The following is a 72,089-nucleotide window of genomic DNA, read 5'->3' on the forward strand; positions in this document are numbered from 1 at the left end:
AATTTCAAAGGCAATTTCTTGAACATGATAACAGTCATAAAGGTGTTTTATACCACTTAGTAAACAAAATGGTATGTCCTTTATTATCTGTGAGCTTTTAAATATCTCCTTTGGGATTCTCCAAAGGGATTTGATTTCATTCAGCCAGAACACTTTTCACGCACAGATTGCATAAATAAAGCCATGCCCAAAAATATTTGAAAAAAAGTAACATTCTTGTTAAGTTGACTCTAAAGACTTAAAATCTATATTTTGTTAAAGTGAGATCTTGACACAAGATCAGAAATATCAGGCTCATTTTTAATTGTCAAATGTCACAGATAGACAAAAATCATAATTTAATAGTTGATAAATAATGACATTTCTAAGTTAAAGAAACTGTTTATATACTTACTTTTATCTATATAGCAGGAGTATATCATCAAATCTTAATACTTTGCCATGTGTGCTTCAGATTATTTTTTAGGAATTAAGTATTACAGATGCAATTCACGCCCATGCATTCCTCTCTTCTATTTTGTTCTCTTGTTCCTTCCTTAAAGATACTGACTTTTGTTTTTACTGTAACGCACAAAAGTATTTTTACACAGTCACCAAATGTCTTTGTATCTGTAAAAAGTTATAAAAAAGTGTTGTATTTTTGTTTTAAATATTTTATAAATTATATCAGTCTGCATCTTGCTTTTTCTTAGTTAAATTTTGTGCTTCTGAGATATCTTCATATTTATGTATTTAATTCTAATTTATTCATTTTAATAGTCATATAGTATTCAAGTTTACAATTATACTCCAGTTTATTTTACCATTCTTTTATTTATGGATGAGTAGTTGTTTTCTTTTTCTAAATGTCTTATGCTACAGAATGCTTCAGTGAACATTCCTGTATATACTTCCTCATGCTCACCTACCTGCACCGTCTTCACTAAGGCATTTAGGTGAAAGTAGAATTGCAAAGTTCTGGGTGGGCCTTGTACATTTTCAAATGCTATCTATTGCCACGTTTCTTTCTGAAGTGGTTGCATTAGTTTGTGCATGTTCCAACAGTGAAAATATATTTCTGTTTTTGCAGATACTTGCTGCAATTTTGCTTTATCAGTCTTTTAAAATTTTGCCAATCAGATAGGTATGATATTTTATACCACTACAAGTTTTGAAGTCAAATACAAATTTTCCTCAATTATACCAAATATACAGAAAAGTTAACAGAGCATAGTACACAGCTTGATGAGTTTTCATAACTCAGAACACACTTGTAACCAGCACCCAGGTCAAAACAAAGAATATTGACACATTGCCTGGTCCCCAGAGCCCCCCCACATTCACCTTTCTAGTCACTGCCTCTCCCAGAAGTACCTGATACCCTGATTTCTAACATCCTAGATTAATTTTGCCTGGTTTGGAATAACTTCTTATTGGAAGCAAACAGCATGCACCATTTTGTGTCTGGCTTCTTTTATTTAACATCATGGTTGTGAGTCCCTTCCATATGGTTGTATTTATGCATTCTCATATTTTGTTGAATGACTGTGAAACTGTTTATACATTCTACTGTGAGTGGATATTTAAATGATTTACTGCTGTATAAAATCTTAAAAGTTGGTGCCTTAAAACAACTGTTCTATTATGTGTTATAATCTGTGCCTAGACTCAGTGCACCTGAGTCTTCTGCACTACTGAATGGCGCTTTGGCTGCAGTCATGCACAGAGATCAGCAGACTGATAGTTGATGCTGTGGGAGCCCTTCTGTCACTGTCAACCAGACTGCCTCTATTTCCCACTCCGTTCCTTCTTCATATGGTATGGTTCCAAGAGAAGCATCCCAAGATCAAGTTTTCCAGATGCATATAAGCAGATTCTTCCTATCATTTTAAGGCCTGCGATCAGAAGTCTCTGCATATCATTTCTGTCACAATCTCTTCGTCAGATTGTTACAGCATAATCTTAGATCCTGGGGCTTGTACAGGGAAGGAAATAATTTGGGAAAAATTAGATAGCTTTGTTCACCCTCTTGTCAATAATTCATTTACATGTGAAAAATACATTCCCTCCTTCCCTCTCTTCTAATTATATCATTATTGAAAAGTTCAAGATTTCATCATTGAAATAAGGTCAAGGTATAGATGGGCTCATTGTGTTTAGCATCTTAGGTGCATTTGTTTGGTCTCAAAGACTTGTGAACTCAGAAGCATCCAGCATATAATGTTGAGGAAAGAACAGGATAACTGCGACAAATACCTGCGTTTAAAGGGTTGCAGGTTGGGGGGACACTGTTTCATGGTAGTTCAGGTATCCAGCCAGCCTTGTTTCATCAATACCCATGCTTTCTAGAAAGGACTTTCCTCAACTCTTGGCTCTGCCCTCTGAGTCTTTCTTCCTTTTCCTCGCGAATACTGTTAGAAGTTAAGTAGCTTTCTCACTGCTAAATGCCTATGCTAAGTTGAGAACTGAGAGACCCCCATCCCATTTTATTCCCTGTAACTCTCCAGCACCAACCCTTGTTTAAATAAGGATGAAAATGAGATTTATGTGGAAAAAAACCCTTAGCATTCTTAGAATACTTCGTGTCTAACAAGAAGATTGAAGATGCATGTTTTAAGATGCTCTGAATTTTTTTTTTGCTGAAATTGTCTATGAAATAACACCTTCAATATTTATGAGGTATTAAAAAAATCTTGAGACTATTATTATTATTTTTTTTTTTAGTGGTAGCACCCTGAGTTTCATCTTTTTCTTAAAATACATTTCTTTTTTTAAAAACATATTTTAACTGGAAAGACTCTTTAATACCCTAAATAGTTCTAAATTCTTCTAAAACATTTATATTCCTTCTTATTTTGTGTCTCTTTTCTCATATATTACCTTAAGACAGTTAGAAAAAGCCAATTAGCACTTTGCAGGTTGAAGACGCTGAGATATCTAAATATCTCTGAAACTATTTAGTCACAGTGACAAGTTCATTATACAAACTTTATTTTCCATGTTATTGTAGGTAATGGTGTTGTCAAACTTCCACCTTTTTGCTGCATGGGTCATTTTTTCCTCAGCTTTTATTAACACTTTTTTGTTGTGCTTCCTACCTTCAGGTGCCATATTTTCAAGGTCCTTCAAGCCTCAGAACATTGCCCAGTTTTATTTATATATTGTTTTAGATGAAATGTTTTAGATACTTGTTTTAGGTGAGATTAGCATAAATGGAAATTCACCATTTTAACCATTCTAAAATTTGTAATTTAGTGGTTTTTGATATATTTTTAATTTGTGTTAGTGAAACTATCTAATTTGATAATATTTCCATCACCCCCAAAAGACACCCCATATCTCCCTGTTCCTCTCTCAGCCCATCCCAAGGTAACCATTAATTTACTCTCCATCTTTATGGGTATGAAGTGGGGTAAAGAGGTATTAAAATGTATTTTTTTTGGAGGAACTTTGGGTCTGATTGAGCTTATAATCATTGTTGGGAAGTCAGAAGCATAGAGGGCCTTCTAGACCCATCTAAATGCACAAGATGAGCAGAGAAAGAAACTCACAGTCATGGTCAAAATGGAGTAGTCAGTAATGTTACAAGTAAATCACAGAAGCTAAGGTGGACTAGAGAAAACTAAACTTAAAATAAAACAGCAATGGGTAAATTTATCTATTAAGAGAACAAATAACAGTAGGATTTAAGATAATGTTTTCACTTTAATAAACAGAGAGGAGGAATCATCTGCTATCACAGTGACAATGGTACGCGTGGAATGTATTGGACAGAGTCAAGCTTCTGTGATTTCGAGTGAATATATCACCCATGAGCATGAAATGTTTTAGAATCATGATTAGGAAAAGGAAAGTTTCTGGTTCTTAGGTTTGAAGAATTTTTTAAAAATTCATTTTATTGAGGTGAGGCTCCATGAAAATTAGAAAATGTTTAACATTGAACATTCTATACTCTTTATCCTTTAGCATCACTGGGTGTTTGTTCCTGCTCAGCTTTTGGGACTTATTTGAGCTAGCTAAATCAATGTCTGATGATCAGAAATGGTTTATTCTAACCAAAGTTGTTTATGGATAGTAATAGTATAATGTAGTATCACTTGCTGAAAATACTTGTATGCTAGTAGATATTTTAATGTCTGAAATGATGTATACATCTAATGCATGGATGTCAAGATCCGTGAAAGGGGGTAGATACTTTGAGAGATTTTGTCACTCCTCAAGTTGTACTGTGTATCTGATTACTCTGTCACCATAGAACAGATAAAATCCCTGCATTGTTGAAAAATTGGCTTTGTTATTAATCATATCCATTCCAAAATGAAGTTGTAAAGTGGTGACTGATTTAGAGGAATATATTGATCAAACTGTAAATTTTGTAGATGTGGAAACTGTTGCCAAGGGAAATTAAATGTCGTGTGGTCAAGGTCACAGTGAAAGAGGACATAAACCCAAGTTTTCTGATTCATGGTATAATGCTGTATCCAATTGCCTATATTCCGTCCCTGGACACATCAGGACCAATTCTTAGTCCATCCTCCCCATTTGGCTGCCTAAGTGCTCATTAACCACACTTTCTCTGTTCCTATCTATACCATTTTTAAGTTTCCCATAAATGCTACTTTTACCTTTACCTGACCTTTCCCAACGTGCTATAGAATCTGGTGACTGAGGTTTTAATCCTAGTAGTCAACTCACTGTGATTGTAGATACCTAATATAACTTTTATAAAAGTTTGTTTGGCCAGTTGTAAAATGATGATACTAAATACATCTTCCTCCCAGGGTTGTTGTGAGAACAAAACAAAATGTATTGGGAAGTGTTCTGTAAGTTGTAAACAAATACACTTGTGGGTTTTGGCCCTATTCTTTAGTCTAGAAAATCATAGATGCATTCTTATTGTACTTTAGCCATACTGTTTGTGAACATCATAATCTTACTTCAATAAAAAGTTAATTTACGGGCTTCCGTGGTGGTGCAGTGGTTGAGAATCTGCCTGAGAATGCAGGGGACACGGGTTCGAGCTCTGGTCTGGGAAGATCCCACATGCCACAGAGCAACTAGGCCTGTGAGCCACAATTATTGAGCCTCCGCGTCTGGAGCCTGTGCTCTGCAATAAGAGAGGCCAGGATAGTGAGAGGGCCGTGCGCCGCGATGAAGAGTGGCCCCCGCTTGCTGCAACTAGAGGAAGCCTTCACACAGAAACGAAGACCCAACACAGCAAAAATAAATAAATTAATTAATAAACTCCTACCCCCAACATCATCTTTTAAAAAAAAAAAGTTGATTTACTCAAAGATGAAAAACACTAATGATGAATAGAAAATACTCAAATATTGACTTGTTAGTCTTTCTTACAAAACTGTATTGCCTAGAAATAACCTTTTAAAAATAATTTTGAAGATATGTGTGGAATTCATTTAAATTGAATACTACTTACAATCACAAGTGGAAAAAATACCGAGTTCAGGACCATAGCAACAGTGTGCTCCTTGTAATCAAGCAAGTGTTGAATTTGTGAATAATTCTGAGATTTTTTTTTATTGACTTCTTGAAGAAGTACAACAGGATAAAAAATATATGAAAACCAGTTCAAGGAAATGCATCCCCTGCCTTGCTTAAATCGATTAAGCCAAATTATGTTTAAAATATGTGAATAAATGAAATAAATATTTTCTTGCAAGTCCTACCCCTAGAACTCCTTGCCTTCTAATATGTAGATCTCAAAGAATGTGGTGATTCTACCTATGGTGAAAAAACAGAAGATAGGAGATGGATTTGTTTGGATTTTTATGAAACTCATACTTGTTAAATAATCATTTCTTTATAAAGTAATGTATGTACTTGTTGAAAAATCACAGCATAAATAAATATGAAATCTATGTAAAATGAAAACCTAAATGTGAAAGGTAAAGGAAATAGAAAAAAGTGTAGAGTAAAAATGTGTGAATTGGAATGGGAAAAAAATGTTAACAAGTACTTCAGAAGCAAAAGCATAATGTAGAGAGAGAGAGAGAAGGATAAAGAAAGACTTTTAAAATATCAAAACTAAGGTTTTCACTTCATGAAGACACACTTGCGAAAAATATTCATTAGATAGCTGAGTAAGATAATTGCAGCAGCCAAACATGACACTGGATCATATCTAGAAAAACAAGGAACATCTGCAAGTCAACAAAACAATGAAAAACAGAAGAATAATAGGCACATCTTATGCATAAACGTTACATAATGAAACAATGAATAGTTAATAAATGCAGAAACGAATGGTCAGTTTCATTTGTAATCAGAGAAATACAAATCAAAGCGCTGATTATGTCCCACATTATATCCGTTATGTAGAAAAACATTGGAAAGTTACCTCCAAAAGTGTTAATGTAAATATGAGAAAGTGGCAAACTTTTTGCACTGCGTCTAGAATCAAAATCTCCAGCTATTCAGGAGCACATAGTAGTAGTACTTTGTGAAATTAAATGTGTTTATATCTCATGATGTAACATTTAATTGATGGGATATACACGTTTTCTAATTGTCTCAAAGTAAATAAATACTTAACAAGCTTAATGTTTTAAAACAATGACAGCATAAGGTAGATTGTGAAGGGTTCACGGGGGTCAGTTTATAAACTCTTCCATTGAGCATTACCTGAGGTGGCTAAAAGGCTGCAGACTGGAATCATCTGAGGGCTCATTGTCTGAGGATGAGCTGACTCTCCATTGGAAAATTAGCTATACCTACAAGCAGGAGCCTCTTACTGTGACCAGAGTTTTCTCACAACATGGTGGCTGCTGTCTACGAGTATCCCACAAAAGAGAGCAAGGTGGAAGCAGCATTACCTTTCTAACCTAGCCTCAGAAGTCAAGACCTGTCACTCCACAGCATTCAGTTCATCAGGAGCACATACATCATACGTGACTCATATACACATAGGTACAAATAACATGTACTTTAAAGTATTTTTTCATTGAAATGGAATCACTCTGCAACAATTTTTTTAATGTGATGATATGCCATTGACAGTTATACAAATATTTTATATTTAGCTTTTATAAAATTATTAGCAATTATTAAAACAAGCAGGCAGTCTTATTATAATTTTAATTTTTGAAAAAGAGCTAACTGAAACTTATTTTCATCTCAATTAGCATTTTTTTACAGTATTGAATATAAGCATTAGTAATATAGTTTGTAGCCACTTGAATTTGTTCTTATATAAATTGCTCTTTAAGAAAAGGTGGTTGTGTCTTTTTTTTTCTTTTTGAACCATTTATAAGGGCTTTATCCTAATACGTTAATATAAAATTTTAAAATGCTAACAATTTTTTATGCTTACATATATGCTTTTATTTTTATAGATTCTTGACATTCTGTGCTACCTGAGGACAAAGAAAAAAAATTTAATTGGTGACTAGAAATAGTCACAAAAACCAGCCAGGCCAAGGCCAACATTAAAAAAAAAAAATACCACATGATTTTTTCTTACTTTATATATATTTTTTATATATAATACGTGTGTGTGTGTATATATATATTTATACGTATTGGCACTGCCCTTTTAAAATTTCAGTTTTTCTCAATCTCTTTTAGAGTCTGTTGATGGCAATTAAATTTCAAATTTAGATGTGACTTGCAATATACAAATATGCGACTGAGTTGTTATTAGAATAGAAATAGGAATTATATAAAAATCCTAACTTGTGAACCTAATGCAGAAATTAATACGGTATTGGGTTGATTTTTCTTGGGATTAAATGTGAGTTTGATATCCATTATAGAAGGGTCATTGTATTATGCTGTTTTGGAGCTTATTATTTTAGGTCACACAGAGATGGAGACTTCGAAGCCCTTGCAAAAAATGATATGCTGCCTAATATCTCCTAGGATAATGATTAATTGAGGTTCCTGCTGTGAGACTTTACAGGGCCTGCCTCAGTTTTCAAACAAGATCCTGCTCTTCTCCAGGAATCTTCCAGCCAATGACTGAACAAGGAGGTTAAGCAAGGGCCTAGCCCTCTGTGTCCGTTGAGACACTCCTCTGACCCGCAGCCTTTGCTCTCGAGCGCCCAGCTGCACTGGCAGAGACTCTTGGGTTGGTATGATAGTCTAATGCCTTCTTCTGGCCTGTCCTGTTCTTTTCTGTTTTCTTGAAAATTGTTAACTCCCTGTAAAGCTTTTTCAATTCTGCTCCATTTTAGTATCGACTTCACTGGGGATACATTTGGCAGAATTATTTATTTATGTTAAGTCTGGGAATTGGAAGGATGGTATGTATGGTATTCAGCAGTGAAAGGAACAGAGAATAATATATGTATAATGTATATTTTTACATGTAATACATATTATTTAAATGTACATTTAAATATATAAAACTTATAAATATATTCACATAATTATTTTATAAATATATTTATATAATATAAAATTTAAATTTATAAATATATTACATATTTATTTGTGTGTTTGTGTGTATGTGTATCTGTTTAAAGGGCTGCTAAAAATCCAACTCCACAACTACTTTGGGAAAAAAAAGTTTTTTAAGCCTTTGTATTTAATATTACTGTAATTAAAGGGCCAACCACTATAACACAGATCAAAAAGGGAAAGCTCATTGTTCTTTGTCCCATCTAACTCCCAGCAGGCAGGGTATTGGCATAGGACCTAGGCTTAGAAAATTCAGTGTTTCTGGAGAGCGTAAAATTGAATTTGGAGTAGGTGACACATAGAAAGAAGTTATTAGAATTCATTAAAAGCAATTATAACAGTGTTGCATGGCAAGTGCAATAGTATGTGGCATTATGTATTTCCAGCTGTGATGTCCACCAGTATCTTCTGGTTAAAACATGGTTGTTGGATTTCTTTCTCTTCTTCCTCAGAAGTCACCTTGATTCTTACCCATTTTCCAGCTCCTGCTCCCATGATCCCATGCATCCTGATATTCTTTCATTAATTCAATGTTAGTTTCTGTTACATGCACACAAGACATTGGATTTATACAAATTTGAATATTAACTGTATTCCCCCATTATCAAATTCCCATAGAGTAAGTTTAAACACTGTATCCTCCTTTCCTGGTACAATAAGGTATATGGGAGTTAAATTCAAAAGGCTTTAATCCTGAAGCTTTGTTTCATCAGTGACTGCAGCCTGAATTGTCTATTAAGGAAACGAGGCAGTTTATTTAAAACCTCAAAATTGAAGTTCGTTAATACCACGACTCTGAACAGCCCCAACTTTTAAGTTCCAAATCAAAACTATCAAAGCATCACTCCACACCTATGATACTGAGAAAACTCAAGGAAGGGGCTTCCCTGGTGGCACAGTGGTTGAGAGTCCACCTGCCCATGTAGGGGACGCGGGTTCGTGCCCTGGTCCGGGAAGATCCCACATGCCGCGGAGTGGCTGGGCCCATGAGCCATGGCCGCTGAGCCTACGTGTCCGGAGCCTGTGCTCCGCAACGGGAGAGGCCACAACAGTGAGAGGCCGGCATACCGCAAAAAAAACCAAAAACCAAAACAAAACAAAAAACTAAAAAAAAACAAAAACAAAAACAACACCTCAAGGAAGAATGACTAGAGCCGATGTCTCAAACAAAATGATGTTTTCAGAACCAGGGCATAGAACAATACAAAAGATGCTACTTTTATAAGAGTTGATAGTAGAGACTCAATGAAATCTCTGGCAAAAGCAGTAAGTAGAGGACTCCTGCAAGTTGGAAAAATTTTTTGGCCTCAAGAGTCTATGACAGGACTTCCCTGGGTGGTGCAGTGGTTAAGAAACCACCTAATGCAGGGAACATGGATTCGAGCCCTGGGCCAGGAAGATCCCACATGCCACGGAGCAACTAGGCCCGTGAGCCACAACTACTGAGCCCACGTGCCACAACTACTGAAGCCCGCATGCCTAGAGCCTGTGCTCCACAACAAGAGAAACTACCTCAATGAGAATCCTGACCACCGCAACGAAGAGTAGCCCCCTCTCACCGCAACTAGAGAAAGCCTGTGCGCAATGACGAAGACCCAACACAGCCAAAAATAAATAAATAAAAATAAATTTATTTTTAAAAAAGTCTATGACAGTTTACTCAAGCCTGGGAAAATTAACTTACTGGGAGGTTGCAGTCAGTAGGTTAAGTGTGGAAGTTCACTTAATCATGTAAAGTGATTTAAAAAATCCTTCTGTGCATAGCAGTACTCGTCATTTGATATACTTATGTTTCCTTAAAAGTTTTAGAAATGTGCAGTGATGAACTCTGCTGTAATTTGCCACTTTGCATATTTAGAACTTCTAAATTTCCACTTATATTTGAGCCTTTTGTTTTAGGCACTTCAATGCTAAATTGAGTGTGAATTCTGTCAGGTGACATTTTCTTTTCTCTCTCCACTATGCAGAGTAAATTGCATCTGTAGCAGCTAACTCTCCATTCACAGAGTGCTTCTATTACATATCTCAAATCCTGTATTTTCTTCTGTTTTTCTCTTTCCTCAGAGACCCAGTGCATTTTTAACCCTGTGCTACAGTATCCGCTCCCATGAATTTTTGGAGTGGAGTTTCCTAGGTATGTAGTATTTATCTGATAGGGAAGACCTCCCTTGAGCATTTGCATTTGATTCAGCGTGAGACTTCTTTGTGCATTCTTGAAGCTGCTATCAGTGATGCCTGCTGAACCTGGGCTCCCAAGGACCTAGTGAGAATCACCACTTCTGCCAGATGGTCTTCCCTGATACTTTGCCTTTCTGCAGATTTGATTATCCCAAGCCTTTAGAAACCTTTGGTGATTCAGGGTTTCAAAGAGTAGAATGAGTCCCTTCTGCCATACATTTTTCTGTGGTTGTAGAATATGCCTGCTGTGTTCCATTTTTCCTTTACCCTTTGTAGTTAGGCATAACTGAGTTTTAAAAATCTGTATCTCATCTTTTTTTAAAAAAAATTAATTTATTTTATTTTTCGGTTGTGTTGGGTCTTCATTGCTGCACGCAGACTTTCTCTAGTTGTGGCAAGCAGGGGCTACTCTTCGTTGTGGTGAGCGGGCTTCTCATTGTGGAGCACAGGCTCTAGGCGTGTGGGCTTCAGCAGTTGTGGCATGCGGGCTCAGTAATTGTGGCTCGTGGGCTCTAGAGTACATGCTCACTAGTTGTGGCTTACGGGCTTAGTTGCTCTGAGGCATGTGGGATCTTCCCGGACCAGGGCTTGAACCCGTGTCCCCTGCATTGTCGGGCAGATTCTTAACCACTGCACCACCAGGGAAGCCCTGTATGTCCTCTTAAATTGGTCACATTTTTGTTTGCCTTGTTTGTTGGATTGAATTGCAGTACCTTTATTACTATTCCCTTCAGACTGTTTTGTGGTCCAGAGATTTATTTATTTTTCTTAAACTAAGCAATTTTGTTTTCCTATCCTACGGGGCTTGGATTGGATTTAACCTGTTTTGTCCTCTGTTCTGTACCTTAGTGTTTCTCTTGCTTCCTGTAATTCTCTATCATATTCTAAGCAGGAGCTCTAGGGACGGAAGGAATGACTATATCACCATCTAGCAGTAACTGTGTCACCTTGTAACTGATACAATAAAGTCAGAAATATTGTACATACATTTTCTTGATATTTCATCCCAATTAGTCGTCCTCTTTTTTTCCTATAATCACCTAATGTTTTAAATGTTATTATGGACTATTATTATGGATTATACATCAGAAGCTTTCAGAGAGTTCTTTTCAGTAATTTCCTGGAATCCAGACCATCTTTGAGAAAATATAAACTTTTTTTTCCTTTGATTTATGGCCTCTCTTCTTCTATTAGGTGTACTCAGGTATTAATCACTGTTTATAACCCAATAAAAGAAAAATTCTCCTCTTTTTCAAGTCTCATTTCCTGAACATATCAATTAGCATTGTTGTTACATGCAAAAATGTAATTACTATTGGTGGAAACATACTTCTTAAACACTTTAGAGCAATCCATTTATGTGTCTAGCCTCCTCTTATAGCTTAACATATCTGAAATAAATTTTAAAATGTATTTTCTGATAACAGTGCTTTTAATATCTCAGATACATGCAGTTAGATTCTTCTTATTATTTTATTCATGTCAGTAAGTAAGACTTCTATTCCATGTTTTATGTGTCTATATTTTTTTTATTGTGACCATATATGACCTTAAAAGAATGTTTGGGGTCATGTTTTAAGTGACTGTCTTCTGATGGGTTTTGCATTACTTCTACTAGGTACCTGAAAGCAATAACAATCCTGGACCAAATTAAGTTAAAACATATGTCTATAGCTCTAGTGATTGAAAGTTATGATGGGTCTTCCCATCATATCCACCTGCCGATGCAGGGGACACGGGTTCGTGCCCCGGTCCGGGAAGATCCCACATGCCGCGGAGCGGCTGGGCCCGTGAGCCATGGCCCCTGAGCCTGTGCGTCCAGAGCCTGTGCTCCGCAAAGGGAGAGGCCACAACAGTGAGAGGCTCGAGTACCGTCAAAAAATAATAATAATAATAATAAATAAAGCTATGCTGAATTCTGGATTTAGATTTCCATGGGAATTCAACTTGTGCTAACAGTTTATCAGCGAATGGGGAGAATTGCTTTTGTTTTTATTTTTACCCAAAGCCAAGTCTGACACCAGCAGTTCCGTAGCAGCTGCTTCTCTTCTTCTTCCTCCTCTTCCTCCTTCTCCTCCTCCCCCCATCCCTGTTCTCCCCTTCCCCTCCTCCCCCCATCCCTATCCTCCCCCCTTCCCTATCCTCCCCTTCCCCCTCCTCCCCACCATCCCTATCCTCCCCTTTCCTTCCCCCTCCCCATCCTTATCCTCCTATTACTCCTAGTTTACCCATAGAAAGTGTCATTTTTGTAGCCCTGGCTATTTAAAGAGCATCTCTAATTCAAAGTCCATTAATGATAAGGTTTTTGACTTATCTCTTGATTGCTGCATGGAACTAATAAAACTAAAATTCTAGGCTTTGGGACGCTGGTAGTTAATGTTATGGCAGCTTCGGCTTCAGGGTTAAGTAACCTCTCTGTGTACATGTATTCTCTTTATTTTTCAAGATTCTTCTTTATAGCTGTCTTACGCATTTATAGTAGCTATTTCAGATGTATTTCCCATGTACTTAAATTGTTAACTTACTACAGAAAATTATTAGTAGATAAAATGTGTCATTTAATTTGACTAATATAAGGATAATATGGACTTAATTGTTTTTAAAAAGTATATGGAGGTAATTAAATGCTTTGTAGACTTCAGATTTCTGTAAGCAGATAAGAGGAAAGAAATGATTCTTAGAAATAATGACAGTATACTGCAGGGGTATAGGAATTAAATCATTAAATGTAAGCTGCAAAGAGATTGGTGTGACTTGATTGAGTTTGTTTCTGGGTTGTGGATAAAATCTTGGAAAATTATTAAGTAGACAATAGTTAAAGGGCTTTGAAAGCCAAGTGGGGAAGTATGGAACCAATTAGCTAAGCAAAAGGTAGCCGTGGGCTAGATGGGAATATTGTTTTATAAGGCAGGTGGACAATATGTGTGCATTAGAGTAACTTTGCAGGAAATGTTAAGGACATGGGCTTTTAACTGGCAATAACAGTGGAATGAAATTTTAATGAAGTGAGATTTTCTTTATTGACATGAACTTCACATACTATAAATTTCACCATTTTAACCGTTTTAAAGTGTACAATTCATTAGTTTTTAGTGTATTCACAAAGTTGTAGAACCATCACTATTATATAGTTCAGAGCATTTTCCAGAGCAAATTCCAGAGAAATCCCACACCATACCTATTAGTATTCAGTGCCCATTTCCTCCTCCCCTGAAGCCCCTGCCAACCACTAATCTACTTCCTCTGTGTATAAGATGTGCCTGTTCCTACCTGTCGTCTAAATGGAATAATCATACAGTATGTGGCCTTTTGTGTCTGGTTTCTTTCCCATAGCATAGTATTTTCAAGATTCATTCATGGTGTAGCATGTATTAGTACTTCATTCCTTTTTATAGCTGAATAGTATTCCATTTTTTATTTATCCATTCATCATTTGATGAACATTTGAGTTGCTTCTGCTTTTATCACTATTATGAATAATGTTGCTATAAATATTCACTAGTGTTTGTGTGAACATGGTTTCAGTTCTCATAGGTAGTATATATAAAGTTGGAATTTCTGGGTCACATGTTAACTCTGTGTTTAACTTTTGAGGAACTGCCAAACTGTTTTATAAAGTCAGTGCACCATTTTACATTCCCACCAGAAATGTATGATAGTTTCAATTTCTCTACATCCTCACCAACACTTGTTAGTTTCATTGTTATTATTCATTATTATTATTGTTGTTATGCTAGTGGGTGTGAACTGGTATCTCATTGTGGTTTTGATTTGCATCTCCTCATGTTCAGTGAATTAGAGCATCTTTTAAAATTCCTGTTGGTCTATTATATATTTTTAGAAAAGTGTTTATTTAAGTGAATTATTTAATTGGATTATATATCTTTTTATTGTTGACTTGAAGGAGTTCTTTATATATTCTTATATTCTGAATACAGGACCCTATCACTTAGATAAATTGTAAATATTTCTCCTTAATTTCATTCAACTTTCTAAGGGCATTTTATTTGAAAAAAGATTTTAAAAAGGTCTTTCAACTTTTTGCTAGTGTCTTTCAATGTACAGTTTTTTTTTCTTCCCTACTTGTAACTTTGGTGTCATATTTAAGAAGCTGTTACCTAATCCTAGGTCATGTAGATTAAATCTGCATTTGCATCTAGGAATGTTATAGTTTTTGCACTTACATTTAGTTCTTTGATAAATTTTGAGTTAATTTTTGTATTTGTGTGAGGTACAGGTCCAATTTCGGGAGTTTGCATGTGGAATTCAGGGATCCAAGTAACATTTGTTGAAAAGACTGTTCTTTCTCCAATTGAATGTCACCTTTGTTAAAAATCAATTCACTATTGGAATACAGGTTTACTTTTGTACTCTCAATTATATTCCATTGATCTGTATGTCTGTCCTTATGCCACTACAGTACTATTTTGATTACTATAGCATTGTAGTATATTTTGAAATTGAGAAGTGTGAGTCCACCAACTTTATTCTGTTTTTTCAAGATTATTGGGATATTTTGGATCCCTTGCAATTTCATATGAATTTGAGGAGCAGCTTGTTCACTTTTGTAAAAAAAAAAAAAAAAAAAAAAAGACAGTTGGAATTTTGATAGAGATTGCATTGAATCTGTTTATCACTTTGAGGAGTGTTGACATTTTAACAATATTAAGTCTTCAATTTATGAACATGAAGGCTCTTTCCATTTATTTAGATCTTATTAATATTTTCAACAATATCTTGTAGGTTCAGTGTGCAAGTCATACACTTGCTTGGTTTATTCCTAAGCGAGTTTCATTTTTGATGCTATTGCAAATGAAACAGTTTGCTTTCATTTTTGATTGTTCAGTGCTCATGTATAGACATAAACTGATTTTTGTATACTGATGATATATGTTGAAAATTTTATGAATTTGTTAGTTCTAATAGTCTTTTTGTGGATTTTTGGAGGATATATATCATAATCATGTTATCTGCTGATAGAAATGGTTTTACTTCTTCTTTTTCAACATGGATACCTTTATTTCTTTTTCTTATCTGAGTGCTTTGGCTAGAACTTCCACTATAGTGTTAAACAGCAGTGGCACAAGAGAGCTTACTTTTCTTTTTCCTTCTTAGGGGGAAAGCTTTCAGTCTTCCACTATTGAGTATGATATTAATTATGGGTTTTGTATCATGTTGAGGAAGTTTCCTTCTGTTCCTCATTTGGCCACTTTTGGGTGATGCCTGCATATTGTACAGAGCCATGTATAATAGCCACAGACTTCCCACTGATAACTTTGAGTAAGACAGCTTTTTGTGTAGCTAAAGGCAATTTGTAATGATAGATACAAATGCAAACATGAATGAAAGACTTTCCCAGAAACTCGTGAATTAGTGTGTTGGTCTTTCATAGGGAATAAGGATCGAACAATGAGTATACACTGTAAATGATAAAGGCAAAAATCTGGTTAGTAATCACAAGATTACATTAAATAGCACATAACAAAATTCGAAGAAGCCAATTTTAAAGAAAAGATTTTCAGTGAAGATCAGTAAAATCATATTTTTATTATATGATATTCTTCATATAATGAGTGATTTGAGAAAATTTAGTCCATGGTGCATGGGATTTATTTTTGCATATGTATTTTATATATTGTGCTTGTATTCAACATATTATTTTATAACTTTGCTATTTTAATATTATTTTGCCTAGTCTACCTCTGTCCATACTATGGAATGAGGGTGATATATTAAGTGAAATGGACTACAATGAAAATTGTTTTGGAAATAACATTATAATTGATTATAGTTACATTCCCTTAACATAATGTTTGTATGCAGCTGCTGAGTATAATAGCAAGTTGGACAGATTCCTTGTCATCCCACACATTTCAATCCTTTTAGAAAATAAATGGCAATGATATTTCCTGTTCCTTAGAAACAGAAAATGGCAGTGCTGCATCTCAGATAACAATTTTCTTTAATCAACATTGCAACGTGAGGGGAAAAAAGCTGGTGAAAAGATCGATGAATAACATCCAGTTAGAGAAAGTTGAAGTCCACAAATCTGTTCAATGAGTGTCCTTGAGTAAATTTACTTTACAAGTATTTGTAGGACAGAAATAGAATTGATATTTCAGAATTATCATATAATTCTGGCATTTAAAATATAGCTGCACATTACTTCTGGCTTGAAATGAACAGTTGCAATTGGGAGCATTTGAAAGCTATTTACAAAAACTCTGAGTTCTTTATGCAGTCATTTTTCTATAGCCAGACCCTACATGAGGACTCCCAGCAAAAGTGAGAGGCTTTCTATAAAGTCACCATGGTCACAGTTTTTAACATACTGATCTTCTTTCATATGGATGTGTTTGCTATATAGCCACTATGGGTAAAACATGCTGTAAAGAAATAGAAAATATTTACTGATGTATCATCATTTATCTTTTTCTACCTCTTTCTTTCTACTGTGCCTTCTCACAAACTACCCCATCCACATTTGCATGTTTGATGAGTGTGTGAATGAATGAATGGAAGATATGAATAATATATTTAAGATCATGAGTATTATTTAATTCTTCTTCCAAATATATTTAAATTTCAGTGGGACACAAAATACTTGACTTAAGGAAAAAAATGGCCAATTGTGTTTACCAGTCATCATATAGAGTGAGGAATTATATTAGGAACACAAGTCTCTTGCCCTCTCCATATTCCTTCAGTCTAATGCATAAGCAGCTACTCTGTTGAGAGATGCTGTCTGTCCATGTGTACCAGATTATTTCCTCATTTCCATCCTCATGATTTTGTTGAACGTATGAGTATAAACTACAGTGTCTAAAATTTTCTCTCTTAAAGTATCTTTATCTTCAAATTAAGAAACATAATTAATGTAAAACACAAATATTGAATGGAAAATGATAACATGTTGTTTATTGAAGAGAGGAGAAATAGCCTTTTAATAAGCACCTAGACCATATAAGAAAGTTTTACTATGGCATAGAAATATCATTACTATTACTAGGGATGGGTTATATTTTATTCCTTCTTTAAAGCTGATTATATAACTTTTAAATTTATTTTTTCCAAAATATTTGAAATACAATCAGATTTTTAGAATTGTAGGCTTATATATTGCTCTATCTTATATCTTTTTTGATTAATTAAGGCATTCAGATAAACATCTAATATGTATTTATTACTATTGGTAAGTTTCCTTAATTGGCCTGAAATATTTATTTGATTAATGACTGATTATACATATACACATGCATAATTTCAAATAGTTTAAAATTTTATTGCTCTCTTACACACCATCAGTGCCATGGTTTAAGACTGTCAGTTTAGGAATACTTGAATTATGTTTCCCAGTGTTCTCTTTTGTATATGATTCTAGGTTAGGTTTGGTCATGAGTGAAGTCTGCATGATACAGCAGCAGTCAGGAGGCTCTACTAACTATAGCTGGTTAGAGTCTGTGAGGAATAGGTACAGAGTGGCCTGCCATCTTTTCCCTTCAGCACATCATTTTCTCATTCCTAACTGTAGGTCTTGCTGACCAGCAATGATTCAGGCCTACCACTAGATGTTTTGTAGCAAACTCACCAGGGGAGTAGCAACAGAGTACCAACAGACTCCATAGACTTCTACAATAGCCTTCTTCACATTTCCGTTCCAGAAGCTCCATGCTGATAAAGACTTTCCTCTGATCCTTTTCAGAACTTTACATCCCTAGCACATCCCTCAATTGCATAAGATGCAGTTTGAATTTTAAAAAAAAAATCTCATTTTGTTTGTTATTCTATGAAACTCAGTGTTCTGCTTCCCTGATCACTCTAGCAGACAGAACCAAGAAATAGCATGTAGGTTTGTTAACAATTTGGCTAACATCTATTGAATTTCATACACTGAGTATGTCTGTTGAGGGAGAGAAGAGGTAGAAGAATGAGTTATGCCTCCTAGAGCGAATATCTCAGAAGAGTGAATTTAGTTTTTACAACTCAGTAAAATTCTAAAAAATCCAGTCTGAGATTATCTGAAAGTTTCTACAAGATTTAATTTCTAGAATATTTAAATATTAAATACATCTATAGACTAGCGTGTAGATCTGAACATGATCTAATGATCTTATGCCAATACAGTGCCTATTCTTGGTTAATCAGTAGAGTAGCTAGTTCAACTCTGGCCTGTCCAGAAAGTTGATAGAAAAGCCCAGGAAGGCATCAACGTCTAAAGACATAGAAAGCTTCCCTGAAAATCTCAGGCAACAAGCTATTTCAGTATGTATTTTCAGCTTTGTGGATCATACAGTTTCTTTTTTAACTACTCAGTTTTGCCTTTGTAGCATGGAAAATGGCCATATGCCATACCTAAACTGATGGCCTTGGCCAGATGTGGCTTACACAGATCCCTGCTCTAAATGATCATTGGAGAGGTTCAAACTTTTTAGTCTTAAAGCCAACATTATAGATTTTTCATGAGTTTAAATTGTCTAACCATCTGGTGACAATTAAATACCTTAAAAGACTGTAGAGGCCAACAGGATGACCACATTTATAGAAAATGTAAAATAAACTAGGCTTTATTCTATGACTAATTATTATTGATAATGTGATGGCTAATGCCTGAAATGATGCCTTCGATTAGAATGGACACCTTAGAGGTGAAGAAAAAGGAATTGCATGACCAAAATCTATTACTTTTACATTAATCAACCAGAGACCAAAATTAATTTTAAAAATCTGAAGTTTTCCCACAAAGTATATTCAGCTAAGAAGACATAAAACACAAACTTCCAAATTAAGAAGTATATTCATGGTTACTGGCATCCCAAGGAAAAACAAATCAGTCACTACAGTTTTATGATTCCATACACCTGTTATTTGAATAAAACGTTCTGAATCTTACTTCAGTTAAAAATGCCAGGACAATGTAGTGATTTCATTTCATTTATAGCAATGCACTATTTATTGGCTTTACTTGCATGCATTGCTGTAAGTTTATTTTTGGTACTTGCAGCTGTTGACTTTTCTTTTGTAAGACTTAGTTTTTTAGAGTAGTTGTAGCTTCACAGCAGAATTGAGGGGATGGGCCAGAGTTTTCCCATATGCTTGCTTCCCCCATACATGTACAGCCTCCCCATTATCGACATGCCCTACCAGCATGTTACAACTGATGATCCTATGTTGACACATCATAAGCACCCAAAGTTTAGAGTTTGCATTTTCATTCATTCTTGGTGTTACACAGTTGACTTTTAAAATTTGAAGTTTTCGTTTGGGATTCTGATTTGCTTTCCATTACATTTGAATCGTATTAACTTCGTGAATAGCCATTTGTCTAAGCTTTTTAAGTGTTAAATAACATAGAATGTCTGCTCTTCTTACTTATGTAGCAACCATATTGCAAATAACACTTTTAGGAGGAATTTAAAAGAGACTTTAGAGATTATGTATTTCAGGTTCCTGCATAATTTAAGAAATCTTTTTTTATAATACAACTTTAAGAAATAGCTATCTAGACTTCATTTGTAATATTTTACATATAGATAATTCTCTGTCTTTATTAGAGAGAGACAGTGAGCAAGGGCCCTACTTTTTATATTATATTTTTCTGAGCTTCCTATTATTTCTACTTATTTTCCTAGGTCTATTCTTTAGAATAATATTAATCTTATTCTATTTTTACAACCATCTATCTGTCTATCTATCTCTGTTGTACCATCTTTCAATCTGTCTATCATCTACTGTAATTCCGATGACTAAAGATTCATTTCATGATGATTTTTACCATCCTAGTTCTTTTCTTTCTTTAATATTTTACATCTTTGGAAATGAGCATTTATAATTTCTTATGTTTGTGAACAAACCTCTACCTCTTTTCCTGAATGTTTTGAATGGATATTCTTTAGAGATATGTACCTAGAATGAAATTAAACTGTCTAAGATATAAAAAGAATACTTGGCGTCATTTCTAGTAGTTTGTCAATCACCTATGTCTTCCCTAAGAATATGATTTAATTTTTGATATTATTACTTTCTTAAACTCCTTAGCTTGTTTATGGCTAATACCCATGCAAGGTCCTTAATCTTGATGAAGATATGTGATTATAAAACTTAGGTTAAGAAGCTAAGAAGTTGTTTTATACTTTTGATCACTGATCACAGGCAAGGAATTGCAGAAAAAATTTTGGCTGCTTTTTTTTTTTTTTTTTTTTTTTTAAATAAACCCGGAGGCCTCATGAATCCCCTACACTGCCAAGGTCCTTTCAAGTCTTCTATTATTTCTAGACTTATTTTATTTTTTTATAGTAATTGCCTTGCCATGTCTGCACTTGGATGCCACATAGTTGGCTTTTTTTTGTAATGCAATTATTCCCACATTTTAAAGGATCATTGGAAAATTGCTGGAATCACATGAATAAGCTGCACTTATTAAAGAATTATGTATGTTACCTGCTATGGACTCAATGTTTGAATCCTCCAAACCCTACCCCCACAGTTTGATAGTATAAGGAGGTGTGGCCTTTGTGAGATAATTAGGATTAGATGAAGTCATGAGGATGGAGCTCTCATAAATGGGATTAGTGCCCTTGTAAGAGTCAGGAATGAACTTGCTTTCTCTCTTTGCTCCTGGCCGCACTTGAGTATAAGGAGGTAGTCTGTAACCCAAGAGAATTCTCAGCAGAATCTGATCATGCTTGGCACCTTGATTTCAGAGTTCCAGCCTCCAGAACTGTAAAAAATAAATTTCTGTTGTTTATAATCCACCCAATTTATGATATTTTGTTATAGCAGCCCAAGCTCACCATGGCAGTATCCTAGACTATATCATAGATTCACTGTGCTTTACAATGTTTGTGATCTTATTTCTATTAGCAGTTTGATAGCTTATGGTAAACTTTTGTAATGTGCAATTTCTGAGGACACAATACATGTGAGATTAATGAAAATAAGTGTTCCTGGTAAAGTATATAGACACTAAGCAATGTATGTTTTTGATATTTTTACATTTGTTATTTGATGGAAGAACATCGAAACACTGCTATTATCATTGCCAATCACAAATAATTGAGTGTATTTTCCTCTTTTATTCAGTATCTTTACTTATATAAACACATCAATAATTTATTGATTGAGAGCATACTCTTAAGAGTATGTCAGTCATCAGGCAAAAAGGTTAAAAATGTTTTTTCTTTTTTGATATTCTAAGTTAAACTTATTCCTCTTGTGATCATTATGTTTACTTTTGCATTTGTCTATTTTCATATTAAATTGGTCTTGATAATTTTTTATTTTTAAAACTTCGGGGGTTATTTCTGAAATAATTTAACCTAATATTTAGAAATGCTACCTTAAGTCGTTAATTTGTCAAAGAAGACTTTAACTCCTGCCAGACTTTCTTGAATCTAAATAATTGTTCAGGGAATATCTTTATCATCCAACATATTGCTGAAGGATGTTCACCTGCCAGACACTAAAGTGAAGTAACATATCCTGGCAAACTTTGAAAGGAGAAAGAGCTTCGAAAATTTGGAAATGTATTTTACCATTTAGAGATACTTGGCACCTGTCATTTTTGTGTTATTTCCTTTCTTGTAGAAAAGAAGAAATTCTTTTTGTGTTTGACAGCTTCCTCAAGGTCAGTGGAGTGGTTCTTTTTACGGTACAACTTCACATATTTTGGTTTCTGAGGGTAAAAAACAAACAAATTCAAGCCTTAGTGTGTGTACCCAGAGCTTTGGTGTTAGACAGTCTGATACTGTTTCTGAGAGCTCCTTAACTCTGCTGGTCCTGAACATGGTTTACCAATGACAGTGGTACCAGTAAACAGAATTGGGGTAAAGGGAATTTGAACAAGTGTTGAAATTAATAGAATTTGCTCCAGCTAGAACCGGCAACAGTAGAGCATATATAAAAGGCATTAGGTTGAGATCAAGTCTAATGGTCAGGGCAAGGCCTGTTAAAAATCACCTAGGCCTGTAAAGTTATTTAAAAAAATTCTAGGTTGAGGTCTAGCCTATGGATTTTTGAATATTTGAATGTTCAAGGTGGGAGGAAATCATAATTAATGAACTATTTTCAGACCTGAAAATTACAGGACTGAAAATATACAAATTCATGTATATGGAAGGGAAGGAATTTCATTTGATGGGACATTCTGAAAAGTTATTTTAAGGTTTAATCTTTAATCTAACATATATACAAAGTATATATTTAGTTACATTAAAGTAAAATAAGAGTGTCAGTAGCTAAATTTTGCATTTACATTTTTATTATTGCTTAGTTATGATGAAATTAGGTTAATAGGCTTTGTTCTGTTCCCTCTCAAATGACACACCTGTAACAATGTAGGATCAAAATGAGTAAACTATGTGAATAGTGAATATTCATTTTTTGGCGTTTTTTCATTATTAGGTTAAAAAAAGAACATAATTTTCCACTAAGTGGGATGTAATTGTCATTCACCAAAGTTATTATGCTCAAGATCCTTTAAGTACTGAATAATGGTACCTCTCTGGTACCTTTGACCCATCAGAGAATCTTCAATGGCCTCAAGATACATTCTCAAATTATCAAAACATGATATATTTTAATTTCTGTGAACATTAAACGAATAGCCACACACGCAAAAAAACCAAAACCAAACAAACAAGAAAAAACTCTGTGGGAGTAAAATGCAGAGAAATAGGTACAAAGAGAAGCAACAACTTAAAAATGATAATATTATTAGATTGGATATCTCAGTTGTTTTATCTGGGTAGCTTACACATCATCTTTATCTCTTAATGTCTCTTGAAAGCTCATTACTGCAAACATCATAAAAATATAAATAACCCTAGAAAATTCCAATAGCAGAAGCAGACATGTTAGGTATGGAATTGTTTTTGTTCTTCAAAAGTCCATGATTAAGGACTTACCCAGTGTTGTGCTGTAACTAGCTCAGATCAGCTCAGCATAGCCAATTATGCTCCTCTTTTCGGTGATGTCACATATTCGGTGATGTCAGGTTGTGTCTTGAAAATGGCCGTTGTGGGAGTATATATACCTCCGAAACTGGCAAACGTGAAAAAATTATGGCTTTTTTTTTTCCTTTATTTCTTTGTGTTAGCTATTAAACATTTCTAGCACACCAGTGGCGATCAATGTGACCAAAACTTTAACATTCTGTAGAATCAGTTAAGTATTTATCTTATTTGTTGTTGCTACATATGGGCTAAGAATATAAAGTTGCTTTAAATTGAGTATGTAAAGCTGTCTATTAAAAGAGAAAACATGAAGCTTACCAACTGGTCTAAAGTTTAGTGTCAATAAGTAGACACTTTTAAAGTACTGCTTAAATTTTCCTCATGGAAAGGTAAGTCTATACTTTAAGAAAACAAATGTAAATAGATGTGAATTAGTTCCTTCAAAAAAGTCTCTTTGGGGAAAACAGGTCATCAAATCTCAGTTTAATTCCTGTAACTTGAATGTTATTTAATGAAAGTGTACCCTTTGGAGTGTACTTTTTTTTTGATACTCTATTAGACTCATAGGTTAATAAAGTCTTTAATGGTATAAACTGCAGTGCCAAAAGAATAAAAAGTATATTGAAACTTGTGGAGGATGGTCAAATTTGGGAACAAGTCAAAATAAACTCAGTCTACATTATTTCTCTTTTTCTCTCAATATTTAGTTATTTATATTATTAGAAGAGCCATGATTATTCTGTTTCAATTTAATGCTTGACTATTTCTGCTTAAAATTTTGCTATTGTTATCAAAATAATCTTCAATTTTTAATTATTGAAGTAGTAGATCTAATTTTTCTTAAATTTTGTTTATCTTTCAATCTAAACACATGGTTTTCTGATTAAATTAAACCTACATCTTCAGTGATATATAAGGTCACATGCAACTATGGAATGAATTGCCTATTTTAAACTTAATGATCTAAAACATACTTTATACTTTCTCTAAGAGTGTTGGATCCTTCTAAGTAAACTTTTTTAAAAAATTGCTGCCAGTATTTTGATTGTGTATACATGACTGTATTTCATACAAATCCTGTACTGAATTAACAATAACTATATAAGTAGTTTTAACTTTTTGCTTACATTTTGACAAACTTAAGATTCTACCCTACTAGGAAAAAAATAAAATAAACACAAGTCAAGAAAAATTAATTAAAATCTATGGAGTGAAGAGCAGTCTTCACTGACCAGGAAGGGAGTTGGGATAACTCTGGAGGAGGAGGTAGAATAAAGGTAATGATGGTTTCCGTTGAAGAGTAGTGGATTTTGACCTGGATTAAATGAAAGATCCAAAACATAAATAGTTCTCTTACCTTGGGACTAGGATACTTCCCCCAAAGCATGAACCCTTTTAAAATTTAAGTAGGGTGGAAAATTAATGTAAATCTTTCAGGTAAAATCCTAGATATCTTAATTCTTCTGAAAAGACATTATGAAGTACCTCCTAAAAATGGATTGTCTTAGAATTGAGAGGATAGAGCATTTGCCTAATAGCATTGTAGCAATTACCAGTGATAATGGGAAGACAGTATTAAGGAGCAGCAATTGTTAGCTGCTTTCTTGATTTGCCCAGAATTTATGATCTAAAGATTCGTTTTCACATGTATTCACTATTGTTGTTTTCAAATGCTATATTAATAATGTATGTATTTTAGATTGTGCTAGCTAGAGGTAGGCAAACTTTTAATAAGCCCACATAAGAAGGAGCATTCCTCCGCAGCACTCCTGGCTAATTTCCCTCAACCTGGCTTTCTTTTCCTGGCCTCACAGTCTGTTCAGTCCCTCCCAGCTTTGCCCTGTAAATTAGCAGAACTTTTATCTGAAGCTCTCCACCCCATCCTTCAAAGATTATTCCAAACTAGTCAGCCTTTATAGAGAGGGGCAGGGAGTGGCCTGGAGCACTAATATGTTTTTCAAAGGGCTCTGTGAACATGGTGATAGTAGTAGCCTGTAGTGAGAGGAAGGAGTCTTGTTGAATGTGCTCCAATTAAATGCTACAGACTTCCCCCAGGAAGACCTGCTTTCTGTAAGGTTGGTAACTTTATTCCTCAGGCTAACACTGGATTTTTCAGACATGCTAGAAGAGAGTATATCCAAAGGAAGATATTCTTTCCTGTCCTGTCATGTTTCAGAAATTCACTGCCAACACCAAGTTAGTTTGTGCTCAGACAGACTTTCTTACTAAATGATTCTAGGAAAAGAGAAAGTGGGAGCTTTTGTGTCAGCCTGAAGAGAACCAGTCATTACACTGACCTGGCCATCCTCTTTGACCCAATAGATGACTCAATAGTAATCATAATTAACAAGTTTACACTACTGACTTTAAAATACTTAAACATACATAGAGTTTCTAATGCAAATAAATAACAGTAATAATTGCTCCTATAATTTATTAGGTTTCTACAGAACTTAGTGGATTTCCACCAACACAGTTGTAAATGATTTGAAAATGTATTTTAAATATGTGACCATGTCTTTTCATTTTCTCAAGATTGCTAGTTGCAGGGAGAGCTAGTTTTGATCAAGCAGTTTACCCTCTCCTTTTCTTTGGGCAACTGGAGGCCACTTCACTTATAAATTGCTAATTTTATTCATCTTAAAATCCAGCTGAGGTTAAATACAACCTGTTAACATTATGTAATGGCACTAATAGAAGTTGCAAGCCAAATTTTATTCCTAATTATATAATTTGATGATGTCCTTATTAAATCAAGAATTTGCAACCATAAAGAGTTCAGGTAAGAAATATCAGAGTTCCAGTAGCAATGTCAGAACATTAAAAAAGCAAATGTTTAAAATATTTTAATTCATAAAAGAATGTTTTTAAGATACATTTTAATCTGAAGTTAAAACATGCTTAAAAAGTAATTCTGGGCTTCCCTGGTGGCGCAGTGGTTGAGAATCCGCCTGCCGATGCAGGAGACACGGGTTCGTGCCCTGGTCCGGGAAGATCCCACATGCCGCGGAGCAACTAAGCCCGTGAGCCATGGCCGCTGAGCCTGTGCGTCCGGAGCCTGTGCTCCGCAACGGGAGAGGCCACAACAGTGAGAGGCCCGCATAACGAAAAAAAAAAAAAAAAAAAAAAAGTAATTCTGTTTTTAAAATACCAGTGTAAAATGTTTATTTGTTATGTTGAAATCAAATATTTCATTTAATTGTACTAAAAAACGTAGCTGAAGGTTTTTTGTTTTGTTTTGTTTTGGGGGGGTGGGGGGTGGTAGTGCTTGAAACAACAGTTGTTGTCTATCTTGGCTTTTGTTTCTTAAACTTGGGTTTTGTTTCAGTCCCAGACTGTTGATAGTGGTGCTGTCTGGGCGAGGTCAGTGTTATTTGTATGGAGTCCCCACAGATATTTCTCTCACTGTGATCAGTGCCGTGACTGGACTGGCCCTTGTGGTTCTTATAATTGCAGGATGTACTTTAACAAAAACCATCAGGAATTGCGAGGAACGAGATTTATTACCCTTCAAGTCCTGGAGGGTACTTGGCATGCCTGAGGGCCACACAGTGAGGTTGAGGGCAGAGAGAGAGAGAGAGAGAGAGAGACTGTGAACCTGCGGCTAGGCCTTTATTACAGTGTATCTGTTGTTTTGCAGGTTTACTCTTTATTGGCTAATTTAAAGAATAGGAATTAGGGTGTGGAAAGGGAGAAATAGGGTCACTCAAGAGGTCAGTTATCTCGGTTACCCAGGGCCTTCTGAAGAGGGAAGTTCATGGGTGGAGGCGGCCTAATTCCTTATCTGCTTGTTTTGCTAGTAGCTGTATCATACAGCTGGATATTTGTTTATTCAAGTTGGATGTATTTTGAAATGGATGCCTTGACAATCAAAAGCTTAATATCTGGCACTTACACTGTATTGGATGGTGATAACTAGGGACAGGTATTATCTATTCCATGTGGGTGTACGCTGGTGACACAGGGGGCTGAAATTTTTAAGATGGCTTCTTTACCCAAGTGTCTTTGACTCGTTTGAAATGAGTAGAGCAGTTCAGGGCTGGTCAGGTGTCTCTTTGTCTCTCTCCACATGGCCTCTCTATATGGCTAGCTTGGGCTTCCCTACAATATGGTGGTTTCACAATTTCTTACATGTTGCATGCTTCCTTCTTCAGAGCACAAAGGCAGACGCTACCAAGCATTCTCAACACTTGGTGTTAAAAGTCCCAGAATGCCACTTCCTTTTGATTATTTTGGTCAAAGTAGTCTCAGGGGTAGCTTAAATTCAAAATGAAATTGAAATAAACTTTACCTCTTGACTAGAGAATGTCAAGGTAACACTGCAAAAGTGCATATGGAATGGGAATTATAGTGTCATTTCAGGAAACATGATCTGCCAAACTCTTTAAACTAGATTTCTATGGAAGATGAGAATTCACTCTAGGAGAACTGAGAGTTAAGGAGATAAATATGACTCACAGACAAAACCTGCATTGTTGAGAAAAAATTCAGAGTGCAGTATGGAGTTTATCATTAAGATTTCTCTAAGGTACATACTCATCTTTTCTTAGATTCATATCTGTATTGTGTAGTAAGAGGGTCAAATAAAAGTGAAATTACAATATTTTAATAGTACTGCTTCATTAAAAATCCCTTAAGGCATACAGTCACAAGTAGTACTGCTTTGGTATTCTTGTGGAAAAATATTAAGACCAAAGGGCAGAACAGTGTTCTCTCTATCCTCTGGAAGAATACAGTGCAACTTCTATAATATAGGAATACCTGATAGCACAGCTCCCATTTAGTCAACACCAAGACTCTGACTGGCATCTGGTAGAGATGGATAATTTAGCAGACATGGTGAATGACACTCAGCATCCACAATCTTTATACTGTGGTATAACTTCCTACACTGTATAGGCTAGATTACATTTTCCAGACTCTGGGAAATGTCTAGAAATTTGGAGGTGAATCAGGTTTCACCAAATATAAAGAATTCCATTAGGCCTGGAAGGCAGAAGTGAGGCAGAGGCCATCTTGCTAGTCCCTTACTTATTTATTTGTTTGTTTGTTTGTTTAATTTTTAAAAATTTTCCTGCTCACTGGCAGGCATAAAGATATTGGAGGTTTTGCAGCAGCCTCCCAGTGTACAATCACTGGCTTTGTTGATGTTGAAAGTCTTTTGAGTTGGCATAGACAATGTCTGTCTGATCCATGAATCATACCTAGACAATATGTAATTGAAGTTGAGTTCCAGTAATCTTTCCTGATTCCCACCTTCTTGAATAGGTTAGTCTAGAATCCACTCATCTAGCCCTTCTAATAATGTTGTTAGTACCTAATCCCTCAATACTAAATTATTTTCTGCTTAGCTGAAATGGTTTCTCCTTCCTGTAGCCAAATCTTGCCCGAGACAGCCAGTATCTGGTAGAAGTCAATAGGGGAGTTCTCTTAACTGGAGGTGCAGTACCATGCAAGAGCAGCATGGCACCCAGCAGGGGTAGCTGTCCTCATGGAGTGAAACAAAAATTGTCAAGGGAAACCGCTGGAGCCTTTGTAAACTAACTGACCAGATTTACTCTTGAGTACTTGTGAGATATCTCAAGGAAATTTTCAGTTTTTAAGAGACTACACGGCAACTATCAGTGTATAACGGTTCTGTCTTTTCTTTTTTAAATAAATTTATTTATTTTTGACTGCGTTGGATCTTTGTTGCTGCGCGCAGGCTTTTCTCCAGTTGTAGCGAGTGGGGGCTACTCTTCGTTGTAGTGTGCAGGCTTCTCATTGCGGTGGCTTCTCGTGGAGCACGGGCTCTAGGCGTGCGGGCTTAGCAGTTGTGGCTCGTAGGCTTAGTTGCTCCGCGGCATGTGGGATCTTCCTGGACCAGGGCTCAAACCCGTGTCCCCTGCATTGCCAGGCGGATTCTTAACCACTGCGCCACCAGGGAAGCCCCGGTTCTCTCTTTTTTGAATAAGTGCTCTTGGAATAATTCCATCTGAGAAGGGGATGGAAGGGAGTGGCATTTGGGCTTGGTTCTATAATTTTTTAAACAACTTTATTGAAGTGTTCCTGACACATAATAAACTGCATATACTTACAATATCGTTTCAATAAATTTTTACATAAGTATATACATTGAGATCATTACTCATTTCAGAATAATTAATATATCCATAATCCACAGTGGTTTCCTCAGGACCCTTTGGAAACTCCTCCTCATGCCCCTCTGTTCCCACTCCTCCTTCATCTCGAGCACCAATATTGGCAACAACTGATCTGCTTTCACTATAGATTAGTTTGCATTTTTTAGAATTTATATAATTGATTTCATACAGTACCTACTTTTCTTTTTCCTGCTTCTTCCAGTTGGCATAATTATTTCAAAATTTATCTTTGCTGTTGTCTATATTAATAGTTCATTTTTATTGGTGAGTAGCATTCCGTTGTATGGATATACTAGTTTGTTTGCTCACCAGTTGACAACCACTTGGTTATTTCCAGGATGGGGCTACTATAAATAAAGCTACTATGAATATTCATGTACAAGTCCTTATATGTATATACTTTTTCATTTATCTTGGATAATTACCTAGGAGTGGAATGGCTAGATAACGTAGTAGGTATTTGCATTTCTATTTACAACCTGAGTTTCACCAAATTATATTCCCACTAAAATGTTCACTTTTACAATTATATAAAGTGAAATCCAACTAATAGTAATCTAACATGTTTGCCATTTATGTGCTCATACACATATATAGTACACATACATGTATGTCTTTATAATTAATATCTATACAAAATTTTGTATATATTTTAGCAATATTAGTATATACTTTATTATTTGTTTGCATGTTAGTAAAGGGAAAAAATAATTAAAATCTGTTTCCAGACTTTGTTTCATTATGTATTTTCATCAAACATTGCAAGATAAAGAATTTATGTTGTTTTCTGTAGTGGATTTGTCACTTAGGATTTAGATATTTATTACACAATTTTGAGTGATTATAACTTAAGGCTTAGTTCACAGTAATGTACGAGATATAGGGACCATGGTATCATTGTGTTCACCTTATTAATACATCTGCTTAGGTCCCCACAATGTGAAATGGATTTAGTGATGGAAAACATTATACATTACTGGAAGCAGAATGGACAAATATACATAAATATAAGATACAGATTAGGGAACAAAGAGTTAGTACTATTTGAAATAGAAACTTTTTCTTCTTTATTATTCATTTTTACTTTCTTATCTTTGTAGACACTTTTAATTATTTTAGGTAGAGATAAAAACACAATATAGTACACTTTTATAATTTTTTTCAAATCTCTGAAATTTGTTCACGTAATTTAGTACCACCAGAATGTCATTATATTTCAATTTTAGTCTCTTGTTGCCATGTGGTTTGATTTTTTTAAAAATAAAAATAAGAGTGGAAGCAAGAATAGATGGAAGAAAAAAAGTAAGAAAATAAATTTAAAGAAAAAATGGTAAGCATTGCTCCTTATGTCTAAAATAACCACACAGTGACCATTATTCTTAGTGAAAAAATATTTAATAAAATTTATAACAAAAGCAATAGTACTCCAAAAAATCCAATTGTATGGGCTTCCCTGGTGGCGCAGTGGTTGAGAATCCGCCTGCCGATGCAGGGGACACGGGTTCGTGCCCCGGTCCGGGAAGATCCCACGTGCCGTGGAGCGGCTGGGCCCGTGAGCCGTGGCCGCTGAGCTTGCGCGTCCGGAGCCTGTGCTCCGCAATGGGAGAGGCCACAGCAGTGAGGCCCGCATACCAAAAAAAAAAAAAAAAAAAAAAAAAATCCAATTGTATGAGTTATTACATTGAACTCTGATCATAACAGAAAGTATTCTGGTTTTCAACATGATTTCTCATAGAGGATTTGCTTACTAAATCCAAATCAATAGTGTAACAGCACACTCACTTTATTGATTGATTGTAGAGTTATGCTAAAAGAACATGCATTCCTCTTCTTAGAGTCACTCTATTGTGGTGCCCTTATTATACCCCTGCAGAATGAGCCTGAAAGCACAGCACACTTTAGCAGTCTGCTAATTTGTAGTATAAGGCAGATGGTGACAACAAGACCTCTTTCCTCATCCTCATTCTAGAAATGAGGCTCTGAGAACTTAACCCACATTTCTGAAGTTCAGGTCTCTCATTTGTAGAAATAGTAATACCTCCATTTGTCTACATCGCAAAGATAATCAGAAAATCAAATCAAATGAGATCACTGAAGTGAAAGTACTTGGTTAACTTCAAACCACTTTAGAAATATGCTATGATTTAGGGACAACATCAGGTTTTATGTATGGTTTTCCGCTTTAGGAAAGGCTAGAGTAAGGTTACAATTCAATTTTTAGAATTGAATTATGTGTACAGACAGAGATACAGACTGGCATTCTCAGTACATCTCTTATATTAGCTCTTTATTATAGTTGTCAGTTTTATCTTGATGGTCGGTAATAAATATAATTTTTAAAGTAGTACAATATGAAGAAACTTTGTTGTTACCAGGAATTAGCCTCAGCCATTTCAGCTTGCGTTGTGCTTGCCATAACTCTGGTTTGGGGCTTTGGGTAGTGTCATATAATCACAGATACTCCAAATATAAGGAATATTGTCTTCCTACATAAATTAAGGTGGTTCTGTAAAAAGAGTATTGTATTTTATAACAAATTCACAGAAGAAGAAAATTTTAAAGTTGAATTATCTGGAGATTGTTGAAAAAGAGGTCATGGATGAAATATCTTAAACATTAAGAAAAATCAACACTAACTTTTCACCTTTCTATCAGGTTATGAAACTAAATAGGTTTTTACTTACATTTGAATAATCAGAGTATGTCAAGTTCGTAATCTTGACATATTGGGCAAAATGTTTGCATTTTGCTCACTTCTTCTCTGTACCTAGAAATGTCTCTTGATTTCCTGTGTTTATAATGTTTCTAATGACGTGGTAAACTAGACCTGTTGAAAATCCTACAATAAAATAATACCTATAAGTGCTGATGAAATATGTTTTAATAATTTCCTTAAAAGCACAGCTAAACTCAGAAGAAAGTAACACATCCCAGGAGTTAAATGAGAGAGAGAGATTAGAAGAGAGAGCGAGAGGTGTGAGAGACATAGAAGGAAGGCAGGAGGGAAGTTAGGAAGGAAGGAAGAACAGGCAGGCAGTGAGCTTTCCTTATCTGAAATAAATAGGCTTTAGATAATGGTTCAAACAGGGGTAGAATAACAGGCCTGTGGCCATGTGATATGGAGAGTACAATCTGGAATGCCTTTTAAACCCAAGGTTTTCAAAGGCTTACAACTTTATTGAAATGATAGACCATGGGAAAAATGATCTTGCAAAGAAAAGAAATCTGAATTCTGATGGAGCCAGCTAATATTGGGGAAAGGAACAAGAATTCTTATGTAAGTGAATAACAAGAACTCTACTCTTAGGTGGACTTGAGATTGGCTTTAATATTACCATAATATTCTAGAACACGCCAAATCAAGAAAAAAATAAACAAATAAAAATAATACTCCAAGTGCTAAATGTGTCTGGGATGCAAGGAAGCAACAAATGCACTGCCTCTCAAGAGAGCTACACCATCAAGTGACATCACACACAGATCCCCTCTGCCCATGGACACACCAAATCTACAGCTACATATGGAACAATTTCCTCTCAAATGGACCTGAAAATTAGCTCCTCCATAATAGAGGATAAAAGGACCACAATGACGAGAGACAGAGACTTGATCTCACTATCACAATAGGGAGGGATCTCACAATTACAGAGCTTCTCCCTCAGGAACAAGGAGTTCATGCCCCACATCAGGCACACGAACACTTGAGCCCTGAAAGTGGAAAGACAATCCCCCAAAACATCTGGCTTTGAAAACTAACAGGACTTACGTCCTGGAGACCCAAAGCACTTTAAGGAACAGAAATTCTGCTCTTAAAGGGCTCAAACCACAGACACACTCACCCAGGGACCCAGCACAAAAGAGAAGATTGAAAAGCACCTAGACTATATGTGAAAACGATTGATTTGCTAACTTTAAAGCATCTGTTGGTGGGATAGGGGCCTGCTGGGACTCTCACTGGGGACAGAGGCACTGGCAGATGCCACTTTTGTGTTCTCCCTCTCCTTTGCTAGCACTGGCAGGAGCATGCAGCCAAAGCACTCTCCAGCTAACCTGCTAAAGCCTCCAGTGAAATTTCTACTATTTGTGGACAACATGCTTTTATATATAGAAAACCCTGAAGTCTTTACCAAAAAACTTTTAGAACTAATATATTAATTCAGAAAAGTTGCAGGGTACAATATTTATATACAAAAATCTGTTGCATTTCTATGTACTAACAGTGAACTATCAGAAATAAAAATTAAGAAAACAATCCAGTTTATGATTGCATTTCACAAAGATTAAAATTCCTAGGAATAAATTTAACCAAGGAGATAAAAGATCTGTACACTGAAAGCTGTGAAAACATTGATGAAAGACATTGAAGAAGACACAAATAAATGGAAAGGTACTTCATGCTCATGGATTGGAGAATTAATATAATTAAAATGACCATGCTACCCAAAGCAATCTACAGATTCAATGAATCTCTATCGAAATTCCAGTGGTATTTTTCACACAAAAAAAAGTGCTAAAATTCGTATGGAACTACCAAAGACCCCAAATAACCAAAGCAATCTTCAGAGAGAAGAACAAAACTAGAGACATCACGCTCCCTGATTTCAAACTATATTACAAAGCTATAGTAATCAAAGCAGTATTGTATTTGCATTAGAACAGACACACAGAATAGCCCAGAAATAAACCCAGGCATATGTGGTCAATTAATTTATGACTAAGGAGGCAAGAATATAGAATGGGGGCGTGACAGTATCTTAAAAAAATGACGTTGGTTACATTGGACATGGACACCCACATGCAAAAGAATGAAACTAGACCACTGTCTTAACACAGTACAGAAAAATTCACTCAAAATAGATTAAAAAAAAAAAAAAAAAAAAAAAAAAGATTAATGACTTGAATGTAGTACCTGAAACCATAAAACTCCTAGAAGAAAAGATAGGTGGTAAGCTCTTTGACATAGGTATTGGCAATGATTTTTTGGATCTGACTTCAAAAGCAAAGGAAAAAATAAACAGCTGGGACTTATCAAACTAAAAAGCTCCTGCATGGCAAAAGAAGTCATCAACAAAATAAAAAGCCAACATACTAACTAGGAGAAAATACTTGCAAATCATGTGTGCAACAAGAGGTTAATTCCAAAATATGTAAAGAACTCATATAACACAATAGAAGGAAGGAAGAAAGGAAAGGAGTCAGGGAGAGGGTGGGGGGGGAGGGAGGGAGAGAGGAAGGAAGGAATCTGATTAAAAACGGGCAGAGGATCTGAATAGATGCTTTTCCAAAGGAGACATACAGGTTGCTAATAGACACGTGATATGATGGACATCACTAATTGTCAGGAAAGTGCAAATTGAAACCACAGTGAGATGTTACTTCACACCTGTTAGAATGGTCATTATCAAAAACAACAGAAATTATTAGTGTTGACAAGGATGTGAAGGAAAGGGAACTTCCCTGCACTGCTATTAGGAATGTAAATTGGTGCAGTCACTATGTAAAATAGTATGAAGGTTTCTCAAAAAATTAAAAATGGAACTACCATATGATCCAGCAGTTCCACTTATAGGTATTTGAATAAAACAAAAATGCTAATTTGAAAAGATATATGCACCCCAGTATTCATTGCAGCATTATTTATAATAGCCAACATATTGAAGCAACCTAAGTGTTCATCAATGGATGAATAAATATATATACACACACACACCCCATATAAAGTTATAAGTTATAAATGGAAGCACAAAGAGATTGGGATACCTTCTATGCTGTGAGAAAAATAAATACCTTGACTGAGAATATTTTCACCAGGTGAATGACTGTTCAGTATCATGATATTTTCAGAACAAAAACAACAAAAGATTTTTATCACCATTATATTCATATCTGTGCTCCCTTTAAAGAATGTTTGCTAAAATAAGAAATTAAAACTGAATTTAAAATCTAAGATGTAGAAAATATGAAGCCTACAAACTTATATAAGTATGGAAAATATAAATATGCATCAACTATATAAACAATATTATTAATTTTGCAGAAAATGGTGGAAATAAAATATTGAACATCCATGACATTTAAAACCCAAATAGGTAATTGAAGTAGAAGAATCCTTCAAATATCCTTGAAATATTTATAAGTAGTGTAAAGATACTGATAATTTTAGCCTTTTAAATAACTACAGCGTTGTAAGTTTTAAGGGTAATCAGTAAAATTTTAAAAATTAAATGCATAACTTCTAAGACTGTAATGCAGGAAAACAATGTATAAAAATTAATAGATATGAAAGACGTTGAGAAAAAAATCATAGAAAATCCAGATAAACAGAAAACATATAATAAACTTGAAAATATTTTCAAATATTTCAATAATGTAATTGCAAAAAGCTCTCCAAATAAAAAACTAAACTTAAAAGACTAAAAGTTTTAAAAAAATGACTATGTTATTTATATGAGATCACTCAAATCATTAAAAATATTCCTATGCAAATACTAAATATACATGAAAAACCTCATGTAGCCATATTAATATTAGGAGAAATGAAAGTTTACTGTAAAAATTTGAATTAAGAATAAAGTGTATAGCATGAAAATATATCTTAATCTACCAGGAAAGTATAAAGAATCTAAGATGTTATTCATTTAATATTATAACTTGCATTATGAAAAAACAGAACTACAAATGAAATTTTTAAATGTAATTGTGAATTTTTATTTTTCTGTACTTTTTTTTTTGACCATGCCACGTGACATATGGGACCTTAGTTCCCTGACCAGGGATCAAACCCGTGCTCCCTGTAGTGGAAGTGCGGCTTCTTAACCACTGGACTGCCAGGGAAGTCTTTCTGTACTTTCTTGATAGAATTCTAAACTATCAGAAATGTGTAAAGAAAAGTCTATTATATCGAGTTATGGAAGGATTTCTTAATCAGATGGAACATATAAAAAAACAGTTACTGATAAATTTAATAAAATTAATAATGTCTGTATAATAGTCACTGTATATATGTTGATTTATGAATATTTAACAAAAGATTAATATTAATGTATTTTTTTAATTTGCAAGCTTATAAATAAAAGTCAAGCCAGTATCACCAAATTTATCCCTTAGTTCCATCAGTATTCTGTAGCTGTAAGAACAGTCACAGGAATAAAAGGAATTTAAGAGAAAATAAACTGTCATCCTTAGATTATATGATGGTCTACTTAGAAAACCAAAAAGTCTAAAGAGAATTATAGAGTAAAGAAGTTTAGCAATGTTGGTAAATATTAGATTGTCACAAATTCAGTTTCCTTGAATCAGCAACAAAAAGTCTTTGGAAATAGCAATGAAAGCATAAGGCATCTAAGAATAAATGTAATAAAGGTGTGCATCACTTTTATGTAAAAGTAAATTTTTATTGAATAGTTATAGTGGAACTAAAAAAGGAGAGGTGCAGATTTATGAACATAAAAATTCTATATGAAATGTGATAATCTATAAATTCGATGTCTTTTTCCATTAAAAATCCCAACTAATTCACGTTTGTGCGTGTGCTTGTGCATAGTCATATGTGAGTGTGAAACTAGACAAGCATTATGTAAGTGCATGCTGCTGTTTTCAATTTGGTTCTTCAGAAGCAGCCTATAAAATAAGTATGCTTGTACAAGTGATTTTCAAAGAAAGTGTGCCATGAAGAAACTAGTAAGAGAGTGAGGAAAGCAGGACAGGAACAAGGAGGGAGCCGGGCAAGGATGTGATTTCAGACAAATTACCATAATGAATACATTTAGTCTGGTTCCATAGGAAAACTCTGGAGTAAACTAACTCAGCATTGTCCCTTTCTAAGACAGTGGACCTGATCTTTCATAATTCTGCAGTAGTGAGTTCTTGGTTAGGGGTTGCTTCTGGTTTCCTGTTTATGGACAAAACTAGGTCCCAGGGGCACAAAGATACTTGGAACTTAAAAGTCCACCCAAACTGCGGGGATACATAAAATGGTTTAAAAAGGAGCCCAAACATTGTGTACACTATTTGTCAAAACAATTTTTAAGAAGAACAAGAGGGAGGGCTTTTCTTGCCAGTGATCAAGAGTTATAAAAATATTGCAATTAATATGCAATATTTGTGTAAGAGAAGAAAAATAGACTAGAGGGCCAGAAGTAAATCAATGAATATTTGATAACTTGATATGTGAAAAAGATGGCTTTGCAAAATCAGGGGGAACATAGTCAAGTAAATGGTATTGAGACATAGATAAAAATAAAATTAGATTTCTCTTTCTTATTTATTTATTAAATTATTACACATAATTATAAAATAAAATATAGAGCTTGATTTAGGAAAAGATTTTTTAAACAAGACCCCAAAAACAAAACCATGAATTAGGAGAACTTATGGTTTGAAGACATTGAATTAGGAAAATATTTCTTAGACAAGACCCCAAAAGCAAAACCATACAAAAATGCTAATAAATTAAACCACATTATTTCTTTTTTTAATTTCTGAGGCTTAAATAGATAATTGGTAGAAAGACAAGCCAGAAATAAAAGTGGAGAAGAGCTTTGCAATATAACCAAAGAAAGATTAATTTCAGAATATATAAAGTACTATCATAAATCAGTGAGAAAAACATAAAGCAATAGAGAAATCAATGGAGAGGTTATATGTATAGATAATTCATAGAAGAAAAAGCCAAATAGCTAAAAATCATGAAAATTAATGCTTAATCTCACTGGTGATCAGTAAAAGACAACACCTCTTCTCTCCTCAAAAAATAAAAAAATAAAGGTAAAAATTGTAAACTCATTATTTTGACTGAGAATACCAAAAGTTGGTAAAGATATGAAATAAAACAGATTATCTTATCTGTGCTGAAGGAAGTTTAAACTGCTTGAATAATACAGCATATGAAATATGAAACAACAAATGTTTCATATTTCAGGCAATATGAAATAGTAAAGTTGAAAATGAATATATCTATGATGCAATGGTACCAATTCTAGTAGCATAGTACTTCTATAGTATAGTACTTCTATAGCATAGTGCTTCTTAGTATACTTTCAAATATCATCACTAGCCATATGTGACTATTTAAATTTATATTTATTGAAATTAAAGATTCAGTTACTCTGCCACCCTAGCTATATTTTAAGTGCTTAGTCGTTACATATGGCTAGTGGATACTGTTTTGGACAACACTGATATAGAACATTTCATCATCAAAGAAAATTCTGTTCGTCAGCATTGCCCTATGTTATACATATGTACAATGATATTAAGAAGGAATATTTATTATAGCATTATATCAGCAAGTAATTGGAAGCAAATACTATCGGCAGGAAAATAAATTTACTAATTAATGGCGTATCTATACAATGAAATGTATAACAATGGAAGTAAATTATATAGAACTACATTTATCAACATGATAGATCACATAAAGTTATTGATTACAGTAAATATCATAATGTTTTTGACATTAATTCGGTGAAATTCTCAGTCATTATTGTTTCAAGTATTTCTTCTCTTTCTTTCTTCTCCTGGTATTTCCATTACCCATAGTTGTCCCACAGTCCTTGGATACTCTGTTCTGTTTTTTTTTTTTTCAGTGTTTGTTCTCTTTGCCTCTCAGTTTCGGAAGTTTTTATAGGGATAGCCTTAATTCAGAAATTCTTTCCTCAACTGTGTCCAGTCTTCTAATAAGCCCATCAAAGGCATTGTTCATTTCTATTACAGTGGTTTTTTTTTTTTTTTTTTTTTAATCTCTAGCATTTCTTTTTGGTTCTTTCTTAAGAGTTTCCGCATCTCTGCTTACATTGCCCGTCTGTTTTTGTGCTCTACTTTATTCATTAGAGCCTTAACATATTCATCATAGTTGTTTTAAATACCCAATCTGATAATTCCTACATACATCTCTGCCACATTTTGTTCTGATGCTTGCTCTGTGTCTTCATTTATTTATTTATTTTTGCTTTTTGGTATACTTATAATTATTTTCTTGATAGCTGGATATGAAATGTGCCAGGTAAAAAGAACTGCTGTAATAGCCCTTGAGTAATGTGATGAAATGGAGGTTGGGAGTGGGGGAAGCATTTGATTAGGGTTAGCATTTGATTAGTGAGCCTATACCTCTGAATTGTGAACTTTACAGATGCTTTTCAGGGTTTTTGTTTGTTTGTTTTTCTTCCCCCTTAGGTGTCACAGGATGACTAGGGTGGGCTAGAGTTGGATATTTCCTTTCCCCCAGGTCAGTTAGTCTCTGATAATACCCCAGCAGGTTAGGGTCTGGTTAACTAGTTTCCCCTGAGGACAGACTGTATTAAGAACAGAGTGCTCTGGTTTATTTCAGTAGGGTTCCTTTTCTTCTCCCCCTGTTGGAAGCTTGAGGGAATTTTTCTCCATTATTACCATGGGAACCTGGCTGAACTCCTGGAGGTAAATCTCACAAAATTGTGGTATCCCCCTATGATTAGGTCCTCCTGGAGTTTTTAACTCTCAGCCTTGTCCACACTGAATCTCCAGCAATTTGTCAATTATAGTTCAGGTTTTCTCCCAGCCCTGGTTTCTTAGGAGGTTTAGGCTCATGAGCCTCTGCTGTAATAAATTGTTATTCTCTGTATTTGCCTGTCTCTCCCATCTTAGGGGCAGCAGTTTGGCCTATGTCTGTCACTTTCTTATGGATCCATAAAGAGTTGTTGATTTTGTAAATCTGTTCAGCTTTTAACTTGCTAGGACAGAGTGGTAGCTTCCAAACTCTATATGAGGAATCTGACAATAAGTGGCATAATGCAAAGGGCATTATTACATTTAAATAAAAGTTAAAAATATACAGAATACTACATCATATTTGTGGATATAATGACATGAAATAAATGTATAAAGACATGCATGAAAATGAAAAACCACATTTAGGAAACTGATTAGCTCTGGTAGGAGTAGGGTGTATAAGTGGGGAATTAAATTGATTAGGGTCACACAAGGATATTAAACTCTGTGTGTAATGATATTTGTATCTAACTTAAGCTAAGTAGTGGGCAAATGAGTGTTTGTTATACTGTTCTCTTTTTTATATATCTGAAATATAATAAATTTTAATTTTAAAACTTCCCATTGTGAGCCTTCTACTTGTAGGTTACATCTAAGAATAAATTTAAAATTCTGGTAATAAGTTCTTTAACTACTTTTCCAACACTTGTCTTCTAAATTCTATGTTAAACTGTTAAATCAACAGTTCTGTGTTTGTTTGTTTAATTTTTAATGAATGGAAGAAATATATAATTTATTGTGAGTTTTTTGTGACCCTAAATGCAGGGGTTGAAATTGCATCATTATGTGCCCCATTTTTTAGGGTTAAGGGTTCTTCTTCAGCCTATATATGTTTTGTATCTGAAATCCATTATTATCTTCTCAGAGAGTATTTGCTTGCACATTTGGTAAGTGTTTCTTCAAGGATTAATAAAATTCTTGGAAAACATAGGGTCGAGTATAAGACCTTCTTCTGTGTTCATACAAGCCCATTATTCATATTATCCGTATTATTTAGTATTCTTGTGAAGCCAGACAGAAAAATGTATAACCAAATTGTTTTATCAAGTAAACTCTAATCATGACTACTGAAAACTTCATTACTTTTTACTTAAAAGTAACATTTCTGACTATTAAGAGAAATAATAAAAATGATTAAGTACATAAAAATTTGAAAGTTCTTTCAAATAATTTCTTTAAAAATATTATAATTGCCTCTTGGTCTCTGACCTTTGACTTGAATAACAAACACAATTTTTGTTTAGATCATGCGTGATCAATCATGTGGTTATAGAAATGTGCCTTCCAATGTGCAGAGAAAGACCATTCAATTCTGATTGTTTCTTATTTGATTTTCGTGACATCTAATCATCTCAAAAACAAATATCTGTGCATCCATCAGTCCTTATTTAACTCTGAACTCGACAAGGCAATCTACTAAAACACAAGGGAGTTAAAGGAAAGCTATAAGAGGGAAAACCATTTCGTAATTCATTCATTTACTATATATTGTTCACTCATTTATTATTTACATACTAATATATAACAGTATTTATTGTGTACTAAGCACTAGGAAAATAAATTTTTATATTAAAGCCTCCATTTTTTAAAGCAACCCTATTAATAGATTATATTATCATCATTTTGCCAAGAGAACATGGAGAAATAAAAATCTAACATTACTGAGTGCTTAATTTATGCCAATGTTTTAATTGCTTAAGCATGTTAATTTTCACAACAATGATATAGGTAGGAATTAATATAATTCCTAATTTATATATGAAGTCATATTGCAAAGATACATTAAGAAACTTGTCCAAGGTCACACAATTTAGAGATTCAGGATTCAATCCTAGGCAATCTGGCTTCAACACTTCTTCTCTTGAACATTATGTTATAGCTGTGTCTATATAAGAGAGCCAGGACTCAATCTCAGAAATCCTAGCTGCCAAAAGCCATTCTTTAAATGTTACACTGTACTACTGACAATCTGTTTCCTGAAGTGGCAGATTAGGTTGTTTTTGACCAGCACTTAGACTAGAAAATCTGGACAAGATATTTTTAAAAACGTATTCAAATGTTTTGGGAACCTGCCAAGGCAGTGAAGAATTACAGGGCTTGAATAAGGAGAGAAGAGAAGCCAAAAGAGCCATGAATTTGGGCCCTTGAATTCTTTTTTTTTTTTTTTTTTTTTAGCATCTTTATTGTAGTATAACTGCTTTACAACAGTGTGTTAGTTTCTGCTTTATAACAAAGTGAATCAGCTATACATATACATATATATCCCCATATCTTCTCCCTCTTGCGTCTCCCTCCCATCCTCCCTATCCCACCCATCTAGGTGGTCTCAAAGCACCAAACTGATCTCCCTGTGCTATGCATCTGCTTCCCACTAGCTATCTTTTACATTTGGTTGTATATATAAGTCCATACCACTCTCTCATTTCGTCCCAGCTTACCATTCCCCCTCCCCATGTCCTCAAGTGCATTCTCTACATCTGCATCTTTATTCCTGTCCTGCCCCTAGGTTCTTCAGAACCATTTTTTAAAAAATTCCATATATATGTTTTAGCATACAGCATTTGCTTTTCTCTTTCTGACTTACTTCTCTCTGTATGACAGACTCTAGGTCCATTCACCCCACTACAAATAACTCAATTTCGTTTCTTTTTATGGCTGAGTAATATTCCATTGTATACATGTGCCACATCTTCTTTATCCATTCATTTGTCGATTGACACATAGGTTGCTTCCATGTCCTGGCTATTGTAAATAGAGCTGCAATGAACATTGTGGTATATGACTTTTTTTGAATTATGGTTTTCTCAGAGTATATGTCCAGTAGTGGGATTGCTGGGTCATATAGTAGTTATATTTGTAGTTTTTTAAGGAACCTCCATACTGTTCTCCATAGTGGCTGTATCAATTTACATTCCCACCAACAGTGCAAGAGGGTTCCCTTTTCTCCACACCCTCTCCAGCATTCTAGATTATTTGATGATGGCCATTCTGACCAGTGTGAGGTGATACCTCAGTGTAATTTTGACTTGCATTTCTCTGATGATTAGAGATGTTGAGCATTCTTTCATGTGTTTGTTGGCGATCTGTGTATCTTCTTTGGAAAATGTCTATTTAGATCTTCTGCCCATTTTTGGATTGGGTTGTTTGTTTTTTTTGATATTGAGCTGCATGAGCTTTTTATATATTTTGGAGATTAATCCTTTTTCCACTGATTCGTTTACAGATATTTTCTCCCATTCTGAGGGTTGTCTTTTAGTCTTGTTTATGACTTCCTTTGCTATGCAAAAGCTTTGAAGTTTCATTAGGTCCCATTTGTTTATTTTTGTTTTTATTTCCATTTATCTAGGAGATGGGTCAAAAAGGATCTTGCTGTGATTTATGTCATAGAGTGTTCTGCCTATGTTTTCCTGTAAGAGTTTTATAGTGTTTGGCCTTACATTAAGGTTCTTGAGACATTTTGAGTTTATTTTTGTGTATGGTGTTAGGGAGTGTTCTACTTTCATTCATTTACATGTAGCTGTACAGTTTTCCCAGCACCACTTATTGAAGAGGCTGTCTTTTCTCTATTGTGTATTCTTGCCTCCTTTATCAAAGATAAGGTGACCGTATGTGCATGGTTTTATATCTGAGCTTTCTATCCTGTTCCATTGATCTATATTTCTGTTTCTGTGCCAGTACCATACTGTCTTGATTACTGTAGCTTTGTAGTATAGTCTGAAGTCTGAGCGCCTGATTCCTCCATCTCTGTTTTTATTTCTCAAGATTGCTTTGGCTATTTGGGGTCTTTTGTGTTTCCACACAAATTGTGAAATTCTTTGTTCTAGTTCTGTGAAAAATGCCATTGGTAGTTTGATAGGGATTGAATTGAATCTGTAGATTGCTTTGGGTAGTATAGTGATTTTCACAATGTTGATTCTTCCAATCCAAGAACATGGCATATCTCTCCATCTGTTTGTATCATCTTTCATTTTTTTCATTGGTGTCTTATAGTTTTCTGCATACAGGTCTTTTGTCTCCTTAGGTAGGTTTATTCCTAGGTATTTTATCCTTTTCGTTGCAGTGGTAAATGGGAGTGCTTCCTTAATTTCTCTTTCAGATTTTTCATCATTAGTGTATAGGAACGCAAGAGATTTCTGTGCATTAATTTTGTATCCTGCTAATTATCCTGCTAATCAAATTCATTGATTAGCTCTAGTAGTTTTCTGATAGCATTTTTAGGATTCTCTGTGTATAGTATCATGTCATCTGCAAACAGTGACAGTTTTATTTCTTCTTTTCTGATTTGGATTCCTTTTTTTTTCTTTTTCTTCTCTGATTGCCGTGGCTAAAACTTCCAAAACTATGTTGAATAATGGTGGTGAGAGTGGACGACCTTGTCTTGTTCCTGATCTCAGTGGAAATGATTTCAGTTTTTCACCATTGAGAACAATGCTGGCTGTGGGTTTGTCATATATGGCCTTTATTATGTTGAGGTAACTTCCCTCTATGCCTACTTTCTGGAGAGTTTTTATCATAAATCGTTGTTGAATTTTGTCAAAAGCTTTTTCTGTATCTATTGAGATGATCATGTGGTTTTTCTCCTTCAATTTTTTATATGGTTTATCATATTGATTGATCTGCGTATATTGAAGAATCCTTGTATTCCTGGGTTAAACCCCACTGGATCATGGTGTATGATCCTTCTAATGTGCTGTTGGATTCTGATTGCTAGTATTTTGTTGAGGATTTTTGCATCTATGTTCATCAGTGATACTGTCCTGTAGTTTCTTTCTTTTTGACATCTTTGTCTGGTTTTGGTATCTGGGTGATGGTGGCCTTGTAGAATGAGTTTGGGAGTGTTCCTCCCTGGGCCCTTTAATTCTTGAAGTATGTGCAGATTCAAAAATATGATGGCAAAGAGAGGCTACACAAAACTGGCATACACATTGGATGGATGAAGAAACTGCTGGCCAATACTTTCAATTGGGACACAATTAGGAACCTTAAAAGTAAATCTTAGGAAAAAAGGTTAACCATAACTTGGTGTGCTTTGAATTACCTCAGTACCTTATTAGATTCATGTTATCTGCTAGCTTCCTAACAAAAGCAAAACTAAATCCTTTCTTAAAGTAAGATCAGTGTAAGAGAACATAGGACGTGGTTAAAGGTCTGACATAGGTGTAATTCAAATCCCATATAAAAGAAAGATAATAGGGTAGAAGAGATAATTAAGCTGTTAATCACTGAGTATTTTCTAAAACTAACTAAAGACTTCAAGTTAACAGTTGAAAAAGATCTGAGGATCCCAACCACGATAAATGCAACTAGAACTACACCTACATCCATCACATAAAAACTGGCAACAGAAGAAATGTAAATCTTTTTCTTTTAACTTTTTATTTTATATTCGAGCATAGTTGATTAATCATGTTGTGATAGTTTCAGGTGTACAGCAAAGTGGTTCAGTAATACATATACATGTATCTACTCTTTTTCAAATTCTTTTCTCATTTAGGTTGTTACATAATAACCTAAATGGGAAAAATTCCCTGTGCAGAGTTCCCTGTGCTGTACAGTAGGTCCTTGTTCGTTATCCAAGAAAAAATGTAAATCTTAAATAAGCTGGAGGAGGTGTAAAATAACCCATGTTATCTTCAAAGGCACCAAAATAACACTGATAAGTAACTTTTTAACTGAAACAATGGAAGCCAGAGGACAATGTCTATTTATAAAACGCTAAAAGTTACTAACTGCCAACCTAGAAGTCTGTTTCCAGTTGAAATATCCTTTGATAAATAGCCTACTTAAATGTCATTTTTAGACAAAAACTTAGGTAATTTTGTTACAAGCAAACCTTTATGAAAGTACATAATAAAGGATCTTCAGGCACAAAGAGTAGACTTCTCTGCAGATGTTCCTGATTCGGAAAGTGTGTAGGACCTTATGATGAGGATTGGGAACATCTCAGTGTTGCATTGGGAAATCTCGTGCTAATTTCCAAATAACACAGCCTTTGTAGGCTCGGTAACTGAATACGAGCTAGAAATTGACTACTTGTACCCTTCAGTCCCACTCAAGTGTGGCCCTAAAAGGCAAAACAGAGGTGAGAGAATATAGCTCCCAATTGACAGAGATTTGGGTAGCACGGTTGTTAGTCATTTACACACACACACACATACACACACACACACACACACACACAGGGAGGGAGGGAGGGAGAGAAGGAGGGAGAGAGTCAGTGGCAGTGGTTTGGTCAGGTGGTTGTGAGGAAAAAATTGGAAGATCCGAGAAAGAGTCGTTTGGAGAAGAGGCATGAGGTTGAAACTTTTGAAGTATGCATAAGCGTGAACATCTTTTCATCACATTTTAACACCCAACAGACAACGTTCCCCATCAACAACCAAGTAGATAGAATGACTCAATCAGTTGATGTCAGCCAGCCTCTCGTCAGAGTTGGCACATGAGTGCATGAGCCTGCCACTCAAATCCTGCACCACACCTTGAGGAAGTAAACCATCCAACTGGTAGCAAGTTGATGAACAGAAGAATCATTCATCTTGATGAGTTTTCAAGTTGCCTTTCCTTCAGAACCTCATATAGCAACATTAAGTGAGGTTACAGAGTGTTTGATTCACCCAAACAGGATACTTGTGTATCCTGGGACATAGTTTTCAGCAAAGGTGGTGTAGTGGCCACACGATGATAGGATTCAGTGATCTTATCACATATAACAGTAACCAGAAAACACCAACGTGATAGTAATAGAACAGTATATGAGTTCCAGCTCAGAGACAATAGCCTGCAGGACATCCTGGGTCAGTGGGCCATCATAGCTTCAGGATTCAGGAAGACTATTATAACAATGATCATTTGATGCTTTGTCCCAATAGACAGAATATATGGGTCCAAAAGTCACTATATAGGAGTGTTCCTACTTAGGTTCATTCCCAGGTATTCACTTTGGAAATTTGGGGTTTATTCCCCACAAATCTATGTTCTGTGCATATAGAAGTTCTGATTTCCAAAAAGGTATTGCCTCTACCAGGGGAGAGAAGCAAGGGACCAGTAAGTAAGGAAAGAATAATCTTCCTATCTGGAGGAGGTAGGGTAGCTGTCATACCATGAGAGCAGGGAAGAGAATGTTGGCACCCAATGACACACTGTGGAGATTCTTGATACACTCTTGCCTCATTCTGACTGTTAATTGCCAAATACAGTAGCATTGGCTTGAGAAGTTCCTGGCAATTAGAGACTCAGATCCTTCAGATCATCCCACCAGGTAAGCCTCTGTTTGAGGTGATACCTGTAGAGGTGATACCTGAGGATGATGGGAATCTGTCTAGAATGGGTATTAGAAGAAGGAAATAAGTATTAATTGCTGTTCTACGTCCAGCTGCTGTGATAACAGCTATAGGATATATCAAAAACCTTTCTTGTGTACGTTTCCTTAGGAAAAGAGACCAAACAAACCTGGAGGAGCTACTCCTAGATGTAAAAACTTTAATACAAAGTAACTAGATCTTCCTGAGAAACGGGATGGATGTTGTGACGTCCTGCCCAGACCCACTGAGTTCATTTAAGACAGGCCCTCATTCTCTAACTGCCAGGAGCTTTGGCTGTTGATGGCTTACTGTTGAGTCTCTTGCTGAGGACTTCCTTCAGTCAGAAGGAGCTATCTCACTGAACATTATAGTTTTGCCCTAGTAGATGCAGGAGGGGAGATACAGGGCCTGTCTCAATTCAGACATTTCTTAAATACTGTCCCAGGTGCTTTGAAAGTACCTCATAATTCAGATTTCCTCTGTTTCCCAATTACGTTTGTCTTGCACCCTCACAGGTGTTACACCTAAGAGCTCTCCCAAATAAATCTGCTTGCAAGTATCAGTTGCACAGCCTGTGTTCCAAAGAGTCTGACCTGTGCTATTGTGAATAATAAAGCCACATAGTTTAATCCATAATGTAAGGTTGGAGCTAAGGAGGAAATAATTAGTATCAAGTAAACAAATGATAAATAATCTGATAAAATACAAATATGTTTGAGACAGAATAAATCCAGAGAGTAGGAGCATAGCACCTCTGATTTTCAGGTGCTTGGGAGTCAGTTCATACATAGTGTGAACTCAGAAGAGAGCAGTTTGGAGAGATAATGAAATGTTCACTTGGGGATATAATTTTAGTTGCTTTGATATCTCTCAAAAGACCGGTGGTGGGCTTCCCTGGTGGCGCAGTGGTTGAGAGTCCGCCTGCCGATGCAGGGGAGGCGGGTTCGTGCACCGGTCCGGGAAGATCCCACATGCCGCAGAGCGGCTGGGCCCGTGAGCCATGGCCGCTGAGCCTGCGCGTCCGGAGCCTGTGCTCCGCAACGGGAGAGGCCACAGCAGTGAGAGGCCCGCGTACCGCAAAAAAAAAAAAAAAAAAAAAAAAAAAAAAAAAAAAAAAAAAGACCGGTGGTATGTAGACAAGGACTGCAAGCGTGATATTAGAAGGAATTATTTCAGGGCACTGTTATTCTAAAAAGAGAAGGGAGTATGTCCAAACCAGAGGAATACAGACCTTTAGAGGTGACCAAAGGAATGAGGGTCTACTAAGGAGACAGACTAAAAATAACCAGTGGGTAGAATAAATTTCCAGGGAGGTCAGTTTACACCTAAAGACTGATACAGCTTTTAAGAATGAAGATATTTCCAGAATTCTAAGTGATAAAATAAGATACAAATTGAGGATATTCTACAGAGTTTAGCATCACATTTTCTTAGTAATTTTAGTAATTTTTAGAAAAATAATTGTTTTGTGATGGAACTGGGAGAAGAGATTGAATGGGATGATGCAGATAATCCTTGGTAAAAACTTTAAAGAATTTTTAAACATGGTTTAGCACTGATGGGAGAAAATGAAGTAGAGAGGGAAGTTTGGGAGACTTGGAAAAGAAGAGATAATCCATAGTGAGGTCTCAGAGGAGGCAGGAAAAGATGATGTTCAGAGCAGAAGATTAGCCTTAAAAGTTAGGAGACATACTTCCTGAACATAACACTAGTGAAAAGGAAATTGTGTGGTTGAATTTGTAAATAAAATAGTTTTATTAAATATGATTTCATTGTATGTCTGAGTTTACATAGATAAATCATTTAAGGTGTGAACATTATATAGAATTCCTAATACTCTGTAGTGTCCCACTATGTAAATAAATTTGAGACCATAAAATAGCTTTGAAGAGATTATTAAGTTAGAATTGAGTTCAATTCCAAATTGAGAATCCATTGTGAGATTGTACTGTTTTTAATTTCAGAATTGCTTTGGGTTTATTACCACTAAAAAACTGAACAAGAAAAAATTCTTCTATAAGAGGTGAAAAACCAACACTATAAGAATTTTATGCTATGTATTACAAGCCTTGTACAGTACCAGAGGTACAAAAGAGGAATAACATACAGGCCCAATGATGAAAACTAAACAAGAGGTTCTACTCTACATGAAAAATGTAAAAGTGAAATAAAAACTCCAAGAGGTTATAGAATTGTTACAATGATGTATAAAGAAATTCAAAGTGTCTTTTAAAATAACTTCTATAAATGAATGTGAAAGAATGTTAAGATTAAGATGCTAACATCTTGGTGCTGTGTATTGTACATTGGAATAAGAAATGTTAATATTTAGTGTCTATGTAGTTTTCTTTCAACATGACTTCAGCAGCTTAAAATATTTTAAGAACTCTTTGGTTTTACTTAATAACTTATAAATCAATTTATTAAAAGTAAATTCAAAGAGTGATAAAAGCATGGTTTTTAAAAATCTCAGTACTAGGAATTTGTAATAAAACATGAAGTTAAATATATTTTAAAATTTACTTAATTTGCATGTAATAGTTTTTCTGTTCTATAACACTGAAAGCTTCTTTTGCAATTGATCAAAATTTGCTTATCTTTCAAAACAAGTGGTAATGATTTTTAAAGAATTCCTCCATTTAATTTGTTCTCTAATTTATTCACCTTTGTATATTAAGGAAAAGTCCCTGCCCTAAGGCTGGAAAGAGAGGTAGACAAAGCAGATACGCAGTTTTTAAAATGTAAAAACACAAGTGAATAAATACAACAACAATGCAATTTCAGGTAAATAAGGTAAGAAGAGAGAGGGCGATAGATGTGGAGGACAGTCTGGAAAGGTCCTCCTGAGGCAGTGACATATGAGTAGAGACCTGAGTGGTCGGTAGGGATGTGTCCTGTGGAGCGCTAGGCTTTCAAGAAAGGAACAGTGAGTTGAGATGAGTTTGGCAAATTCTGAGACCAGCAAGAAGACCAATGTAGCTGGCACCAAGGGAGCAAAGGAGAGAGGGAGCAGATGAGGCCACAGAAATAAGCAAGAGCCAGAAGGTACAGAGAGCTGAGAGAGAGGAGAAGAGAAATATAGTCCTTTTCTGTGTGATAAAAAGTCATCTTTCTCTTTGTAGTTTGTATCACTTAAAAAACAAAGATATTTTCATTAAGTTTTTCGTTTTGCCTACTAGCTAGAGTACTTAAATGAAAATGATTGTCAAAATAACTTCACAGTGAATATTTATCCAATATTATTTTCATACATTTAAAAAATGTTTTTATGAACTCAATATATCCTAATATAAAGTTAACTATATTATATTCAGAACAGTTAAAATAAAAGGAAAAATCATTGGAGCAGACATTTTTTCTAAACATCCCCATATCCTATAGGATTCAGCTGTTTTGTTTTCTTGGGAATGTTAAGAACATTTGGATAATCTTAGATTTGCTTTGTAATTCTTGATTGTTTGCAAGTTTTTTTAATAATTCTTTTTTTCATTTCTAATACCTTACTGGTCTTTTTAAAAAATTTATTTATTTTACTTTTTTGGCTGTGTTGGGTCTTCATTGCTGCGCACAGGCTTTCTCTAGTTGTGGTGAGCAGGGGCTACTCTTTGTTGTGGTACGCAGGCTTCTCATTGTTGTGGCTTCTCTTGTTGCAGAGCACAGTCTCTAGGAGCATGGGCTTCAGTAGTTGTGGCTCACAGGCTCGGTAGTTGTGGCTCATGGGCTCTAGAGCGCAGGCTCAGTAGTTGTGGCTCATGGGCTTAGTTGCTCCGCAGCATGTGGGATCTTCCCTGACCAGGGCTCCAACCCATGCATTGGGGTTGCATCGGCAGGTGGATTCTTAACCACTGCACCACCAGGGAAGCCCTGTTTGCAAGTTTTACATATGTCTTTTAATTTGGTTGAATAATGTATCCCACACACACCTGAAAATTCATGTCCACCTGGAAACTATGAACATGACCCTCTTTGAAAACAGGGTCTTTACAGATGTCATCAAGTTAAGATAAGGTCATACTGTAGAGTGAGCCCTAAATCCAATATGACTGGTACCCTTTTAAGAAGAATAAAATTTAGACACAGACACAGAGAGAAGGTGGTCATGTGAACATGGAGTTAGAAATTGAAATGTTGCAGCTACAAACTAAGGAACATTAAGGATTGCTAGTGTCCACCAGAAGCTAGGAAGAAGCAAGGACATATTCTTTCTTGAAGTCTTCCGGGGTCATTGCCTTGACAATACCTTGATTTCAGACTTCCAGTCTCCTGTACTGTGAGGAATAAATTTTCTCTTGTTTTCAGTCACCTAGTTTGTGACTTTGTTACCACCGACCTAGAATGCAAATACAGTCTTTATACAAAGAAGAATTTGAAAATGGCCATGTTTTTGTTTTTCCTGATATAATTTTTCATTTCCCATCCTTCAACAGCTTCTGGGTTTAACATGAGGAATAGAATTGTTTGGAGAATTCGTGTGTCTTTGTTTGTTTTTAACATAGCCTATAGACAATTTTTTCCTTCAAAGCTTGCTAAAACCATTATCTGTAGAATTGACTTGATATACCCATACTCTCTGATATCTCAAGTATATCACCCATTTTCCCTTGCCTCTCAATTGTCCCTTGTCAAGTCCCTCTAATTTCATTATGCAAGTGTGATAGAATTATTACATACATATGTATCCTACCTTGGGAAGCATATAAGCTCTTAGAATCATTTACATAATAGAACAATTTAAAACATTTCATATATCCATTCTCCCCTTCATCCCTCTCTTTTTTCCTCTCTCTCTCACTCAGGCCTGAAGAAAGCAGGTAGAGAATCCCATGTTCCTTTCCATCTATTAATTTATGCACATATAGAAGGACACTAGGTGATCCGAGCCAAGGTGTGCAAAATGTGTAATTCTTTCGAAAACTAATTTCAGTAACCTTATTATGGCTAATTTTCCTGAGGTTATAAAATGCTTGATTTGCCAAGTGAAGTTATCTCAGCTTTTAATAATTTGTGATAAATAAAATGTGTGTTATCACCAGTCTTCCAGAGTAGTTTCTCTCTTCCCAGTTGTCCTTACTTTATGTTTCTTCTTCCCAAGATGCTGTGGTTGCAGAGCAAACTCATATCGATTTATGTCCATGAAGCCCAATGAGGCTGCCATCCAAGCATAGCAGAGAGCAGAGCTAGTGCAGGGGTCTGCAAGCCACCCAGCTTTTCACCAGTCCTACACTTGGCCACATTCTTTGAACAAAATTGGAATGTTTATGATCCAACTGGTTACCTACTTAGCTTTTCGTATTTTATTACCACTATTATTTGCAGGGTAGAATGTCATTCCAAGCCTGAGGTTTCTCTGAGAAGCTTGCAGACTACCAGTCCATCACTCCAGTAAAGTACCACACAGCTCTCTTTTCTGGAGATTCTCCAAAACTCAGCTTAATATTTCCACCCCTTTCTTGCCTTGATTTTAATCCACAAGCAGGGATCCGGGATATGTACATGAACTCTTGTCTTATCCTCCCCTCTCCTCTGTCATCATTTGTACTTCCTTCTGGAAAGAATCACCCTAACTCCAAAGAGCTCTCCTTTACTCAGCATGATTCAGCCACTTCTGCCACCACGGCGCTTTGGATGCCTTGTGTCTGGCAATCAGTAGGCAAGAAGAGCAGTCATTATAATGACTGTGCTATTTGACACTGACGAGCAGGCCAAGGTAGGGCTGCTTTACATGGTAGAGGTTGGCGGAATACCTGTGAGCTCAAGTGATCCTCTTGCACACCTCGTGGCAAGCCCTTGCCATAACATGTCATCAAGTTACAGCGTAACATTGGGTGGACCTGTGCAGCAGCCCTGGACGAAGAGGAGTATGAGTAACCTTCTGGGATGAAGGTTTGTGCCGTACTACCCACAAAGCCACCAAGACCCACCTGGCTGGTAGCTGAGCCTGAGGGGCGTTAAGGATGGATGGAAATGGTCGGAGAGGAGCAGCAGCCATGGCCCTGAAACTGACTGAGGTGGTGAGGTTCTTCCCACCGCTCTTTTTCTTAGGAGTTTCCCTCAGAAAGAAAAGCCCACGGGAATTGTACAGGAGCCGATACTTGGGCTTGAGTGAAGTAGATCTGTGCAGCACAGAGATAGCTGTGGTGGTTCTGAGAACTGCCTCACTCTGATCATTGACCAAAGACCCCAGCTGCTGTGCTCTGAAATCTACCACCAGTGATGGAGTGCAGAGGGGATACTAAGACAGGCCCATTCCTGGGAAATCTGAGAATCCTTTGCCAGCCCACTCAAGGCTCAAGGGTCTCATGGAGACTTTGCTGAATCTTCCTTATACTGCAAGGCAGTCTATGATGCTTCCACCCAATTTTCTCTTCCTCTCTCCACCTGTGGTCAGATTTGGATCATGGCCTTACAGCTCTCTCAGCCCTTTTGAGCTCCATCCCTACTTCCTTTCACACAGGCATTTCCTCTTTTAAAGTCTTTGCCTATTTGACCCTGTCTTGGCATCTGCCCCCTGGAGGACCCGGATTAACAAAGTCACCCAATCTGCTGTTCCCAGGATCTGGTTTCTGGATGACTCTTTCTTGAACATTGTTTTCTCTGGCCTTATTTAGGATGGAATTTCTCCCAAATTTCTCTTTCTGGGTCTCATGCATTCTTAGACCACTTTCTGTTGGTGTGAGTCTGGAGTCCAAGAATTGCTTCAGAGCTTTAAACATTCTTGATTTGGTATTTCTTTGACAGTGTGCTTTCCTTAAATATTTAGTAGGTTTGTGACCTTGTTTTATATCATGCTTCTAGATATATATGTGAAAGGGCCATTTTTAAAATCTCTCATAGGGTAACAGTTTTTAAGAGATAACATAAAGTGAATTACTAGAAAAATTTGAAAAATGTATTGGATTTTGAAGCAATGTCAAAATGTTATGACATTTTATAAACACTCTCAATTTCTATAAGCAAACTGGTAAACATTTCAGGAGTCTACACCAGTCTATGGACCACATTTACAGAAACAATCCTTTAGATCAATTTTGTAAGATGAAAACTACTCAGAGAAGTGTTCTAGAAATGGATTTTTGATTCATAGAATTCCTGTTTTCATGCTGATCCTGAGTTAAAGGTCTCTGAATTGGAGTGTTTGAAACTATACCCTTGACTGGGGAGGCAACTGGATAGAATACCTTTCAGCAGCATTTCAACAATAGGTGTGTTTGAATTTTTTTGTGTGTAAAGAGGGCAAGCATTGAAGAAGCTAATGTGATCAGACTTGATTTTTACCTCAATAACATTTTTTTCTTTTCTCATTTCTGTGTATGCTGGTACCTTCATTATCAGGTTAGAAAATTTGTATTGTTTTACATTATATGGAACGTTAGATTATCAAATTTACAACATTTTTATTGAAGTCTAGTCAACAGGCTTTATAAGAAAAGCTGTGCTTCCTCTAATTTTTGTCTTCAAGTATCCTTTACATATAGTGATATATTAAATGCCCCAAGAAATACCTAATGTAATACAGTATTTTCATATATTTAGTTAGTCATTACCAAGCCCCCTAATACTACACAATCAGTAAATAAGAAGCAAACACCAGACCATAGTTTAAGCAGCAATTTCCCAAAAGTATTAGTCCTCTAAGTACATGACAAGGCATCTGCTTAGCTTGGCATGGTGAGGTCCTCACTACCCTCTGCCCTATCTCCTCCATTCTGTCTGACCAAGATGACCTTACCATTCCCCTCTGTCTTAGTCAATTATCCAGGCTGCTGTTTCAAAAATACTATAGACTGGGTGGCTTATAAACAACAGAAATTTTTTAATGGTCTGGAGTCTGAGAAGTCCAAGATCAAGGTACTGGCGCTTTTAGTGTCTGGTGAAAATCTGCTTACTGGTTTATAGATAGCCATCTTTTTGTTGTAACCTGTCATGGCAGAAAGGGACAGGGGAGTCCTCTGTGATCTCCTTTATAAAGGCACAAATTCCATTCATGAGAACTCTGCCCTCGTGATCTAATCAGCTCCCAAAGGCCCCACCTCCTAATACCATCACTTTGGAGAATTAAGTTTTAAGATAGGAGTCTTGAGAGACACAAGTATTCAGTCTATAGTACTTGATTCAACTTTCACCAGGTTTCTTCCTGACTCTAGGTCCATGACCTCTCTTTTCTTAGAGCATTTCTTTAGAAAACTTGTAACTGTAAATTCTTTCTGTGCCCTTTTGAGATCTTTTTTAAAAACTTCTTGTCAGTTTTCCAACCCAGGCATGTCTTTCTCATGGACTGGGAGCCATCTCTTTGAAGTGTAATCATCAAAGGAGATAGTACCCCTAACTCCCAGTTTCTGTGAGAGGGTAGGAGCCTAATTTCAGTGGGAGCCTTGATCCCAGTTGTAAAACTGCCTCCTATTATGAAGGTACAAAAAGTGTTCTTTTCCTTTGAATACGTACAGCCAATTAGCAAATACAGATGGTCTATAATTTCCCCCACCTCAGCTCTTAAAACTCTCCAGCCCTTTATTTCAGCAGAGTTGAGCTCAGGCTGAATTCTGGCCTCAATCCCCTATTGCAGTAGCCTTGAATAAGGTCTCCCTTGCCTAGTTTATGCTGTACAACACAATGTTTGTTTGACAAGCTTATTCCATTGTATGTTCATTGTGGTACCATTTCTTCCTGTTCCCAAATTCTTCATTAGTCAAAAATCTCTCCTGTGTAGCAACATAATAGTGAAATCAAAGTGGCCCAAACAAGTGAGGGTATGTATTCTCATTTACTCTAAAGTCCAGAAAAGGAGTGGTATTCAGCTTGATCCAACAGTTTAATGATATAATCAAAGAGCACAGGTGTTTCTGAGGCTCAAAATACTTTCCACAATGTTGGATCAGTGCTGAGATTCTTTAATCTCTTGGTTATAAGATGGCTGCCAATAAAAAATGAGGCTAAATGCTTCCCTTTTAAAGAGAGAAGGAGGGAGGGAACGAGAGAGGGAGAAATTTTCATATATCTGACTTAAAAGTTGAGAACAGTTACTACCAAGACTTCCAGCAACTTTCTGATTATAATTTTTGCTTATATTTCATCAGAATTCAATCATATTCATGAAGCAAACACTGGCAGCCACATTAACACTGTTAAGAGTAAATGGTTAGCTTTCAGCAGTACTGTCCACTACAACATGATATACCTAGAGTTCTTGGATTATAAAACTTAGAAAAATTCAGTTTTTAAATTTAAGTAAATTGAAGTATAAAATTCTAATTTTTTTAAAACCCAAAACTAGCTACGTTTTTTAAATGCCAATCTTTTTCTCTGATGTTCACTCAATTTTGAAACACAATTATCTGAATAATAACTGCTAACACTCTAACACTTTTAGTTGAAGTTCTTCATTTTTATCATTTTGCTAGAAATACTTACTTTTTGTTATATTTGCTGGGCTTTTAACATAATTTTATAACTGTATAAGAAGATTTTTCTTCTTATAATGTGAATGCTTTCCACCAATCTTTTTCAAGCACAAAATTAATTCAAATGATTGTCATAATCATAACCTTTAATGTCATTGCTGAAAAGTAAGATGGATATTTAACATTGAATTCAGTGTCATAAGTCAAGAAATACGGGAAAACATTGAGGACAAATAAAATCTTAACAATATACCTTGCAATCATGTCATCATGAAAATATGTATATTCAAATTGGAATATTAAAGTTAGGTTAAAACTCAACTTGTATTGTGAATAATTCTTTGTTACATTAAAGCCATTAAAGCAAATGGCATGCAGTAGCCTTGTTATTTTGAGTTTTATTTTTGTTCCTCTTTGTCATTGGATAATTGTAAATCTGTGGCATGAGACTCAGAGGAGATATACTGTCACTCCTAGCTGTATGACTTCTTTTATAGCCTCAAGTCACGAGGATTCCAGAGAGGCAGTATAAGAATGATTCATATGAACACATGGGTTACATCATGTGCATTAAAATGCTATAATACTGGTCTAGTACTTCTTTTAAATTTGGAAAAAAATGTTCTTTTTCAGTATGTTAAATATGGCTTTACTGAGTACAGACTTGTTCTTTTCAAAATCTATTCTTAGAATTTCTCAACAAATCATCTCAGCAATTTTTTAAACTATTGGAAGGATTTGAGCTGGTTTAGGCATTATTGGTCTTTGAGAAGTCGCTGGTGAGTCTTAATTCATCGGCCGACTTGTGGGTTAGATTCCAGTGGGTATAAAAGAAATTTGTAGATTAAATAGGTGAAAGATAATGCAGGTGGTGTTCATGCAATCTTACTAAGCTGCAACTACCACAATTCAGTAACTATTTCCAATAGCAAACGTAAAAAATATCCAAGAAATGTTAAAATATGTTCTTAAATATATGTTTGTTATTTAATTGGGAGGTATTTTAATTAACCTTCATAGTTGAATATATTTTATTGAGATATAATAAATAGCAAGCATTTTATGTGTATATATTTCAATGAATTTTGACAAATTTAAAGATCATAATTGACATATGGAGTATTTCCACCACTCACAGAAATTCCCATATGGTCCTTTGCAGCTAAACCTCCTGTATCACTAGCTCCAGACAACCATTAATCTACTTTATGATGGCATTAAATGGTTTGTAGTGTCTAGATTTCCCATATAATGAAATTCATATAGAATCATTTATGTCTTTCTTCTTTCGAAAAGCATAATTATTTTGAGATGCATCCACACTGTAGCATGTGTGAATACCCAGTCCTTTTTATTGCTTAATAGTATCCATTTTAGGTATATGCTGCAGTTTCTTTTTTTTTTTTCATTTTTTTAAACATCTTTATTGGAGTATAATTGTTTTACAATGTTGTGTTAGTTGATGCTGTATAACAAAGTGAATCAGCTATACGTATACATATATCCCCATATCCCCTCCCTCTTGCGTCTCCCTCTTACCCTCCTATCCCACCCCTCTGGTGGTCACAAAGCACCAGGCTGATCACCCTGTGCTATGCAGCTGCTTCCCACTAGCCATCTATTTTACATTTGGTACTGTTTATATGTCAGTGCCACTCTCTCACTTTGTCCCAGCTAACCCTTCCCTCTCCCCATGTCCTCAAGTCTGTTCTGTACGTCTGCGTCTTTATTCCTGTCCTGGCCCTAGGTTCGTCGGAACCATTTTTTTTTTTTTTTTTTTTTTAGGTTCCCTCTATGCCCACTTTCTGGAGAGTCTTTATCATAAATGGGTGTTGAATTTTGTCAAAAGCTTTTTCTGCATCTATTGAGATGATCATATGGTTTTTATTCGTCAATTTGTAAATATGGTGTAATCACATTGATTGATTTGCGTATATTGAAGAATCCTTGCATCCCTGGGATAAATCCCACTTGATCATGGTGTATGATCCTTTTAATGTGTTGTTGGATTATGTTTGCTAGTATTTTGTTGAGGATTTTTGCATTTATATTCATCAGTGATATTGGTCTGCAATTTTCTTCTTTTGTAGTATCTTTGTCTGGTTTTGGTATCAGGGTGATGGTGGCCTCATAGAATGAGTGTGGAAGTGTTCCTTACTCTGCAATTTTTTGGAAGAGTTTGAGAAGGATGGATGTTAGCTCTTCTCTAAATGTTTGATAGAATTCACCTGTGAAGCCATCTGGTCCTGGACTTTTTTGTTTGTTGGAAGATTTTTAATCACAGTTTCAATTTCATTACTTGTGAATGGTCTGTTCATATTTTCTGTTTCTTCCTGGTTCAGTCTTGGAAGGTTATACCTTTCTAAGAATTTGTCCATTTCTTCCAGGTTGTCCATTTTATTGGCAAAGAGTTTCTTATAGTAGCCTCTTATGATGCTTTGTATTTCTGCGGTGTCTGTTGTAACTTCTTTTTCATTTCTAATTTTATTGATTTCAGTCCTCTCCCTCTTTTTCTTGATGAGTCTGGCTAATGGTTTACCAATTTTGTTTATCTTCTCAAAGAACCAGCTTTTAGTTGTATTGATCTTTGCTATTGTTTTCTTTGTTTCTATTTCATTTATTCTGCTCTGATCTTTACGATTTCTTTTCTTCTGCTAACTTTGGGTTCTTCTTTCTCTAGTTCCTTTAGATGTAAGGTTAGATTGTTTACTTGAGATTTTTCTCGTTTCTTGAGGTAGGCTTGTATAGCTATAAACTTCCCTCTTAGAACTGCTTTTGCTGCATCCCATAGGTTTTGGATCGTCATATTTTCCTTGTCATTTGTCTCTAGGTATATTTTGATTTCCTCTTTGATTTCTTCAGTGATCTCTTGGTTATTTAGCAACGTATTGTTTAGCCTCCATGTGTTTGTGTTTTTTACATATTTTTCCCTGTAATTGATTTCTAATCTCATAGCGTTGTGGTCAGAAAAGATGCTTGATATGATTTCAATATTCTTAAATTTACTGAGGCTTCATTTGTGACCCAAGATGTGATCTGTCCTGGAGAATGTTCTGTGCGCACTTGAGAAGAAAGTGTAATCTGCTGTTTTTGGATGGAATGTCCTATAAATATCAATTAAATCTGTCTGATGTGTTGTGTCATTTAAAGCTTCTGTTTCCTTATTTATTTTCATTTTGGATGATCTGTTCATTGGTGTAAGTGAGGTGTTAAAAGTCCCTCACTATTATTGTGTTACTGTGGATTTCCTCTTTTATAGCTGTTAGCAGTTGCCTTATGTATTGAGGTGCTTCTATGTTGGATGCATATATATTTATAATTGTTATACTTTCTTCTTGGATTGATCCTTTGATCATTATGTAGTGTCCTTCCTTCTCTCTTGTAACATTCTTTATTTTAAAGTCTATTTTATCTCATATGAGTATAGCTACTCCAGCTTTCTTTTGATTTCCATTTGCATGGAATATCTTTTTCCATCCCCTCACCTTCAGTCTGCATGTGTCCCTAGGTCTGAAGTGGGTCTCTTGTAGACAGCATATATATGGGTATTGTTTTTGTATCCATTTAGCAAGCCTGTGAATTTTGGTTGAAACATTTAATCCATTCACATTTAAGGCAGTTATCCATATGTGTGTGCCTGTGACCATTTTCTTAATTGTTTTGGGTTTGTTTTTGTAGGTCCTTTTCTTCTTTTGTGTTTCCCATTTAGAGAAGTTCCTTTAGCATTTTTTCTAGAGCTGGTTTGGTAGTGCTGAATTCTCTTAGCTTTTGCTTGTTTGTAAAGCTTTTGATTTCTCCATTGAATGGGAATGAGATCCTTGCCGGGTAGAGTAATCTTGGTTGTAGGTTCTTCCCTTTCATCACTTTAAGTATATCATGCCACTCCCTTCTGGCTTGTAGAGTTTCTGCTGAGAAATCAGCTGTTAACCTTATGAGAGTTCCCTTGTATGTTATTTGTCATTTTTCCCTTGCTGCTTATAATAATACTAATTTGTCTTTAACTTTTGCCAATTTGATTACTCTGTGTCTTGGCGTGTTTCTCCTTGGGTTTATGTTGTATGGGACTTGCGCTTCCTGAACTTGGATGGCTATTTCCTTTCCCATTTTAGGGACGTTTTCGACTATAATCTCTTGAAATATTTTCTCTGGTCCTTTCTCTCTCTCTTCTCCTTCTGGGACCTCTATAATGAGAATGTTGTTGCATTTAATGTTGTCCCAGAGGTCTCTTACACTGTCTTCATTTCTTTTCATTCTTTTTTCTTTATTCTGTTCTACAGCAGTGAACTCCACCATTCTGTCTTCCAGGTCAATTATCCGTTCTTCTGCCTCAGTTATTCTGCTATTGATTCCTTCTAGTGTAGTTTTCATTTCAGTTGTTATATTGTTCATCTCTGTTTGTTTGTTCTTTAATTCTTCTAGGTCTTTGTTAAACATTTCTTGCATCTTCTCGATCTTTGCCTCCATTCTTTTTGCGAGGTCCTGGATCATCTTCACTATCATTATTCTGAATTCTTTTTCTGGAAGGTTGCCTATTTCCACTTCATTTAGTTATTTTTCTGGGGTTTTATCTTATTCCTTCATCTGGTGCATAGCCCTCCGCCTTTTCATCTTGTCTGTCTTTCTGTGAATGTGGCTTTTTTTCCCACAGGCTGTAGGATTGTAGTTCTTCTTGCTTCTGCTTTCTGCCCTCTGGTGGATGAGGCTATCTAAGAGGCTTGATGGGAGGGACTGGTGGTAGGTAGAGCTGACTGTTACTCTGGTGGGCAGAGCTCAGTCAGAACCTTTTTTAGGTTTCGTATATATGTGTTAGCATACAGTATTTGTTTTTCTCTTTCTGACTTATTTCACTCTGTATGACAGAATCTAGGTCTATCCACCTCACTACAAATAACTCAATTTCATTTCTTTTTATGGCTGAGTAATAGTCCACTGTATATATGTGTCACATCTTCTTTATCCAGTCATCTCTTGGTGTAAAATTACATTGCTTCCATGTCCTGGCTATTGTAAATAGAGCTGCAATGAACATTGTGGTATATGAGTCTTTTTGAATTATGGTTTTCTCAGGGTATATGCCCAGTAATGGGATTGGTGGGTCATATGGTAGTTCTATTTTTAGATTTTTAAGGAACCTCCATACTGTTCTCCATAGTGGCTGTGTCAATTTACATTCCCACCAACAGTGCAAGAGGGTTCCCTTTTCTCTACACCCTCTCCAGCATTTATTGTTTGTACATTTTTTGATGATGGCCATTCTGACCTGTGTGAGGTGATACCTCACTGTAGTTTTGATTTGCATTTCTCTAATGATTAGTGATGTTCAGTATCCTTTCCTGTGTTTGTTGGCAATCTGTGTATCTTCTTTGGAGAAATGTCTATTTAGGTCTTCTGCCCATTTTTGGATTGGGTTGTTTGTTTTTTTTGATATTGAGCTGCATGAGCTGCTTGTATATTTTGGAGATTAATCCTTTGTCCATTGCGTTGTTGGCAAATATTTTCTCCCATTCTGAGGGTTGCCTTTTTGTCTTGTTTGTGGTTTCCTTTGCTCTGCAAAAACTTTTAAGTTTCATTAGGTCCCATTTGTTTATTTTTGTTTTTATTTCCATTTCTCTAGGAGATGGGTCAAAAAGGATCTTGCTGTGATTTATGTCATAGAGTGTTCTGTGTATATTTTCCTGTAAGAGTTTTATAGTGTTTGGCCTTACATTAAGGTCTTAAATCCATTTTGAGTTTATTTGTGTGTATGGTGATAGAGAGGGTTCTAATTTCATTCTTTTACATGTAGCTGTCCAGTTTTCCCAGCAAGACTTATTGAAGAGCTGTCATTTCTCCATTGTATATTCTTGCCTCCTTTATCAAAGATACTGTGACTGTATGTGAGTAGGTTTATCTCTGGGCTTTCTATCCTGTTCCATTGATTTATATTTCTGTTTTTGTGCCAGTACCATACTGTCTTCATTACTTTAGATTTGTAGTATAGTCTGAAGTCAGCGAGCCTGATTGCTCCAGCTCCTCTTTTCTTTCTGAAGATTGATTTTCTCTTTCAGATTTTTCATCATTTTTGTATAGGAATACAAGAGTTTTTTGTGCTTTAACTTTGTATCCTGATACTTTACCACATTCATTGATTAGCTCTAGTAGTTTTCTGGTAGCATCTTTAGGATTCTCTAAGTATAGTGTCATGTCCTCTGAAAACAGCTTTACCTCTTCTGTTTTGATTTGGATTCCTTTTATTTTGTTTTCTTCTCTGATTGCTGTGGCTAAAACTTCCAAAACTACGTTGAATAATAATGGTGACAGTGGGCAACCTTGTCTTGTTCCTGATCTTAGTGGAAATGGTTTCAGATTTTCGCCATTAAGAACAATGTTCGCTGTGGGTATGTCATACATGGCCTTTATTATGTTAAGGTAAGTTCTCTCTCTGACTACTTTCTGGAGAGTTTTTATGGTAAATGGGTGTTGAATTTTGTCAAAAACTTTTTCTACATCTATTGAGATTATTGTATGGTTTTTATCCTTCAGTTTGTGAATATGGTGTATCATGTTGATTAATTTGCATACATTGAAGAATCCTTGCATTCCTGGGATAAACCCGACTTGATCATAGTGCATGATACTTTTCTTTTAAGTCCAGGACCAGATGGCTTCACAGGCGAATTCTTTTTTCTTTTTTTGTAAATAAATAAATAAATAAATAAATAATATATATATATATTTTTTCTGCATCAGGTATTTGTTGCCACACACAGGCTTTCTCTAGCTGCGGCGAGCAGGGCTACTCTTCATTGCAGTGCATGGGCTTCTCATTGCAGTGGCCTTCTCTTGTTGCAGAGCGCAGGCTCTAGGCACGTGGGCTTCAGTAGTTGCAGCACACAGGCTCAGTAGTTGCAGTTCGTGGGCTCCGGAGCACACGCTCAGTAGTTGTGGTGCACGGGCTTAGTTGCTCTGCAGCATATGGGATCTTTCTGGACCAGGGACCGAACCCATGCCGCTTGCACTGGCAGGCTGATTCTCAACAGCTGCACCACCAGAGAAATGCCCATGGTGTATGAGCCTTTTAATGTGCTGCTGGATTCTGCTTGCTAGTATTTTGTTGAGGATTTTTGCATCTATGTTCATCAGTGATACTAGCCTCTAGTTTTCTCTCTTTGTGAGACCTTTGTCTGGTTTTGGTATCAGGATAATGGTGGCCTCGTAGAATGAGTTTGGGAGTGTTCCTCCCTCTGCTATATTTGGGAAGAATTTGAGAAAGATACGTGTTAGCTCTTCTCTGAATGTTTGATAGAATTCGCCTGTGAAGCCATCTGGTCCTGGTCTTCTGTTTGTTGGAAAATTTTTAATCACAGTTTCAATTTCATTGCTTGTGATTGGGCTGTTTATATTTTCTATTTCTTCCTGGTTCAGTCTTGGAAGGTTGTGTTTTTCTATGAATTTGTCCATTTCATCCATGTTGTCCATTTTATTGGCATAGAGTTGCTTGTAGTAATCTCTCATGATCCTTTGTATTTCTGCAGTGTCAGTTGTTACTTCTCCATTTTTTTTTCTAATCCTATTGATTTGAGTCTTGTCCCTTTTTTTCTTGATAAGTCTGGCTAATGTTTTATCAATTTTGTTTATCTTCTCAAAGAACCAGCTTTTAGTTTTGGGGTGTTTTTTAACATCTTTATTGGAGTATAATTGCTTTACAATGGTGTGTTAGTTTCTGCTTTATAACAAAGTAAGTCAGCTATACATATACATATATCCCCATATCTCTCCCCATATGTATGTTCCTATTATCATTTTCTTAATTGTTTTGGGTTTGTTATTGTAGGTCTTTTCCTTCTCTTGTGTTTCCTCCCTAGAGAAGTTCCTTTCGCATTTGTTGTAAATCTGGTTTGGTGGTGCTGAATTCTCTTAGCTTTTGCTTGTCTGTAAAGGTTTTAATTTCTCTGTCGAATCTGAATAAGATCCTTTCTGGGTAGAGTAGTCTTGGTTGTAGGTTTTTCCTTTTCATCACTTTAAATATGTCCTGGCACACCCTTCTGGCTTATAGAGTTTCTGCTGAAAGTTCAGCTGTTAACCTTATGGGGATTTCCTTGTATGTTGTTTCTTTTCCCTTGCTGCTTTTAATATTTTTTCTTTGTATTTTTTTTGATACTTTGATTAATATGTCTTGGCGTGTTTCTCCTTGGATTTATTCTGTATGGCCTCTCTGAGCTTCCTGGACTTGATTGACTATTTCCTTTCCCATGTTAGGGAAGTTTTCTACTATAATCTCTTCAAATATTTTCTCAGACCCTTTCATTTTCTTTTCTTCTTCTGGGACCTCTGTAATTCCAATGGTGGTGCATTTAATGTCCCAGATGTCTCTCAGACTGTCCTCAATTCTTTTCATTCTTTTTTCTTTATTCTGCTCTTCAGTAGTTATTTCCACTATTTTATCTTCCAGGTCATTTATCCATTCTTCTGCCTCAGTTATTCTGCTATTGATTCTTTCTAGAGAATTTTTAATTTCATTTGTTCTATTGTTTATCATTGTTTGTTTGCATTTTAGTTCTTCTTGGTCTTTGTTAAACATTTCTTGTATTTTCTCCATTCTCTTTCCAGGATTTTGAATCATCTTTACTATCATTACACTGAATTCTTTTTCAGGTAGGCTGCCTGTTTCCTCTTCATGTGTTTGGTCTGGTGATATTTTCCCTTACTCCTTCATCTGCTGTGTATTTCTCTGTCTTCTCATTTTGCTTAACTTACTGTGTTTGGGGTCTCCTTTTAGCAGGCTCAGGTTCATAGTTCCAATTGATTTTGGTGTCTGTCCCCAGTGGGTAAGGTTGGTTCAGTGGGTTGTGTAGGCTTCCTGGTGGAGGAGACTGGTGCCTGTGTTCTGGTGGGTGGGGCTGGATCTTGTCTTTCTGGTGCACAGGGCCACATCCAGTGGTGTGTTTTGGGGTGTCTGTGAACTTATGATTTTAGGCAGCCTCTCTGCTAATGGGTGGAGTTGTGTTCCTCTCTTGCTAGTTGTTTGGCATGGTGTATCCAGTACTGGAGCTTGCTGTTGGGTGGATCTGCGTCTTAGTGTTGAGACAGAGATCTCTGGGAGAGCTCTCGCTGATTGCTATTACATGGAGCCAGGAGGTCTCTAGTGGGCCAGTATCCTGAACTTGGCTCTCCCACCTCAGTGGCTCAGCCCTGACACCAGGCCAGAGCACCAAGACCCTGTCAGCCACAGGGCTCAGAAGATTTGGGAGAAAAAAAGAAAAAAAAACAATAATTAAAAAAGTAAATTAAAATAAAGTAATATAATTTAAATAAAAAATTTTTTTAATTATTAAAATAAATTTTAAAAAAGGAATAGAGCCACCAAATCAATGAACAAATCCACCAATGATAACAAGTGCTAAAAACTACACTAAGTTAAACATAAAAGTCAGAAACAAGTCAGTCGTAGACAGCAAACCCCAGGTCTACTCTTGCTCCCAAAGTCCACTGCCTCAATTTGGGGTGATTCATTGTCTATTCAGGTATTCCACAGTTGCAGGGTACCTCAAGTTGATTGTGGGGATTTAATCTGCTGCTCTTGAGGCTGCATGGAGAGATTTCCCTTCCTTTTCTTTGTTTGCACAGCACCTGGGGTTCAGCTTTGGTTTTGGCCCCACCTCTGCATGTAGGTCGTCCTCAGGCTTCTGTTCCGCCCAGACAGGATGGGGTTAAAGCAGCGGCTGATCAGGGGGCTCTGACTCACTGAGGCTGGGAGAGGGAGGGACATGGTAGTTATAATTGGAATTCGGGGCGAGCCTTCGGCAGCAGAGGCCAGCGTGACATCGCGGCAGCTTGAGACACACCGTGTGTTTTCCCAGGGAAGTTGTCCCTGGATCACGGGGATTCTTGATGGCTGCAGCAGCTGTGCTAGCCTTTCATGCCTGTCTCTGGTGTCTGTGCTGATAGCCATGGCTCATCCCCATCTCTGGAGTTCATTTAGGCGGTGCTCTACCTTCTATGGGCAGACAGGGAAGGGATCCCCTCTCCTCATGCACCCTGAAACAGTAGTCTCCTGCCTCTTAGGCAGGTCCAGAGTTTTCTCTGGACTCCCTCCTGGCTAGCTGTGGTGCACTAGCCCCCTTCAGGCTGTGTTCATGCGGCCAACCCTAGTCCTCTCCCTGGGATCTGACCTCCGAAGCCTGAGCCTCAGCTCCCAGCCCCCACCAATCCCAGCGGATGAGCAGAGAAGCCTCTGCTGAGTGCTGGTCAGCACCAATCCTCCATGCAGGAATCTCTCTGCTTTGCCCTCCGCACCCCTGTTGCTGCACTCTCCTCGGTGGCTCTGAAGCGTCCCCCGCCACCACCCTCTGTCTCTGCCAGTGAAGGGGATTCCTAGTGTGTGGAAACTTTTCCTCCTTCACACCTCCCTCCCAAAGGTGCAGGTCCTGTCCCTATTCTTTTGTCTCTGTTTTTTTCTTTTTTTTTTTTGCCCTACCCAGGTACATGGCAATTTTCTTGCCTTTTGGGAAGTCTGAGGTCTTCCTCCAGTGTTCAGTAGGTGTTCTGTAGGAGTTGTTCCAGATGTAGATGTATTTTTGATGTATTTGTGGGGAGGAAGGTGATCTCCATGTCTTACTCCTCCACCATCTTGAAGGTCCTCCTGCAGTTTCTTTTTATCCATTCATCTGCTGATGAGATTTTGAGTTGTTTCCAGAGTTTTGCTATTATAAAAAAGTTGTTATGAACATTGAAGCACAAGTCTTTGTGGCTATTCATTTTCATTTATCTTATATAATTATCTGCAAGAGGATTAATTTTATAAGAAACTACAAAACAGTTCTTCAGTGTGGTATTTCCACACTTTTGTATTTTTACCTTTGCATGTATATATATATATTCATATATATATGAAAACTACTATTTATCTGTGAAAAGTACTATCCAATAAAGCTCACAGTTGGTATGACAAAGAATATACTAATAAATAGAGTACTTGTATATTTATACGTAAATATTATTCTTTACATACTAATTTATAATCACTGTTATTTCTTCAATTTATGCAATGTTTGTCTATCCCTGTGTAGGAAAATGTTTTACAAGATTATTCTGATGAACTTCAATGGATTAACATTATTTGTTTAATAAGTAACTTTTAAAATTGATTCTTTTTTATTATAAGAATCCTACAAAGTATTTTTATACTTAATCTTGATGTGCATTTCTAATTAAGTCCTCCAGATAAATTACTAAATATAACATTCATTCAAAAAGTTGAATACTCTTTAAAAAGAGTTACAAATTGTGCTGCAGGAACCACAGGCCCCATTCCATTTTCACAAGAAGTAGTCGAGGCAGTCATGCATAGAGTGGCTCTTTAACCCATGCTGTTGCCTAGAATTTGAAAAGGTACTATATTTTACAAAACCCTACAAGATATTTGTTTTATTTTACATTCATTTAGCTAAATAAAAGCCTAAAATAAAAAATTTTAATATGTACACTTCTGACCTCATATTTTTCCTTCACTCAGCTTTATTTTCTGTATAGGTTGTTAATTTTTAGCCATTTGAATTTAAGTTGACCTCATAAAATAGAATTATCTCCCATATATGTCTTGAATACTTTTATCCATTTTTTTCCTTTTTTAATTTACTATATGGAAATTTAAATGCCTACATTTAAAAATTTCATTAGTAATTTATATCAATTATTTTTCCCATTTAAATGTTCATTTATTTTATGTTTATTCATATATGATATAAATAAATTGTTTCATCATCTTTATTCAAAGAATCAATCTCTAATATAATAGAAAGTTATACTGATAATAAAAAAATTCACATACTTTGTACCAGATATTTTAGTCTATTCTTATGAGCATTTTATTTTTATTTCAGAACCATACTGCCTACAGTGTATTTTTATATTTAGAAGTACATGTTTCTCACCATATTTTTTTTTCCAAAATTGTGTTGACTATTTTCAAATATTTGTTATGTAATGTATGTTAATCTGTAATTTTCATGAGTCACAGATTTGATTAATTAAGGAAGATGTTAAAAACCAGTTTTAAGAACATTTAAGGAGTTAGGTATTTTTAGACCATTTAATAGTAGAGTTTTAGGAAAAGAATGTGAGAGGAGATGCAAAACTGATTAAATAACAACAGAGCAATAAGCGATGACCTTTGGAGTTTTCTTTCTCACTGGACAGAAATCATTGATGTCTACAACAGATAAATATCTACCTGTTAACCTTTGCTTGTACTGAGCTGTAAGATATAGCTCAGTACATAGAAAATCAATTAAAGGTACAAGCCAGTATAGCATTGAAGGAAAAAAACAGCCATCACTTTAGTCTATGCCCGGGCTCCTCTAATTATTCTGATAGTCCACTTCTATGTGATCACAATTAATCTTCAAAGATTATTCATAATCACAGAGAGGTGTCCTCATTAGGTTTGGTCTATTTAGTTTCATAAGTGTAGCTAAAGTGTTAAGCATGACTGTTAAGAGATAAACTGAAGCATATTAAAAAAATTAAGAGTTTATTTGAGCAAAAATTAAATCAGGCAGCACCAAGCTGGAAGTGGGTAGAAGGACTCCACAGACAGGAGCTTGGGGCAAGACTTTTACAGAGAAGTAGAAGCAACGCCGGAAATAATTTGATTGGCTATAGCTTAAGTGGTTGAATTATTTGGGAAAGCCTCCTTGGCTATTTGTGATTAGTTGTCCTTAGGATGCGATTTCTTAACCTTGAGGCATCATAGGTTTATGTTTTGGTTTACTTACATAGACTACTAAGACATTAAAGCCCCCTCAGTCCAATGACCATGTTCTTTATTTTAATACTATATAATTTTTTTAACATATATTATTGAGCAAACTAAGACCAGATAACTCCTGTTTGTCAGTATTCACATGGTATCTTAGGATAGATTTTTCAGAGATTCTGTGATTACCATTTCTATTCTGATGCTAGAAAAATAAGCTCAAGACACTTCCTCCATCAGATTTTACCTCTGTCTCGTGTAAGTGTGGGTAAATTAATCTCTTATTGAGGTTTCAAAAATCTGCTAAAGTCCCTGGTCTGCCAGTGGTTTTTCCAATTAACCTGAATCCCTAGAAGCCAAATACTGACCAGTTTTCTTGAGAGGGCTTTGTGTAGGGCACTGGTTCCACAAAAAAAGGAAAGTCAATTTGTGTTCCTTAATAGCCTCCTTGCCAGAACTGACTAAATGAGAATCATTCTCAAATATGGCACCCCAGGTAGGAAAAGATTAAAAAACAACAACAATTAGGATTTACTCTGGAAGCTAGGAAAAGACGTGCATGAATTTAAGCAGCCCATGAAGTGTATACTTTTATGAAAATGTATTTTATTGGCTATCTCAGGTGAGCCCATGTTGGCAACTTGAAGATGATGTACAAAACTGTTAAAGTAAAATTTTCAAAAAAGGTAAAATTACGACTCTAATGCAAATATAAAATGAACACATGTCAAAGATAGTATTAATGTACCTAAAATCCTTTCTTTGTTCCTGCAAACTTTTCTTTGAATATCCTCAATCTGGTGTATCTTCTTCACCATGGATTTCAACTATTCCCCAAAGAAGGGGGGAAAAAAATCTCTTTAGTTGGTTTGTTTTGCAAAGGTGACTTTCTCAGACATTGACCAGGTGGAAAAAGAGATCAAAACCGAAAAGAAAGGTGGTTGCTTGACCCACTGTTTATGCTGTTAACACCAATTCAGTCTCCCATACAACACATAAAGCTTTATTAATTTCCACACTGGTTACTTAAAAAGGAATACATATTGCAAAGTGAGGATTAATTTTATTTTAAAATTTTTATTTTATTATTATTTTTCTGGAGATAATTCATTCTAGTTTTATGTGCATGCATAGAACACATATTCTTCCTGTTACTGGGAATTTTCACACTGTTTCTTAAAACATAATAGCACTAGCATTACTGTGATAAGGTACCCCTGACTCCTTCCACAACAGGAAATAATTCTGTCTTAGCCTAACACTGTAGGTGATACCAGCCCTAGTTAAATTTTTTTTGGATACCTCAAACTGGTCCCTGGACTATCACTGTTAAGCCAATTTAGAGGAAAATAATATTTCTGCAGTAATAGGGAAGTTACAAAATGTCTCAGTCCTCCTTAAGTTTATAGTTAGTGCTGTGAACATTCTGTATGAAAAGGAGAAAAATCTCACAGGATTTTGTGGATAGAAATAAGAAGACCTGTGAAAATTCTCTGCAAATAGTCCACGTCCTGCATCATTTTCCAATGAATTACCCGTTGAGGTTTCATTTTAGGTTGCATTCTTCCCATTAGTTTCATTCTTCATCCTGAAAGGAAAAAAAGAAGAAAATGGAGAGACAGAGTGTTCTCTGAGAATTCGTATACCTTTAGCATATCACTTGAACATAGGAGCAGGAAAAAAAAAAAAAAGTCAAGGATTTTATTTGAATACAATGATTTATCTGCTCAATGCTGAAGGACATGAATACATTACAGTATCTTTTACATTTGACTTTTATTTCTTTCTAAGCAAGTAGATGGTTTCAGAGACTGCTTAAAAACAATTCTAAAATGGTATGATGAGGCATTTATTTTTCTCAATAGCATAGACTTTCATATGAATAATTGAGCTATACATGGAATCTCAGACTACTCCGTAGTTTAAAACTTATTCTAATGGTATAATGACTTTTGCATTTCCAAAGTTCACTGTATGGCTCTATAAAACCTTCATGTGTTAATATACTTCAGTATTTATGTTTGATAATTTTTCATACTAAATTGATGTTAGCTATAATTGTGAAATAAACATGGGCAGGGGTTCAGGAATTAATTTTTTGAAGTTAATAAAATCACATATAATTAACTAGAGAAGTTAAATCTGAGGTATTACTTTTTCTACTGCTTTTATGCTTGTAAAATTTTACATTGCTTTCCTTGTTTACATGTAGAATTTGCTTTTTTATGCTATGTACAGTTTTCTATATTTAAGATAACCAAATAATTTTCACATATATGTGATAACAAGAAAATTATTTACTTTAGCTTCTTGGTTGGGGAATGTGCAATTTAACATCATAGTTTATTTATTTTTTTTAACATCTTTATTGGAGTATAATTGCTTTACAATGGTGTGTTAATTTCTGCTGTATAACAAAGTGAATCAGTTATACGTATACATATGTTCCCATATCTCTTCCC

Source organism: Kogia breviceps, chromosome 16 (assembly GCF_026419965.1).
Source record: "Kogia breviceps isolate mKogBre1 chromosome 16, mKogBre1 haplotype 1, whole genome shotgun sequence".
Lineage (NCBI taxonomy): Eukaryota > Metazoa > Chordata > Mammalia > Artiodactyla > Physeteridae > Kogia > Kogia breviceps.